At 36.2% G+C, this 72,089-nt stretch overlaps 5 protein-coding genes across 5 annotated transcripts; 1 reads left to right on the forward strand and 4 right to left on the reverse strand.

The window, feature by feature from the left end:
- Positions 1-775: 775 nt before the first annotated feature.
- On the forward strand, positions 776-1,753 carry LOC101049504 (olfactory receptor 4K3). The gene has a single exon (XM_003935779.3). It carries the CDS (start codon positions 776-778, stop codon positions 1,751-1,753), a length of 978 nt encoding a protein of 325 aa, XP_003935828.2.
- Positions 1,754-16,279: 14,526 nt separating this feature from the next.
- Positions 16,280-23,196, reverse strand: LOC101041565 (olfactory receptor 4K2-like). Its single transcript, XM_074390002.1, is given in 3 exon segments — positions 16,280-17,012; positions 17,014-17,215; positions 23,124-23,196. Coding segments are annotated over 3 exon segments (1,008 nt in total).
- An 11,924-nt stretch (positions 23,197-35,120) lies between these two features.
- LOC101049813 (olfactory receptor 4N2) lies at positions 35,121-36,045 on the reverse strand. The gene has a single exon (XM_003935780.3). The coding sequence runs from the start codon at positions 36,043-36,045 to the stop codon at positions 35,125-35,127; it is 921 nt and encodes a 306-aa protein (XP_003935829.3). The 3' UTR covers positions 35,121-35,124.
- A 12,079-nt stretch (positions 36,046-48,124) lies between these two features.
- Positions 48,125-49,528, reverse strand: LOC101050136 (olfactory receptor 4N4C). Its single transcript, XM_003935781.4, has one exon. It carries the CDS (start codon positions 49,441-49,443, stop codon positions 48,493-48,495), a length of 951 nt encoding a protein of 316 aa, XP_003935830.3. The 5' UTR covers positions 49,444-49,528; the 3' UTR covers positions 48,125-48,492.
- A 12,252-nt stretch (positions 49,529-61,780) lies between these two features.
- Positions 61,781-62,864, reverse strand: LOC101050466 (olfactory receptor 4M1). Its single transcript, XM_003935782.3, has one exon. The coding sequence runs from the start codon at positions 62,763-62,765 to the stop codon at positions 61,824-61,826; it is 942 nt and encodes a 313-aa protein (XP_003935831.1). The 5' UTR covers positions 62,766-62,864; the 3' UTR covers positions 61,781-61,823.
- Between the last annotated feature and the right edge of the window lie 9,225 nt (positions 62,865-72,089).

A 72,089-nucleotide genomic window follows, 5' to 3' on the forward strand; every position in this document is an offset into this window, starting at 1 on the left:
AATCAATAATTTCTAGCATTTAAAAATTCCCTGGCTTCTGGCAGCATGGTATTTAACAGTTTTTCTAATCAAAATACACTTAGAAATGTATGAGTCCTTCAAGCTTGAATCAGAACATGTTCATTATCCTCTGAAAAATGTATGGCATTGGTGGCATACAACAAGTATCATTCATAATATCTGTATGACTGAAATTAATAATAATTAGAGGCTATTTCCCTTTTATTCTAGACAATCTCCATTAGAAAAGCGAAACGGATGATGTTTCTGTAGCTATTTTCCCTCCCCTCATGTTTGATTCCTTTCTCCTAGCCACTGCAAGAGAACAGTGCCCACATCTCTTTCCACTATTGTGTTCCCCCTAACAACAAGCTTTGATCCTTAAGTATTCCTCGTGTCAGTCTTTCACCCTTCAAGATGTTTTGAAAAAGGTTTTCACTCCCTTTACTTACAAAACCTGCTGGCAGCAAGCTGTGAAATTTTAAAAGTGTTTCACAAACTAAGGAGTAAATATTTAAAACCCTTAATTTTTATTTCTTTTATGAATATCTGTATTTTACTTGTAAGGCAAATTACTAAGTCATAAAAATTGATATTTAGTTGAATCATTTGAAATATCTGGAAAGGCCATTGGGAAAAATATCTGGCTACTGTGGATCCGGAAAAGAGACAATAGGGAACTATGTGACGGTGGGATGCCACGAAATCATTCTATGCAAAAATCCCACTTTGAGTTTGATTGCTGTATTTTTTCCTAGTTCTCCTCCAACTGGAAATGCTGGAGTCCTTCCAGAAATCAGAGCAAATGGCCTGGAGCAATCAGTCTGTGGTCACCGAATTCATATTAAGGGGTCTGTCCAGTTCTTCAGAACTCCAGATTTTCTACTTCCTGTTTTTCTCCATTGTCTTTGCAGCCACTGTGCTGGGGAACCTTCTTATTGTGCTCACCATTGCATCAGAGCCACACCTTCATTCCCCCATGTACTTTCTGCTCAGCAATCTGTCCTTCATTGACATGTCCCTGGCCTCATTTGCCACTCCTAAAATGATTGCAGACTTCCTCAGTGAATACAAAGTCATCTCTTTTGAAGGCTGCATGACCCAGATATTCTTCCTACATCTCTTAGGAGGTGCTGAGATTGTGCTGCTGATCTCCATGTCCTTTGATAGGTATGTGGCTATCTGTAAGCCTCTACGTTACCTAACCATCATGAGCCAGAGAATGTGTGTTGGGCTTGTGATACTTTCCTGGACTGTCGGCATATTCCATGCTCTGAGTCAGTTAGCATTTACAGTGAATCTGCCCTTCTGTGGACCCAATGAAGTAGACAGTTTCTTTTGTGACCTCCCTTTGGTGATTAAACTCGCTTGTGTTGACACATATATTCTGGGAGTGTTCATGATCTCCACCAGTGGCATGATTGCCCTGGTGTGCTTTGTCCTCTTGGTGATCTCCTACACTATCATCCTGGTCACTGTTCGGCAGCATTCCTCTGGTGGATCCTCCAAAGCCCTCTCCACTTGCAGTGCCCACTTCACTGTTGTGACCCTTTTCTTCGGCCCATGCATTTTCATCTACGTGTGGCCTTTCACAAATTTCCCGATAGACAAAGTACTCTCAGTATTTTATACCATATTCACTCCCCTTTTGAATCCAGTGATCTATACCCTTAGGAATAAAGATGTCAAGTATTCCATGAGGAAACTAAGCCACCGTATCTTTAAATCTAGGAAGACTGATCATACTCCTTAATTTTCTTCATATGAAAATAAAATACTTGTTCAGCATTTATCCCCCTCATTCAATTGGTCAACATACTGATGCTATTCCAAGAAATCAAATAGTTCACGGTAGAACTGTTTCTGAAATCAACCTCAGCTGTCATGAAGTTCTGGTCATATTAATTATTTCTTACACAACATAACATTTACTATAGAGCATTATGAAATGTATACCTAACGTTTTAGTGTGAAATGACCCACACTGTAGAATTTCAACTTTTTCTTTCAGATATATTTGAGTATAGTTTCTTTTGAGACACTCACGTTTTAAGAAAGAGTAGATTCCCTCCCTATCTCTAGTAATAGTCTCTAAGAAAAAAGACAAGTATAAAAGCACCAGTACTTAGTATAGTATCCTATACACTAAAGTAATAACAGAATGTCTATTGCTGATAACATGCTAATGAATGTGGGTGTTTTTGTAGCTAAAAATTTAGAAGACAATAGAGGGCTTTTAGTAAGTAAAAATATTTGCTATTTAACATGTTTGTAACCTATTGTGGTTTAGAATAAGAATTTATCTTATTTATCTTTAGTTGCTATGTTCCATAGACTTCACAGTTTTAAAACAATATAGAAAACTTCATGCAAATTCTTACAGTCATATCTATCTATCTTTCTAATTTCATCTCTCTATCTAAAAGATTCAAAGGAACCTAGAGTCCTAGACAACAAATCTTATCCACAGCCCTGTTCTACAAAAGATAAAAATAAGACCCAATGATACACCAGGTTTATCAAAAATCATACCAATTAGAGACAAAATCTATATCATTCATCTACAAATATAGATATGTGTTTATTTCCTAAGCAGTAACAAGTTGTTCTGGTATCATGGTATTTACTGTACCATTTTTTAATCCAAAGCCACATTGTAAATACTGGGATCCTAAAGAATATGAGACATTTTTTCTATGGTTGAACACAGTATTTGATATAAGGATTTCATTAAACAGGGGTTCTTCAACATATATAATGTATATAATAAGTGGAGATTTTAGAAAATACAAATCGTCTAGTCAAATCTATTTATTTTACAGATGATGAAATTGAGAACCAGGAATAACGTTACTTTCCCAAGTAAGCTATTCGATGAAAGAATCTAGCATAAAAGGTGTTTTCTCTTTCTCTCTCTCTCTTGAACTAGGGCCAGATTATCTCCAATAACATTTTGGTCATTGTCATTCTGAGAGCTACATGCAGGAGAAATGTTTGTTGTATAAAACTGAACTATTGTATCCACTAATAATTATTCCCTGGCATTGTCAACGTTTACATGATATTCTGTGTAATAGTCCCTTAGCCTGAGTATAAATAAATATAGATGGATATTTAGATGACTGATGGATGGGGTCAAATAGATAAAACAGCCAATAGGTAAATGTATGGGCAGATAGAGGAATAAGTTAATGGATTGGTATATATATATATATATATATATACACACACACACACATATGGCAATATAGGTGGATGTATGTATAATTTACTAATGATAAATGAATATATGGCTTACTATACTGACTCAATAGTTTCTATGGCTTTATATTGAGCCTGTACCAACTGCATATTGCCTTACTTGTTTAAAATTGCTTAAAAAGTTAATGGATTTGGCATAGTTAAAAACACATAATCTTAAATGTATTTCTTGTGATGAAGTACAGCCAATTCAATTTATGAATGTGTTTAATAATTACTGGTGAGATCTAATAATGAATAAAGGTTAGACAAAAAAATCATAATAATGTTCTTTATTTATATGGCTCTCAAAACATTACAAACCCGTCCTCCCACCTTCTCAGCCTTTGTAATAAGACCAAATCTCAATGACTAAAGTTTACTTTAGTCAATAATCTATGGTTGGCTGGTTGAGGTCGAGAATACAGTATAGTTTTGTCTATATCAGGCTATGAATTTTGTGTACCTGTTAAACATCTTAATATATACTCTACTAGAATTATAACCAAATAAATGTCATGTATTTCATTATATTAAAGTTTGCATGTGCTCTAAAATAAAGCCATCAGTCCTAAGCCTTCAGAAAGCAACATAGAAAAGTAACCCTAAAGATAAAATACAGATAGGTGACATAATCACCAACCTAAGAAAATTTGAGTAAGGAAGTATTCCAGTCCCCATGCTAATGCTTCCATTGATGGAGTCCTCTTTCCCTGCCTCATATTATCTACTGATAGTCACTTATCTGAGCATGCTCTTTAATCTTGGATTACCATAGCCGTAGAAAAACCTAACACTGAGTGCCCACAGTTCTTGTTAAAGATGTACCTAGAAAACACTTTAAGGGAATATTGAGTCTAACTTCAAGATGCTATGTCTTAAACACCAAGAGTTGTTGGCCTAATCAAAACTAAAGCATGGTTCTGTAGAGTCATTTCATTTATTTCTTCACCTTTTTAAAAAATTAACTGGACTTTTCTGTTCTCCATTTACCTCCATTGCGTTTACATGACTTTACAAGTTGATTTCTAATTGTGGTCTAATAAATGAAACCAGTAGTAGATGTAGAGATACGTAAAAACACTTCAAATTTTGCAAAAAATTCAATGTACGCATGCACAAAGAAAACTGAGATTTGTCTGAAACTGGATGAGCTTCAAGCACTGAGTCCTCAGCACCAAATTTCATTCCTGGAATAGAAGTTCCTGTAGTCATACTTCTCTCCCCACAGCAAATACATTGTCTCTGTTTAAAGAACTACTTTCCCCAGCTTATATTAGAAGCTGAGATGATAGTCAGCAAAGTGGTCTTCCATATGAGATGTGGTTGGGAACTTGTGAAACTTCACTGTAGGAAACTTGACACAGAAAGAATATGTTTAATATGATGTTTTTTCTGGTCAGTTACAATTTTCTTCCACTCTTCTTCCAGAAAACCTATTTTTAAAATAATTTTACAATGTTTATTTCAAAAATTTCAATGTTTTAGAACTAAGATGCAGTGCAGTTTTATTACATCACCCTTAAATGTTCAATCTAAGCTCCATCTTTTCAGGGAATCTTCTTCAATTCTTTTCTTGACCCCTCTTTCTTTACTTTCTCAGAACTAATATGTCTTGCATCATTAATTTTATGCATTGCATTATATTGTTACCTAAACAATTGTTAAGACTGCATTATTTTTTCTCATAGTTGATAAGCATTCTGAGAGTGACCTTTTCTCTTGCTTGCTTTTATTGTTTTGTTATTGTTATTTAATTGTTTGCAAATTTGTTTTGTTTTGCTTTGTTTTTAGTATCTACTACAGTATTTAGTATCTACTACAGTATTTAAAGCAGTGACTTGTTACACTTTTTGAAGTACCATAATTATCTTTTTCTAAATAAATGTCCCTTTCATATTCTCCTTATTACTATTCTATTACTCTTTGAATATAAAATATAATAATCATAGAAATGTTGAAGTGAAAAGAATTTCAGAGATCATCAAATGTTCCTGTCAAATTCTGTCATTAGCTATGGGACCTTGTGCAAATCACTAATGTGATTAAATCTTCTCTGAGGTCTTTTCCACCTCTAATATTCTGGTGTGTAAGATTTCTGCCTTCCAATTCATTTTGTCCTGTGGTAGTTCACATATAAAACATCCTGAGAGCTGATTTCTGGAAGGGGGACTGAGAGGATCCCAAATAGAAAAAGAGGGATGAGGAAGTAAGAGAATGGGAAGCTGATGGGATTTCTTTTAACATATGAAAGACCACAAAAATAGATGGAACCATCCCTGGTATCTGTGGTCCTCAGAAACCCAGTCGTCAGGCTTGTACCTACCACGGTTCTACAGAAAAAGAAGGAGACAGAGAGACATTTTCTAGTGTTTCCTTTTATTTTAATGCTAATGACCCCTAGTTTTCTAGCACAGAGAAGAGCAAACATATCAAGATGTGTTACACCTTCTGTAACGTGGCCATGAAAACTGTGTTAACTGAGTAGGAAATCAAGGAGACTTCATAGTTCTGTGAGGGTCTGTTGGGAACAAGACCCTGATTTTATATCTCTCAAATGATTCTGGCAAACCAGGTCAATCACCACATGTCTGTTAATGACACTGACCTTTGAGAGAAAATGCCCTGGGAAGCCACTGAGGCAGGACAACAGTCTTCTTCAGGATGGAAATTAAACTGTACTAATATGTAACATATAATATTCAATATGCACCATACTCTGCCAGAGATGCTTACTTAATTCTATATTAATAAATGTATTATAATTCCATTTGGATGTTAAGTATTAAATTCTGAACATTTTATGAAGTATATATTATCATTATTATTATTATTATGGACACGAAAAAAATTGAGAAAAGTTTAAGTGATTTAACTATCATTGCACCACTAACAAATTATGGAGCCAGGATTTAATCTGGGCTTGCTTTCCTTTCTTCCTTCCTTTCCTCCTTCCTTGTTTCCATTTTATATTTGCAGTATGTTTTAAATAAAGAATATGTTCCCATGTTTCAAAAATTATAGTAATGTTTTAAATATTATGAATACATAATAGTTGTACATAATTATAGGGTATATGTGACTTGATCATTATCTGGGTAACTGAGGCATCTATAACCTCAAGCATTTACCATTTATTTATGTTGGGAACATTCCCATCCAACTCTTTTAGTTATTTTTGAATATACAACAATAATTGTTAACTATAGTCAATCTATTGCGCTATCAGATACTAGACCTTATTCCTTTTGTCTAATTGCATTTTTGTACCCATTAACCATAGCCTTTTTATCTCTCCCTCTCCAGCACCCTTCCTAGTATCTAGTAGCCGTCATTCTACTGTCTCTCTCCCTGAGTTCAATTATTTCAGCTCCCAAATATGAATGAGAACATGTGATATTTGTCTTTTTGTGCCTGATTTATTTCACTTAACATAACGTCCTCCAGTTCCATCCATGCTTTTGCAAATAACAGGATTTCATCATTTGTGTAGTGGAATAATATTCCACCGTGTATATACACCACAATTTCTTCATCCATTCGTCCACTTACAGACACTTTGGTTGATTCCATATCTTGGCTATTGTGTATAGTGCTGAAATAAACATGGAAGTGCAAATATCTCTTCAATATACTGATTTCCTTTCTTTTGGATATATATCCAGCAATGAGATTGCTGGATTATATAGCAATACTATTTTTAGTTTTTTAAGGAACCTCCATACTGTTCTCCATAGTGGCTGTACCAGTTTACATCCCTGCCAAGAGCATACAAAGGTTCCCTTTAATCCACATCCTCACTAACGTTAGTTAGAAAAAAAAAAAAAAAGAAATACATTGTCTATTTCTGTAGTCAAAGTGTTCAGAAGGTATTAAGCTGACATATATTTATACACAAATATCACATTTTCTGACAAATATCACATGTTCTCACTCATATTTGGGAGATAAAAAAATTTAAGTCATGGAGAGAGAGAGAGGAGGGTGATGGCTACTGGTGGCTGGGAAGGGTAGTGGGGAGGGAGAGAAAAAGAGGATATGGTTAATGGGTATAAAAATACGGTTAGACAGAAGGAATAAGGTCTAGTATGCGGTAGCACAATAGGGCAACTATAGTTAATAATAATTTACTGTATATTTAAAAATAACTTAAAGAGTTAAACTGGAATGCTCCTAGCATAAAGAAATAATAAATGCTTGAGGTTATAGATGCCTCAGTTGCCCAGATTTGATCATTACACATTGTTTTCCTGTATCAAAACATCACATGTACCCCATAAATATGTACAAATGATTTCAGCTTTTACGTTAGATTCAGAGTGTTCATGTACAGGTTTGTTTCATGGGTATATTGCATGATGCTGATGTTTGAGGTACAAATGATGTAATCACTGAGGTAGTAAGCATAGCTGACTTTTAAAATATCACTTACATTTTCTGATTATATTACCTGACAATACTTAAGGTGTTTCTGTTGTCCTACACAGCTGAGATTACATCATGAATGTTGTAGATCTATGGTAAAATACTTAAACATACACCTGGTTATGTGCTGCATGTCTTCCTGACTAAATTGGAAGATTCTCCAGAGCACTAGATTCTGTCTTCCTTTGCATCCTCCGCTACTATTGGCACAAAGTTGGTAAATTATTTTTGCTGAAATGGCCATGTTCATAATTAAAAATCTAACTTAAATTGAAAAATGATATTGACTTGAAATTCTTTAAAGAAAAGATATATATCAACCTTGGCATAAGAAGACAAAACTGATAGATGACATAATACTAAAATAAAAATAGCATAATAAAAAAGAAAAAAATCAGGATAATATCAAAATGTTTAAAATTGGAAGTGTACTTTCCATCCCTGCTCTTATCACTCCTGTTTCCCTTGCATGTACACATATTTATGCACAAACACACACATCTGATTCTACTGTATTAATTTTATTTAATTTTTGTTACTACATTTGTGGTTTCTTTTACCAAATACAAGCAGATTCAAATATAGATTAATACTTTTTGCCTTTTATCATTTAAAATGAGTATTCGTTTTACATTTCAGAACTTTTTTTTTTTACTTAATAGTATCGAAGGGAGCTTTTTACGTCAGTATAGAGAGTTCTAATTATTTTTACTGTTTCATATTATTTCACTGAATGGATAATTTATTGAATTTGTATCTTATTGATAGATAATAAAGTTTTCTATTTATTTTATTATAGTGCCACAATAAGTACTAGTGAACATATACCATTTCTTTCATATGCAGACATATTTATAGAATAAATCCTCAATTATAAGATTTTATTTCAAAAGGTATGCATATTTGTAAATAGAAAATTGCCTTCTTAAATAGTTTAATGTCTATCTAAATGCCTAAATCTTTAGCTTCATATCTTACCAATCTCCTAACAAGCATCTTTTTATTCTAAACTGATGGATGAGTTCCACTTCTCAGAACGCATCATGTTGTTTTACACCTCCACATTTTGTATGTACCCTTCCTTTTGCCTAGAATGCTCTCCCTTCAGTCCTGCTGTCCTAAGATCCTATTTTAAGATTCTACTAGACTAACAACACATTCTGTTACTACAATTGGCCAATCCTTCCTTTATACTCCAAAACTAACCTGCAGATAATTCCATCATGGAAGCTCATTTGATATTTCAATAAGTGCATGAATATCTGTGTGTGCCAGGCATTCTGTTACCTGCTGGCAATAGAGAGTAAATATGATGTATCTCGTTCTACCCTCAAGGAATTCCAGTCTGGGAGGGAATGAAGGTATTCAATAAATAATAGCATAATTGTTTCTAATTATAATTATGCTAAGCACTATTAGGAACATATATAGAATAGAGAAAGAACATATAATGCTGGAACCTTCCCCGGTAGCTGTGGTCATTGGAAGACTTCTTGGAGAAATTGCATCAATTCCATGCTATTTCCACAAACTACCATAGACATTCTTCACAGAACTAGAGAAAACTATTTTAAAATTCATATAGAACCAAAAAAGAATGTGAATAGTCAAGGCAATCCTAAGTAAAAGTAGCAAAGGTGAAGGTATCATGCTACCCAAATCCAAACTGTATTACAGGGCTACAGTAACCAAAACAGTGTGGGACTGGTACAAAAAGAGACACATAGACTAATAAACATAATAGAAAACCCAGAAATAAGACCACACACCTACAACTATCTGATACTTGACAAACCTGCCAAAAACAAGCAATGGAAAATGAATTCTGTATTCAATAAATGATATTGGGGTAACAGGCTAGCCATATGCAGCAGATTGAAAAGAAACTCCTCCCTTATACCACATACAAAAATTAACTAAAGATGGTTTAAAAAGTGAAGTATAAAACCCAAAACTATAAAAATCGCTGATAGACAACTTAGACAATACCATTCAGGGTATGGGCACAGGAAAAGATTTCATGATGAAAATGCCAAAAGCAATTGCAAAAAAAAAAAAAGAAAGAAAGAAAGAAAAAAAGGAAAACGGACATATGAGATCTAATTAAACTAAAGAGCTTCTAAAAACCTAGGCAAAACCATTCAGGACACAGGCACAGGCAAGGACTTCATGACTAAAACACAAAAAGCATTGGCAACAAAAGACAAAATAGACAAATGGGATCTAATTAAATTCCAGAGCTTCCGCACAGCAAAAGAAACATCATTAGCGTGAATCAGCAACCAACAGAATGGAAAAACATTTTTGCAATCTCCTCATCTGACAAAGGACTTATATTAGGAATCTACAAAGAAGTAAAAGAGATTTACAAGAAAAAAACAAACCCATTCAAAAGTGGGCAAAGGATATGAACAGACACTTTGCAAAAGAAGACATATACGAGGCCAACAAACATATGAAAAAAAAAAAAATGCTCATCATCATTGGTCATAAGAGAAATGCAAATCAAAACTACATTGAGATACCATCTCATGCCAGTTAGAATGGTGATCATTAAAAAATCTGGAGACAACAGATGCTGGAGAGGATGTGGAGAAATAGGAACACTTTTACACTGTTGGTGGGAGTATAAATTAGTTCAACCATTGTAGAAGACAGTGTGACAATTCCTCAAGGACCTAGAAATAGAAATTCCATTTGATCCAGCAATCACATTACTGGGTATATATCCAAAGGATTATAAATCGTTCTATTATAAAGACACATGCACACATATGTTCATTGCAGCACTGTTTACAATAGCAAAGACTTGGAATCAACCCAAATGTCCATCGATGATAGACTGGACAGCGATAATGTTGTACATATGCACCATGGAATACTATGCAGCCATAAAAAACGATGAGTTCATGTCCTTTGTAGGGACATGGATGAGCCTGGAAACCATCGTTCTCAGCAAACTGACACAAGAACAGAAAATCAAACACTGCATGTTCTCAGTCATAGATGGGTGTTGAACAATGAGAACACATGGACACAGAGAGGGGAGCATCACACACTGAGGTCTGTGGTGGGGGTCTAGGGGAGGGACAGTGAGGGGTAGGGAGTTGGGGAGGGATAACATGGGGCGTAATGCCAGATATAGGTGATGGGGATAGAGGCAGCAAACCACATTGCCATGAATGTACCTATGCAACAATCCTGCATGTTCTTCACATGTGCCCCAGAACCTAAAGAGCAATAAAGTATATATATATAACACCAAAAAAAAGTATCAACAGAGTAAATACACAACCTACAGAAGAGGAGAAAAATTTTTGCAAACTATGCATCTGACCAAAGTCTAATATCCAGCATTTATAAGGAACTTAAATTTACAAGAAAAAAAAAAAACAAAACAAACAAACAAAAATTAAAAAGTGAGCAAAGGACATGAACCGACAATTTTCAATAGAAGAAATTTATGCAGCTAGTAATCACATAAAAAACCTCAACATCACTGATTATTAGAGAAATGCAAATAAAAACCACAAAGAGATACCATCTTATAAAGTCAAAAGGTAACAGATGCTGATGAGGTTGTAGAGAAAAAGAAACGCTTACACACTGTTGGAGGGGGTGTAAATTAGTTCAGCCACCGCGGAACGCAGCATGACAATTCCTCAAAAAGACCTACAGACAGAAACACCATTTAACCTAGCAATCCTATTATTGGGTGTATACCTAAAGGAATATAAATTATTCTGTTATGAAGACCTAAACATATATATGTTCACTGCAGCCACTATTCACAATAGCAAATACGTGGAATCAATCTAAATGCCTATCAGTGATAGATTGGATAAATAAAATGTAGTTCATATACACCACGGAATACTATGCAGCCATAAAAAGAATGAGATCATGTCCTTTGTAAGGACATGGATGGAGCTGGAAGTCATTATCCTTAGGAAACTAACACAAGAACAGGAGACGAAATATTGCATGTTCTCATGTATAAGTAAGAGCTAAACATTAAGTACACACGGACACAAAGAAGGGAACAACAGACACTGGGGCCTTTCAAAGGGAGGAAGGAGTGGATCAGGAAAAATAACTAATGATTACTAGGCTTAATATCTGGGTGATGAAATAAGCTGTGCAGCAAACCCGCATGACACAAGATTACCTGCGTAACAAACCTGCACTCATATCCCTGAACTTACAATGAAAGTTTAAAAACAAAATGAAATAATAATCTTTAACAACACTGTGAGATTTCTGCCACAGCTTTTTATGGCATGAATTTATTTGTGATGACATTATCACAAGTACTGATAATACTGATTCCGTTCATAATTGAAAGAAATGTTACATGTCAATTAGGCATTAGTAAAAAATAAATGTGTAACTTTTTTCACGTAAGTTCCCAGACCTTCTGGATTCTATTCACAGACCTCTTGAAAGCATTTAATATACAGGTGAAGAGCCCAACCTGTGCTCCACTATTTACGTTTTATGTGCTCACATTTATGTTTTACAAATAGTTCTTGCGTTTAGAAATAGTTCTTGCTGTTATATGGAGAATGAAGATGGGAAACCATGAGGAGAAAGGCAGAGAGGCCAATTTGCAGGTCGTTGCAATAGTATTCACACGTAGCACTCTATGTACTACCCTGTAATAGTGTACTGTGAAGGAGTGCTACTATGCAGTAGAGACTTCGTCTAGGGAGATGGAAGCAGAGATGAAGAGACATAAATGAAGTCAATATATATATTGACTATTTAATGGATTGTATGGGGTAGTGGATGAGAAAAAAAAGGGGGAATCAAAATTGTGACTTTATTAACAGCTAGTTATTGATTTGACTACATCCATTTCTCCTCTCTTTCTACTACTCTCCAGTCTTTTCTCTTTGTACCTAAGATTCATCTCCCTTCTTTGATGACAAGAGCTCTACAGTGAGTCACCTCAAGTGCAGTCTAAGGAAGAGTCAAGGGTACTGCAAATGTGAAAGCCATATTCAGATATTGGCATGTATAACACGTTGAAGAATGGCTACTCTGACAGGCTGTATTTATGCAGAAATTTTAACTAGGCTCCATGAGAAAAGCTTTGAGGGCATAGTTCAGGGCTTAAATGATTCCCCCAGAATGTGCCTTCTACTACCAGAAATTCCCTGGTAGAGATTAGATATTTATTCTCCAGCTTTAGGGATTTATTACTTAGATGAAATGTCTTACTTCATGCTTTAATTTTATGCTTTTATTTTTAACAGTTTCCTAAACAGTACATTCTACCATTTAGCAAAATAAACAATTTCTTATGTTTTTATAAATCCGGAAAAATTCTGCCTTGTTTATTAATGTTTTTTTAAAAGTCAATAGATAACTATTAAGACATTTATTTCTCAGTTAATGTATATAAGAACTTAAAGCATTTTCATTGCTATCCTTTGAATGAGTAAAAGATGAGGGACAAAATACTTCAGTTTTCAACCACGTTTATTTTATTTAAAATCATTGTAAAAAAAAGATATTGACCTATTGAAGATAGTGTATTTATTATTTTTTTTTTACATTTTATGCAATCTTGGAATATACTTCAATTCAAAAGAAGAAATGCCGAAGTACAATACTTCCTTGGAAAAACATACAAAGGCCAATGCACACAATCAATAATAATTGATAAAAATCCAGTATTTTAACAATAATTAATACTAGGTAAATTGATACATCCTATTAAAATATGAAATTCTGCCATTTAAGTTCAAATAAGAACACTTATTTCCATTCTAGTACCTACAATTTTATGCATGTTTAACACAATGGCAACAATAACAATAATGTTATGAGTTAGTATTTATTAAAGCATTAATGAATACCAAGCATTGTTAAATACATTACATGTATTTTTGCTTAATTCTCACAACAATACTAATGGTTAAGTATTATTACCACATTTTGTAGGTGAACAAGCTGAGGCTTAAGAAACAGTGAAAAAAACTTGCTCAAGGTTGCAAAATAAGAAAGTTGTAAGACTGAAATTTACACCTACAACAGACTGATCTAACTAATTGCTGGATACATGTCCCTCAAAGACAGAGAAACAGATCTTGCATTTTAGAGGATCTCTGGCACCCAGCAAGGGCCTGAAACAGAGTAGATGTTAAACAAATAATTAGTGAACTTAAGAGTGACATTCAGAAGCAGAGATTTATATTCAAAAACAAAGATAAGAATTTGGGCAGAAAAGTGGGAATGAGACAAAAGTACATTTCCACCTTAACCTTTTTTTTCATTTGCCTAACTGACTCAAGGCAAGAAGGAAGAGTTTTAGTTAAAATGAACTAGTGTTTCAAATTTTAGATGTGATTATATGTCTAGATCCAACACTACATTTCTTCATAAAATATTTGGCTTGGAGGTTGTGTCGAAGCATGTTTTGCAATTATCTTGGACTTCTAAGTGGCAAAACTATTAATGCCATTTCTTTCTTTGCAAGGCAAAGGCTTGTGTTTTTCTCATGCTACTCGCTGTTCAAATCCATGATGACAGATTGCTGCCAGAATTCTTTTTATATACTTTAGTCATTTTAAGCAGGCACTTTTTTTATCAATATCTCAAAATACCATGCAATCTAACCTACTTTTGTCACCCTATTAGTAATAAAAAAAAAACGGAAAATGTTCTATTCATTTTTCTGTCATATGTCTTAACAAGCTGCAATCTTAGAGTCATCCTAAAACTAGAATATCAAAATTTCACATTCTAGTGACTTTTTTTGAAGGAAGTTATTCTTCAAAGGCATACTACTTTAATATAAGATGCATTTTGGTAGAAGTCATAGGGAAATAGAAATAACACTTTTAGAACCCATTCTATATACTTTCCATAAAATTGTCATGACAAATATTTAATCTGCCTTTTACAATCTTTATAGAGATAAAAAAAAAAAAGGGATAGAGTTAAAGTGACCTTTATCTGTAGGTAAAGGGATAACACAACAAGGAAATGACAGAACCAGGATTTAATTCCAGGGTCCATGTTTATCTAGAGAAATGTCTTTGTCCCTTACAAGGATTCAGCCTAAACCAGTTCTATGAATTCTCTGGACCTTCAGTATTTCAGCTGTTAGAAAATTGGACTGGCTGGCTGATTTCCAAAGACTCTCTTGTAATAAAAAATTTTCTTAACATGATCAATAATAAACCAAATTAGGGAGAATCATACTACATATTTCTTAAATTCTTTTTTCTTTCCATAGGTTATATTATATGGAAAATTAGACACAAAGCTTCTTCTAAGACAAATAATATGCTGCAATATTTTATTTTGGAAATGAAAAACTTATCATTAACTAAATAGTTTATCTTTTTCCCAAACATTGAGTCTTGGGAGTAAATGAATTCATCATATCTGTGATTTTCAGCCTGGTTTTGAAAGCCAGTCAGATTCCAGTAGTTTACTATGATTTAAACTTTACAAATTGTCATTTGATTATTCACTATGTTAAATATGAAGTGTGATAGTGACATAAACACCTATTAAGAAACTGTATTGTTAAATTTCAGGTTATTTGAACTGTTCTCTTATTTTCAAAGTTGACACAGAACTCAAACAACTGAACCCCTTTTAACATTACTTAAAAGAATCTCCACAGTATAAATTTCCCCAGTGTTATTTTTTAAAAACCTCTTTTAAAACACTATTTCCAGTGTTATTTTTTTAAACCTGTTTTGTCCTACACTGTTAATTATAGTTCTAACTTAAACTAAATGCCATCAGAGTACCATAAGGCTGTGCAGAATGGGAAAGTTCTGGATTAAAAAACAGAAGAATCATTGGTGGAGAGACTGGACAAGAAAAATGTGGCACATATACAGCATGGAATACTATGCAGCCATAAAAAACAATGCATTCATGTCCTTTGTAGGGATATGGATGAATCTGAAAACCATCATTCTCAGCATACTGACACAAGAACAGAAAATCAAACACCGCATGTTCTCACTCATTGGTGGGTGTTGAACAATGAGAACACATGAACACAGGGAGGGGAGCATCACACACTGGGGTCTATTGGGGATGGCTAGGGGAGGGACTAAGGAGGGTGGGGTGGTTGGGGAGAGACAACATGGGGAGAAATGCCAGATATAGGTGATGGGGATGGAGGCAGCAAACCACCTTGCCATGTATGTACCTATGCAACAACCCTGCATGATCTGCATATGTACCCCAGAACCCAAAGTATAATAACAACAAAAAAAAAAGAAAACAGAAGAATCATATTTTATCTCAGGCTTCTCTAAGTAGTCTTAATCTGAGGTATGTTTGTAGGATTCAGAAGTCTAGGACATCCTGAATTTATGTTCACAATTTTGATGATATGTTCATAGTTCTATGAAAATAACCTTCACATTTTAACAAATCATCAAATGGACCCACAACTCAAAAGGCTTTAAAAACTACACTAACTTTTCAGTAAGATGTCACATATTTCTTATCTCTGACTTCCTTCCATAAATTTAAATGACTAGAAAGGTGGATTCTAAGTTCAATTTTTTATTGCTCTAAGAATGTAACTGTTGATCTTATATCTCACAAAGGAATTCTCTACTCATTGCATGAGGTATCATGGAGCAGTTTTCCCAAGACTGAAATATTGGGTATTTAGTTTCTTCTTCACTGCTGTCTTCACTTCCTGGTTTCTCAAAGTATAGATAAGTGGATTCAGAAAAGGAGTGAAGATCGTATAGAAAACTGAGAGAATTTTGTCCACCAGGAAGTTTGTGAAAGGCCACACATAAATGAAAATACAGGGTCCAAAGAACATTAACACAACAATAAAATGTGCTGTACAGGTAGAAAGAGCCTTGGAGGATCCTGTGGAGGAGGAGTCCCTGACAGTAATAAGAACAATGATATAGGAGGCGAGCAAAAGCAGAAAACTTAAAAGAGCAATCACACCACTGGTTGAGATCATGAAGATTCCAAGAACATAAATATCTATGCAAGCCAGTTGGACAACCAAAGGAAGATCACAGAAAAAACTGTCTATAACATTGGGACCACAAAAGGGCAAGCAGAGTAGAAAAGCTAATTGGCTCATTGTATGCAGAAAGCCCACTGTCCAAGAAAGTACCACAAGCTCAACACACATTCTTTGGCTCATAATTGTTGAATAATGGAGAGGTTTACATATGGCAATATACCTGTCAAAAGATACGGAGATCAGCAGCACAATCTCAGTTCCAGTGAAGAGGTGCAAAAAAAAGATCTGAGAAATGCAGCCATCAAAAGAGATGGTCTTACACTGAGCAAAAAAGTTCATAATCATCTTTGGTGTGGCAAAGGAGGACAGGACATGTCAATGAGAGGTTGCTGAGCAGGAAGTACATGGGAGAGTGGAGGTGTGAGCTGGATAGGACAGTGAGCAAAATAAGGCAGTTGCCCAACATAGTCATTAGATAGAAGATGGAAAACACCACAAAGAAGAGTATCTGGAGTTCAGGAGAATCAGTAAGTCCAAGTAACACGAATTTAGATACCCTGGAATAGTTGAACCCCTCTATTCATCTGCAGACTCTGCTTTATAATCTTAAAAGAAACAAAATTACAGAGTTTGAAAATGTGGTATTTCTACAACCACATATTAACTTGATCATTCGCTAAAAGATTGATTACCTAGAATCCAACTAAAAATCCTCAGGGTAAAGACTTTTTTTGGGAACCACTTAACAATTGCTACCAGATATAATCTGAAAAGTTTAAAATCTTGGTTTTGACCGGCATGGGTGCACATGAGCTACAGTCATCACATTCCTGTACAATTATACACCTATCTGAATACTACCTAAGGAGTTACATCAAACATATTTATTGAAAAAGATTACATTACCTTTGTGTGCTCTACTAAATAAGTCATATAAACAAAACTAAAAATAGAGTAAGTGTTGACATCTCAAAAGTTTCTCTTAGAAACATAAAAATGTGAATATTTTGAATCAATTATCATTAAACACTAGACTTAAGACTTTAATGATTTCAGAAGATCCATTTAATATCTTATGAGGGTGATAAATTATTTAATTTTTAATTTTCTTAATTTCATAAAATAACTGATAACCAAAAGGCATACTTGTAACTTATAAGAGTTATTTTCCACTTTTTGTATTCTATGATTTCACAGAAACATGTTTTTAAAAGAGAATCTCCTTCCTTCAATTATCTTAATTCTACCCAAAGTTATACTTTAAACTAGAAAAACAAACAACAAAAAAAGATACATTAAGAACTTAGAATTCTTTTTCAATATTAATTTTTTTCATTTACAGTGCTTCCCAAGTTCTAGAAATTTTATTTCCTATGGGATATCGGTGTCTTTACCAAATAGCCAAAAGTGTGGTACAAAGCAAATGAAACTCCGTCCTACTAAATGAAAGCTAATTTTGTGACCAGGTAGTGTTTACTTTGCCAGTCACCTAATGAAATTTAAGCCTTTAACCACAGAAACTTTAGCTGGCTAAGTGGAAAGTTGTCCAGGTTACTGGAAAATTTGATGAGATCAAAATTAATTAAGTAAAAAAATATATAATGTCAGATCAGGCATTTATAAAAGTCTATATGCATCTAAATCATTTTTTTAAATTAAATTGCTTTTTGCACATGTAAAACTATATGAAATCCCTTGTTATATTACACATTTGAATATTTCACTTTACACATTTTAACAATTTATCTAGTTTTGGTAATAATTTAATTATAATAGATAATGCCATTTTATCTAATCCTGCGTTATAATGTATCCATCTTTGAAAACGCAATTTTTTACTCCTTCTTCAATATAAGTTTCCAAGGTATACTAAAAATGATTTTGTTATGTCAGTTAAACATGGTAGACTAATATCAACAAATTTTAAAATATCAGTATACTAATATTTAAATTATAGTCAATATTAATATGCTTAGAACAGAACAAAATCATTGTTATAAATTTCAAGAATGAACAAATGGAAAAAGAGTCAATAAATGGGCACAGTGGCTCATACCTGTAATGCCAGCAACTTGGGAGGCTGAGGCAGCCGGATGGCTTGAGCTCAGGAGTTTGAGACCAGCCTGGCCAACATGGTGAAACCCTGCCTCTACTAAAATATAAAACTTTGCCATGCATAGTGGCACACACCTGTAATTCCAGCTTCTTGGGTGGCTGACCCAGGAGAATTCTTTGAACCCGGGAGGTGGAGGCAGAGGCTGCAGTGAGCTGAGATGGTGCCACTGCACTCCAGCTTGGGCACTGAGCTAAGTTCATATTTTTGAAATTGCTTTTTTCTTATGAAAATGGTGTAAGTTCCCTTTACATTAAATGCATTGAAAACCCTCAGCTTCATACATTTGAATATTTCCATTTTACTGACAATAATTAATGGGAACTATTCTTACACCGATTTAAAAATATACATAAATTTATATTTATATTTTTTCTCCTTTTCATCACCAGAAAGAATGCTTTAATCCCTTTTTAATGGAACCATCCATTTGTATATCTTTAAGTCATATATACTTTTTTAGTATTCTCCATTATTTTTGTTTTATATAATTATCACATAAATGCTAAATTTTTTTTGCCACCTAGAGAATGCAAACCACAACTGCTTCTGAAGATTCTTACTATCATATGTAGTTTTTAATCTACCAGTTATTCACCCAGCATCAAAAACACCATTTCCTCTGAGATTCACAAGCCTACAGAAATCACCAAAGTTCTTTAGTAAGCATCAGAAACCTGGAGTATGCATGTATATTTTCTCCTGTCTTTATATAAAACCCCTTAGAAGGCAGTGACATATAGTAGATCAGGGAAGAAACACCACAATCTACTTGCCATGGGAGTTATTAAAATGTTGAGGCAACTTTTCACAGAGTTGCAGCAAGAACTGTGAAGTGTGTCTTTGCTATTTAAAGTGGGAATGCACATCTGTGATGTGACAATGTTCATTCGAGAAAAGCACAACTGGGACTGGCCTAGGAGAAGAAAACATTTAAGCAGTCATTTACAGAGCATATGTGGGAAACAAATTACTCCTTTAGTTACGGAAATATTCCCATATTTATGTGTCCCCCCCAACTAGTGTTCAAAATTCCATAATTTGAAAATTGTTCTTTTAGGCTAAGGCAATTTGTCTCCAGCAAATATTTGCTTACTGGAAGTTGTATTTTAAAGAAAGGATCAGCCGGGCGTGGTGGCTCACGCCTGTAATCCCAGCACTTTGGGAGGCCGAGGTGGGCCGATCACTTAGGTCAGGAGTTGGAGACAAGCTTGACCAACATGGAGAAACCCTGTCTATACTAAAAACACAAAAGTTAGCTGGGAGTGGTGGTAGTTGCCTGTAATTCCAACTGCTCAGGAGGATGAGGCAGGAGAATTGCTTGAACCTGGGAGGCGGAGGTTGAAGTGGGCCAAGATCGTGCCATTGTTCTCCAGCCTGGGTGACAGAGTGAGACTCTGTCTCAAAAAAAAAAAAAGGAAGGAGCATGCATTACAGTTTCTGACAATACATTAAAAAATTAGCACAAACTAATACTGATAGGATAGGTGAATCTTAGAAAGGGGGATGTTGGAAAGTCCAACATAACCAGGAGAAGTGAAGAGAGGTACTATGGATCACCTTAGAGGAATAGTGTAAAAATTAAATTATGCAGATTAATTTTTTAAACATTCAGTTCAATGCCTACTACACAAAGTACTAAATAAAACATAGAAATAATAGCAGACATGATTATAATTATCATAGTTTTTGAAGTGTTCATAACAGATAATCCAGGAAGATAGTAGATCGATCAATCATCTGTGGCTTGCTCTCTAAGCACAACTTTTTTTCCAGATACCTCAGAGACTGAACTCTTCACAACTGTCATATCCACCCTTCATTCTCCACAGGTCTGACAATAGAGCCTAAGAAAATTTTCCCTAGTTGACCACATTTCTAGCACCCTTTGAAATTAAGAAGCAAGTTTAAAGATGTTTTTTCTTCTACAAAGGAAAAGAAAATGACTTTTTAAAAAATTAACAAAATTGGTACAAAGATTTAATAGTTTTCTAGTTGTCCCTTGGTATCCACAGAAGATTGGTTCCAGGACCCCCGCTAATACCAAAATCCATGGATGCTCAACTTCCTGAGTTAAAATGGCTTGATATTTATATATAACCTAAACACAGCCTCTCATACCCTTTAAATCTCTAGATTACTTATGATGCCTAATACAATATAAATGCTATGTAACTAGTTATTATACTGTACTGCTTTCTAAATTTGTTCTATTTTTATTGGTATTTTTAGTATTTTGGGTCCACTGTTGGTTGAATCCAAGAATATGGAACCCACAGAAAGAGAGGGACAGCTATAAATATAAAATATATGCCCTAGTATAAAACAAAAAAATAAGGGTACATAATCATTATTAGAGTAATCCTGGAAAACTGGTTAAATCCTGAAAAATAGGTATAATTATTATTAGAGTAATACTGGAAAAGTCAAGAGAATAAACAGAAAAATAAGAGAAATAAAAAATAATTCAGAAAGAGAGAGCATGAAGAAGATTTTTGTATTAGTAACCTGTTCTACATCTTGGTTATGGTGCTGATTACACCATCTATACATGTGCTAAAATTAATAGATTTTATACCAAAACAAAAAGTCCCTTTTACTTGAAGATAATTTATAAAGCAGAATTTTAAAAAATAAACCCAGATAATTCAGTACAAGGGCAAATTTTGAAATCAGCAAATAAATTCAATAACCTTCTTATAAATTATTCAACATTAAATGTATTTAATTTAAATATATATTTAATGTTAAATAAGTATATTTAATATTATGTTAAATATGTAATATGTTAAAATGTAACCAAAAATAACATATTCAGATAAACAACAGGATATATGAAGTAAATAGGAATAATCTTTTTTTTTTTTTTTTTTGAGACGGAGTTTCGCTCTCGTTACCCAGGCTGGAGTGCAATGGCGGGATCTCGGCTCACCGCAACCTCCGCCTCCTGGGCTCAGGCAATTCTCCTGCCTCAGCCTCCTGAGTAGCTGGGATTACAGGCACGCACCACCATGCCCAGCTAGTTTTTTGTATTTTTAGTAGAGACGGGGTTTCACTCTGTTGACCAGGATGGTCTTGATCTCTCGACCTCGTGATCCACCCGCCTCGGCCTCCCAAAGTGCTGGGATTACAGGCTGAGCCACCGCGCCCGGCAGGAATAATCTTAAACAGAAATGTGTTTATATGTGACAAAAGCTATACTATTCTAAAAGAGAAAAAATTGGCAAATAAATTGAAATACTTATTGTGGTATCAGAAAAAAATGCAATATTGTTCAACACATACATTTTTCCTTCTATAAAACAGAATTCAATAAACCATGAGATACTTTTGAATTCACAAAATAATTTTCAAAATTTCTGTGAAAACAAATCAGATTAAAGTAGTCAAGAATTAGAAATATTATTTCACTTTGTTTCTGTGCTTTATGTTTTAGTTTTTAGCTAACCTAAACAATTTTTGATTCATACAAATTTATGGAATACGTGTGAAATTTTATTACATGTATCTAATGCATAGTGATTAAGTCAGGGTATTTAGGGTGTTTGTCACTCCAGTATAATACTTTTTAAAGTAGAGTTATCCTACTCTGCTATCAAACATTGAATTTATTCCTCCTATTTTACCCTTTAATGCACTTCTCTTTATTCTTTTCCATGCCCTTCCCACTCAGGCTTCCCAGTCTCTGTCATCTATTTTTCCACTCTCTACCTCCACATGATCAAAATTTTTAAATTCCTACATGTAAGTGAGAACATGAGATATTTGTCGTTTTGTGCCTAATTTCACTTAAGATAATCATCTCCAATTTCATCCATGTTGCTGCAAATGATATTATTTTATTCTTTTTTATGGTTGAATAATATTCCATTGTGTATATACACCACATTTTTTGTTGGTTTATTTTTTTTGTTTCATTTTTCATGATTTGTATTGGAGGTTATTATAATGAAATATTCCGTGTTTTGTATGTGACTGGCATGATAACAGATCATGCTTCGAAATTGTTTCCAAACTTCATCACCTTTTCCAAGCACTACTTGGGACCTGGGTACCCCAAACACTGTGGGTATACTCGTACATCCTGTCACTTCCCCTGCCCACCAGCACATCCCTGGCTGCTGAGTTCTCCACTTTGCTGTCCTCACTGGTCAACAGCTCTGCATGCAGTTTGAGCAACTTTGCAAAATTCCTCACCAACTTCACACACCCTGAGTCTTTTTACCATCAGCTTCATAAGCCCAAACCCTCACTTAGGTTGGTTTCATATCTTTACATTGTGAATAGCACTGCAATAAACAAGCCAGTGTAGATATCCCTTTGATATATTGATTTTTTTCCCTTTGAGTAGATACCCAGTAGTAAAATTACCTGATCCAACAGTAATTCTACTTTTAGTTTTGTGAGAAATCTCCATAATATTTTCCGTAGTCACTGTACTCATTTACATTCCCACCAACAGAGAGTTCTCTTTTCACATCTCTTATATTTTGTTTTTTGGGTTTTTTTTTTTTAAGCAATAGTGATTTTGACTAGGGGAAAATAATAACTCATTGTGGTTTTGATTTGCATTTCTCTAATGATTAGTGATGTTGAACATTTTTCCATAGCTCTTTTGGCTTTTTGTATGTCTTCTTTCAAGAAATGTCTGTTTCTGTTCCTATTTGACTACTTTCCAGTGGTATTTTTTTTCCTGTTGCTTAAGTTTTTTTTGTTTGTTTGTTTGTTTGTTTGTTTGTTTGTTGTTTTTTTTTTTTTTTTTACATATTCTAGGTATCAGCCCGCTATTAATGAATAGTTTGCAAATATTTTCTTCCATTCAGGAAGCTGTCTCTTCACTCTGCTGATTGTTTCTTCCATTGTTCAGAAGCTTTCTAGTTTAATTAAGTCCCATTTGTCTATTTTTATTTACGTTCCGTGTGCTTTCGAGTTGTTAGTCATAGATTCTTTGCCTAGACCAAAGTCCAGGAGAATTTTCCCTAGGTTTTCTTCAAGTATTTTTATAGTTCCAGGTCTTATGTTTAAATCTTTCATTCATTTTGAGTTGATTCTTATATATAGTGAGATAGTGGTCCAGTTTCATTCTTCTGGATGTGGCTATCTAATTTTCCCAGCACCATTTATTGAAGAGTGTGTCTTTTCTCCAGTGTAAGTTCTTGTCAGCTTTGCTGAAGATCAAATATGCAAAAAAGTATAAAACCATGATATCTAAGTAATATCAGAAAGGCATAGAAAACAACTGAAAATATAAGGGACTTGAGAACAAGTTATATGTAAAAAGTTACAATATTATAATATGAATGTGTTGCCTGAATTGTCAAAAGAGACTTTGTAGATGGAATTAAGGTTGCTAATCAGCTTGCCTTAAAATAGAAAGATTATTCAGTATTAGCAGAGTGAGCTCAATAAAATCACAGAGGTCATTAAAAATAGAAGAGAGATTTTATAGATACCAACAAATTAACTCAAAAGTTTCTATGGAAAGGCACAGACTTAAAATAGTCAACACAATACTGAAGAAAAAGAACAAATTTGGAGGATTCACACTGCCTGACATCAAGAATTACTACAAAATTATTCTAATTAAGACAGTATGGGCCAGGCATGGTGCCTCATGCCTGTAATCCCAGAACTTTGGGAGGCCGAGGCAGGAGGATCACTTGATCCCAGGAGTTTGAGACCAGCCTAGGAAACACTGCAGGACAACCATCTCTACAAAAAAATCAAAAATTATCCTAGCATGGTGCTGCACACTTGTAGTACTGACTACTTAGGAGCTGAAGCAGGAGGATCACTTGAGACAAGGAGGTTGAGATTGCAGTAAGCCATGATCACACCACTCCACCCTGCCAAGGAGACAGAGAGACACTGCCTCAAGAAAAATAAAATAAAAAATAAAAAATAAACAGCAAAATATTGGTGAAAGAATAGACATGTAGATTAGTGGAACAGAAAACAAAGCCTGAAAATAGATCCACAGAAATAGAGCCAATTATTTTCAACAAAGGAGCAAGAGTAATTTTTTTTTTTTTTTTAGACGGAGTTTCGCTCTTGTTACGCAGGCTGGAGTGCAATGGCGCGATCTCGGCTCACCACAACCTCCGCCTCCTGGGTTCAGGCAATTCTCCTGCCTCAGCCTCCTGAGTAGCTGGGATTACAGGCACGTGCCACCATGCCCAGCTAATTTTTTGTATTTTTAGTAGAGACGGGGTTTTACCATGTTGACCAGGATGGTCTCGATCTCTTGACCTCGTGATCCACCCGCCTCGGCCTCCCAAAGTGCTGGGATTACAGGTGTGAGCCACCGCGCCCGGCCCGAGCAAGAGCAATTTAATGGAGAAAAGATAGTTTTGGAACAAATGAATCACAGCCCTATTCTCTTCCATTGTTATATGTGTCTGTTTTGGTTACTGTACCATGCTGTTTTTCTTACTGTAGCCCTGTAATAATGTTTGAAGTTGGGTAACATGTTTTCTCCAGCTTTGTTCGTTTGCTTTGGATTGTCTTTGCAGTTTGGACTCTTTGTTGGTTCCATATGAATTTTAAAATAGTTTTTCCTAGTTCTGTAAAAAACGTCATTGATAGTTTTACAGGTATAGCACTGAATCTATAAATTGCTTTGGACAGCATGGTTATTTTACTAATATTGATTCTTTCTATCCATGGAACCTCAGTTTTATAAAATAGTTTCAGTAGGAATGGCATCAGCTCTTGTTTGTACATCTGGTAGAACTTAGCTGTAAATCTGTCTGGCTCAATTTTAGGTTGGTAGACTATTTATTGCTGATTCAACTTCAGAGTTCATTATTGGTCTGTTCAGAGGTTCAATTTCCTATTTCAGTCTTGGGAGGGTGTCTATTTCCAGGAATTTATCCATTTCTTCTATATTTTCTTGTTTGTGTGCAAAGAAGTGTTCAAAATATTCTCCAATAGTTATCTGTGTTCTGTGGGGTCAGTGATAATATCCACTTTGTCACTTCTAATTGTTTTTATTTGGATCTTCTCTCTTCTCTTTTTCATTATTCTAGCTAGCGATCTATCTATTTTACTGATTTTTTTTAAGCAATCAATTCCTGGATTGGTTGATGTCTGGAATGTTCTTTTTGTGTCTCAGTCTCCTTTAGTTCAGCTCTGATTTTGGTTAGTTTTTGTCCTCTGCTAGCTTTCAGGTTGGTTTGCCCTTGGTTCTTTAATTCTTTTTTTTTAATTGTACTTTAGGTTCTGCAGTACACGAGCAGATCTTGCAGGATTGTTGCATAGCTACATGCATGGCAAGGTGGTTTGCTGCCTCCATCCCCCCATCACCTAAAATGGTTTGCTGCATTTCACCCCGTGTTATCCCTCCCCAACCACCCCACCCCCTGCTGTCCCTCCCCCAGCTCCCACAACAGACCCTAGGGTGTGATGCTCCCCTCTCTGTGTCCATGTGTTCACATTGTTCAACATTCACTTATGAGTGAGAACATGCAGTGTTTGGTTTTGTGTTCTTGTGTCAGTTTGCTGAGAATGATGGTTTCCAGCTTCATCCATGTCCATACAAAGGACAAGTACTCCCTTTTTACAGCATTCCATGGTGTATATGTGCCACATTTTCCCTGTCCAGTCTATCATTGGTGGTCATTTGGGTGCTTCCAGTTCTTTGCTATTGTAAACAGTGCTGCAATGAACATACATGTGCACGTATCTTTACAATAGAATGATTTACAATCCTTTGGGTATATACCCAGTAATGGGATTGCTGGGTCAAATGGAATTTCTATTTCTAGATTCTTGAGGAATGGCCACACTGTCTTGCATGATGGTTGAACTAATGTACACTTCCACCAACAGTGTAAAAGTGTTCCTACTTCTCCACATCCTCTCCAGCATCTGTTGTCTCCAGATATTTTAATGAACACCATTCTAACTGGCATGAGATGGTATCTCAATGCAGTTTTGATTTGCATTTCTCTAATGACCAGTGATGATGAACATTTTTTCATATGTTTGTTGGCCTCATGTATGTCTTCTTTCATAAAGTATCTGTTCATATCCTTTTCTCACTTTTGAATGGGCTTATTTGTTTTTTTCTTGTAAATCTGTTTTAGTTCTTTGTAAATTCTGGATATCAGCCTTTTTTCAGATGGTTAAACAGCAAAAATTTTTTCCCATTCTGTTGGTTGCCGATTCACTCTAATGACTGTTTCTTTTGCTGTGCAGAATCTGTGGAGTTTGATTAGGTCCCATTTGTCTATTTTGGCTTTTGTTGCCAATGCTTTTGGTGTTTTGGTCATGAAGTCCTTGCCTACGCCTATGTCCTAAATGGTTTTGCCTAGATTTTCTTCTAGGGTTTTTATGGTGTTAGGTCTTAAGTTTAAGTCTTTAATCCATCAGGATGATCTTTCTGTGAGGTGTCTTACAGGGGTTCTCTGTATTTTCTGAATTTGAATGTTAGCCTGTCTAGCTAGGTTGAGGAAGTTCTCAAGAATGATATCCTGAAATATGTTTTCCAAATCGCTGCCATTCTCCTCATCTCTTTCAGGGACAACAGTGAATCATAGATTTGTTCTCTTTATACAATCCCATATTTCTCAGAGGTTTTGTTTGTTCCTTTTCATTCTTTTTTTCTCTATTCTTGTCTGCCTATCTCGTTTCAGAAAGCCAGTCTTTGAGCACTGATACCATTGTTTTCTACTTGGTCTATTCTGCTGTTAATAGTTGTGATTGCATAATGATATTTTCATAATGTGTGTTTCAGTTCTATCAAGTCAGTTATGTTCTTATGTATACTGTCTATTTTGTCTGTCAGCTCCTGCACTATTTTATTGTGATTCTTAGCTTCCTTGAATTGGGTTTCAACATACTTCTGCATCTTGATACTCTTCATTTCTATCCATACTCTAAATTCTATTTGTGTCATTTCAGCCATTCCAGCTGAGTTAAAAACTTTTGGTAAAGAGCTGGTAGAGTCATTTGGAGGAAAGAAGGCATGCTGGCTTTTTGACTTGTCAGAGTTCTTACACTGGTTTTTCTCATTGTTATGGGCTGGTATTTTTTCAATCTTTCAAGTTCCTGTGCTTTGGATTTTTTTTCTTTAATTTATTGGATGACTTTGAGAGTTTGATTGTGCTATAAGGTGGTTTCAGTCAAGTGGCTTCATTTCTGGAAGATTTTAGGGAACTAAGACTCAGCTGCCATCTCCCAAACTGCACGTTCTAATTCTGGGGGACTTATATCCTACCCTACTTTCTCTGGCCTCTCAAGGTTAGAAAACCACTGTGATGGCAGGGGGAGATGTGCTCTTGGACTGCTGGTCACTACACTTTGATGGATGGTACCAGTCAAAGTGTTTTGTAGGGTGGTAGCAGTGGGATCTGTCGTCGTTCACAGGTGGCCTCAGCAGCACCAGGAGTATTACAGCAAGATGCACGCTTGTCAACTGCAGCAGACTCCTAGCAGGTGCTGAGGTGCCTGCCTTCATGAAGGTGTTCACAGCAGGGATAGAGTCAGCATAACTTCGGGGGTCAGCAGGCTCCCATTGGCACCTGTGTACATTGTTGCACTGGTGGTGGTGATAGCAGGGGGCAGAGCACTGGTGGGTGCAGGTGTGGCTGCTCAGGGCCGATGAGGGTTCATTGTTTTCAGTATCTAGATGCATTCAGATGGCAGTGTTGGCACAGGGCAGATCATTGACAGAGGCAGGAATGGCATGTTCTGTGCCCACTATGGCTCTGACTACAATGGCAGTATGGCAGAGGAAGGGGAGCAGAGTGCACTCTTGCTGGCAGCAGAGGCAGGGCAGGGTGTACATGCAGACACAAGCTGCTGAGGCAGGGAAGGGAAAATCTACCTGCACACATACAAGCCAGCAAAATGATGTCAGGGGCAGGGTGGTTGGCCTTGGGCTTGGAAGAAGCTGCAGCAGAGGGAGGGAGCAGGCAAGCTGGTGCATGACCCTAGGGGCCACTTCACTGGAGCTTTCCACCAAGCAGGTATGGTCTGCCAGTGCAGGATTTAAGATGTGGGCCCCCAGGGAAACTGAAGCTACACTGTAAGCAGAAAAGGCCAGGCTGGGGCATTGGGAGAGGTCAGCAGACCACAGGTACTAAGGTTGGATCTGCTCCATCTGATGGGCAACACTACCCTGCAGAATTCATGTCTGACCGTTCCCATAAGGCTAAAGTCTCCAAAGGAAGAACGTCAGCCTGGAGGGAAGGTCATCTGTGGCCGTGCTTTGCTATAGATATTTCTGCACAAAACCCTCTGGGCTCCATGGCAACTAGTATGTTTCCCCTACCACTCCTCTAAGTAGCTCTCCCTGCCAACTCAAGTGTCTGTGATGGTTGAGGAGTCTTCTCCTAGTAAGATTCCAGAGGCTCGTGGCAAGAGTGGGTTGTTCCTTGCCAGTTCAACTCACCCATTCCCCCAAAGTTGTTGGGGGCCAGGAACAATTTTCCGTGCATGCTAGCCCTGTTCAGGGTTCCCAGCTGCCTTTGCCTTCTCTCCAGCTTTTATGGACCTTTTAGGAGTGTGCCAGTCATCCAAGTCCCACAGTGACAGCTGTTCCACCTGACTGCATCTAGTCAGACATCTTGACCAAATTGATAGTTTCTTACAAAGCTAAGCATAGCCTTACCGTATGATTATACTCCTAGTCATTTACCCAACTGATTTGAAACATGTGTAGACAAAAACCTACTCATGAATGTTTACAGCAACTTAATTCCCTGACAGCCAAAAATTGGAGACAATCACAATATTCTTCAACAAGTGTATGAGTAAACAAACTGTACTATATTTACAATAGACTGTTATTCAACAATAAAAAGGACATGAACTACCAAGCTATAAAAATAATGAGTGAATCTTAAATGCATAATGCTAGCTGAAAGAAGCCAGTTTTGGAAGGTTATATACTCTATGACTCCAATTAAATGACATTCTGGAAAAACTAATATCATAGAGACAGTAAAAGACTGGTGATTGTCAAGCTGAATAATTTAAGTTGAAGAACAATTTAGGGTGGAGAAATTATTATGCCTAATACTGTAGAAATGAACATATGACATCATGAATATGTCAAAAACTATAGAAAAAAACTTAATTTGTTTAAGTTTTAAGACGTATACAATAACAAATTGGATAACCTTGAAGAAATAGATAAATTTCTGGACATAACTTGTCAAAATTAAGAAGAAATAAAAAATCCCAACAAATCAGTAAGAAATAAAATAGAATCACTAGTTTAAAAAATCTCCCAGTGAAGAAAAGCCCAGGACCTAATGGATTATGTTTTAAATTTTACCAAACATTTGAAAAAGAACTAATATCAATTTATCCCAAACTCGTCCAAACATTGAAAAGGAGGCAACTCCATACTCATTTTATAAGGCCTGCATTACTCTGATACCTAAGCCACAGAAGGATACTAAAAGAAAAGTTCAATCCGATATCTCTGACGAACACAGATGCCAAAATACTAACATACTAAATCTGACAGCACATTAAAAAGATCATTCACTATTATTAAGCACAAGGATATTTGAACATATGCAAATCAATAAATGTGATATACCATATTGACAGAATGTAAGGCAAAAACCATATGATCATCTTAATAGATGCAGAAAAGGCACTGACAAAATTCAATATCCTCCATGATAAAAACTTCCAACAAATTACACTTAGAAGGAACCTACCTCAGTGATAAATGCCGCATATGACAACCCACAGCTAACATCATATTCAATGGTGAAAAACTGAAACTTTCCTTCTAAGCTCAGAAAGAAAATAAGGATGCCCATTCTCACCACATCTATTCAATATTTTACTGAAAGTACTAGCTAGAATAAGGAGGTAAGAAATAAAAGGCAACCAAATTGGAAAAGAAGAAGTAAGTTGTCTGCAGATGATATGACCTTATATAAAGAAAATCTTAAAGATGTCATCAAAAAACTTTTAGAATAAATGATTTGAGTAAAGCTACAGATTAAAAAATGAACATACAAACACTAGCGGTATTTCTATACACTAACAATGAATTATTTGACAAGGAAGTCACGAAAACAATCTCATTTATAATAACTACAAAAAAATTTTTTTAGGTACTTAGGACTAAATTTAACCAAGGAGGTGAAAGCTCTGTACACTAAAAACTGTAATATATTGACAAAAAAATGGAAAAGGAGAATTAAAAGTAAATACATTTATGTACATGAATTTTTAAAATATTGTTAAAATATCCAAAATAATTAGATTACCTACAGATTCAATGCAGTCCCTATTGAAATTTCAATGGCATTCATCACAGAAATAGAAAAAAACAAAACCAAATTTGTATGTATTCATAAAAGACTCCAAATAGTCAAGGTAATTTTGAGAAAAAGGAACAAAGCTGGAAGCATCACACCCACTCACTATTTCAAACTCTATTACACAGTCATAGTAATTAAAACAGTATGATACCATAAAACATGACACACACCAATGGAACAGAGTCGGGAGCCCAAAAATAAATTCACACATATATGAACAACTAAGATTTGGCAAGGGTGCCAATAATACACAGCGGAAAAAGAAAAGTATATTTAATAAGTGGTGTTGAAAAAACTAAATATCCACAAGCAAAAGAAAGAAACTTAAGTCTTGTCTTATATACCAAAACCAACAGGAAATGAATTAAAGATATAAATTTAAAACCTGAAACTGTAAAACTACCAGAAGAAAACACAAGGAAAAAACTCCTCACAATAGTCTTGGCAATCATAATTTGGATATGACCACAAAAGCACAAGCAACAAAAAATGAACAAGTGAGACTATATCAAACTAAAATTTCCACTGCACCACAAAAGAAACTATTGACCAAATTAAAACGCAATCTACCAAATGGGTGAAAATATCAGTAAACCGTATGTATGATAAGGAGTTGATATTCATGACACATTAGAAAGTACACAAGTCAATAGCGAAACAACAAACAACTTAATTTTTACAATTGGCAAAGATTTGAACAGACATATTCCCAAAACAGACATAGAAATAGTCAATATGTATATGAAAAGGTGCTCAACATCATTAACCATTGGGAAAATGCAAATTAAAACCACAGTGAGATGTCACCTCCTACCTACTGGAATGGCTACTATGAGAAGACACATGATAACAAGTGTTGGTAAGGATGTGGAGAAAGGGGAACCGTTTTACACTACTGGTGGGAATGTAAACTGGTACAGGCATTATGGAAACAATACAGGAGTTCCTCTGAAAATAAAAGATAAAACTTCTATATGTTTCAGCAATCTCACTTCTAGATATATACCTAAAGGAAATGAAATCAATATCTCTAAAGATAACTACACTTCGATGTTCACTGCAACGTTATTCATAATAGCTAAAATATGGAAACAACCCAAATGTACATCAATGGACGTACAGGTATATATGTTGTGGCACATTCATGTGATAGACTGTCATTCAGCCACAGAAAAAAGTTTTGCCATTTGCAGCAACACAGATGAACCTAATGGACATTACAGTAGGTAAAATAAGCCAGACACAGAAATAGAGATACTGTATGATCTCATTTACATGTAGAATCTGGGGAAAAAAAAAAAAGGCTTATAGAAAGAGGGAGCAGAACAGTGGTTGTCAGGGGTTTTGAAGTGAGAGAAAAGGGAAATATACTGATCAAAGGGTATGAACTTTCAGCCACAAGGTAAACATATTCTGGGTAACTAATATAAAACATGGATGGTGATTAATGTGTTCATTCGATTGTGGTAATCATTATACAACTTATATATATGTCAAATTATCATTTCATATACCTTGAATATATCTGATTTTTGCCAATTAAATATTTATAAAGATCTACAAAAGAAACAAATCCTTTACATTTCTATACACTAAAAAAGATCTAAAGGGGAAATTAAAAAATTAATATCATTTCCAATAGAACCAAAAATAAAATAATAGTAAACTTAACCAAGGAGGTGAAAGACTTGTACACTTAAAACAGTGAAACATTGATTAAAGAAATTAAAGCAGACGCAAATAAATGGAAAGACTTTCTTTGTTAATAGAACAATTAATATTGTTAAAATATCCGCACTACCTGAAGCAACGTATAGATTCAATGCAATCCCTGTGAAAATCCCAACATCATATTTTAAAGAAATTTTTTTAAATCCTAAAAATCATGTGAAGGCACACCAACTCATGAAGTCACATGGAGATGGGAAAAGGTGGCAAGAAGGTTTTATTTAGGAGGGAAGAAATGTGGTTACCTGCTAAAGGTTACGTTCAATAGGGAGGACAGAGTTCATGTTATAGATGAGAGAAAGAAGAGTTAGTTGCCAGAGTAATTGCCTTTAGTAGAGAGGAGGGGGTGGAATCTGGTACACAGGAAGAAGGGTTTACTTCTGTAGATGCAGGATCAGGTCACCCAGTCTCAGGAGAAGTTAAAGGAAACTTAGTCACAGATGTAGATCTATAAGTAGTGGTAGTGACAGGAGATTGAGGAATTCTACCTGCTACCTTTCTCAGTAAAACAGAAAGCAACATAATAAACAGAGTAAGAATGGAAAAGGATTATTTGAAGATTCAGTCCACTTTTTCTATAGCCTGAATATTTTTACCATGTACGTAATTTATATTCATAAATATAAACTTTGGTTATCAAAAATAAAATATTTTAAAAATCACTTTTAGATTTTAAAAAACCCTTGCATTTGAGGTTCCAGATATTTCGGATGCTGCCCATTTAATGTACTCATAAGAGATTTGAATTTGTAGTAAGCTAGTCAGGCAGAGAGGAAGGAGAGGCTTCTGTTGCACTAGGGGCAATTTGATAGGTCCACAGTGATTCTGGATCACCAACTACATACCAGGTACATGACAGTGTTTTTCAGACGACAGATGGCTAAGATTGTAGCAAGAACAACTTCCCTGATAACATAGGTCTCCTGTGTTAGTCTCTGAGGCATCTGTCAATGTCCAGCCTGTAGTCTGCTCTTTCAGACTTTCCGGCTATTTTGTGAACACTTAATTCCCTATATTAAATGATGTTTGTTTAAAGGAAATGAACAAAGTGGACTTACCAAAATTTAAAACTTGTTCATTCAACATCCCACCACTAAGAAAATGAAAGTCAAGCTATTAGGCTGGTAGAAAGTGTGTGCAAGACATACATCAGGATATATTGTATTCATCGGAATATACTGTATATTGGATTATATATGTAATTGCTTCTCAGCCTTCTGGCTAAGATCAAGTGAACAGACTGTAGCCAGAATATGTAAAAATATATATATAACTAGAATGATTTCTTCTCTGACACAGAATCCTAATTGGTCTACCAAAGGACAGTCATCATTGTACTTACAGTGAAATCAACTGACAGTAAGATCAAACATACAGCTAAAAGTTGTATAAATTTGTTAGGATTAATAATGACACTCCAGAAAAAAAATAAAATAAAATGATTTTGTGATCTTTTTCAATAAAAGTAACCAGCTTTCTTTTGCCACTCTTTGCTTATTTATGGAAGAAAAACTGGTAGTTTAATACCTTTCAAAGTATATTTACAAGTATAATATTTCCTCTCAATGATATTTTTCAATGCTTTGATATCTGCACAGAATCTTGAGTTTGTAGCCCTGAGTCATTTATGAACCTTCAGTAGAGAAATCATTCTTTTGCTTAAAGTAACAGAATGATTTCTTATTTCAACTGTAATAAAATTAAAACTCATAATTACTATGTAGACCATATGTTTTAGACACTACCAGTATCTTCAACTTTAAGTCTAATCATTTTCACATTAAATTACTACATTCCAGGTAACTTGAACCTTCTTGCATCCCTCAAATATACCAAGTTCATTACGGTCTTTGAGTTTCTGCGCTACCTGTGCCCTCGGTCTAGAATACTAAAGACTCAAATGTTTGCATGTTTAGTTTATCCAGATATGATCCAAAATGTCAGCTCCTCAAGAAGACCTTTTTTGATGATTAAATGCAAATTGGTTATAATTCAGAGTCACAACCTATCATTGAACTTTTCTTTTTTGTTTTTACAGAGCAATATCTCCTCCTGAAACTGTGCTGTTTATTTTCTACTTTAACGGCTATTTTTACTAGGCTATATCTCTTGGAGAGCAGACAAACTTTATCTGTGTTTTCAACGTTTCTTTTACTGGGTTTTACCTCTTGGATAGCAGACAGAACTTATCTCTCACTCATATTTCTGTCTTCTGTTCCCAGAATGGTCCTGACAAACAGGACACATTCAATGATTGCAGTACTTGGAAATAAACAAATCAATTTCAATAAAAAAATCAAATTCAGATAAAATTCTACAGTCTTTTTTTATTCTTTTATTTTGCTGTTTTCTCAAGCTATGTGCTTATTAAACACCTTTTTCATGGAAGTTTTCACTTCCTGGTTGCAAAGGGTATAAATGACAGGATTCAACAAAGGAAAGATCACCGTGTGGAAGAGAGAAACCACCTTATCAGCTGGGAAAGCCCTGAAGGGGCGCGTGTAGATGAAGATGCCAGGTCCAAACATGAGGAACATAACAATGATATGGGTGGTGCACGTGGACACGGCCTTGTTTTTCCCCTCAGAAGACCCTCGTATACGACAAAGAATGACTGCATAGGAGGCCAGAAGCCCCAGGAAGCACAGGAGTGTCATCAGGCCACTGTTGAAGACCATCAGATTCTCCACCACAAATGTGTCGGTGCAGGCCAGCTTGATGACCTGTGGGACATCACAGAAGAAGTTGTCCAGCTGGTTTGGGCCACAAAAAGGCAAGCGGAGGATGAGGACCACCTGGATAATGGAGTGGACAAAACCCCCAAGCCACAGAGCCAATAACATTGCATAACAGGCTCTAGGGTTCATGACAGTTGAATAGTGCAAAGGCCGGCAGATGGCGATGTAGCGGTCAAAGGCCATCACAACAAGGAGCAGTCCCTCCCCTCCTCCAAGCAAGTGCAAGAAAAAGAGCTGAGTGATGCAGCCTCTGTAGGAGATGACCTTCTTCTCAGAGAGGAAGTCCACCAGCATCCTGGGAGCCACAATGAAGGAGTAGGAAGCATCCAGGAAGGCCAAGTTGCCCAGAAAGAAGTAGAGTGGGGCTGTGAGCCCAGGGTCTGACCGTATAGCAAAAATGATGAGGAAATTACCAGGGAGAATGATAAAGTAGAAAATTAAGATCAGCACAAAGACCAGGAGCTGAATATCTGGAGACTGGGTCAGACCAAGAAGGATGAATTCTGTTATCACTGTTCTGTTCTCGCTTTGCATTTCCCTGGCCTGCAGTATAGGAACAAGCAGAATTAATTGTTATTACTATGTCTTCCAACTAGATACTAGTTCTACAGCTTAAAAATATTTGGCACATATAGCACTTCAGCTAAAAACACTTCCCATCTCTCTCCTATTCTGAGTAAACTCCATTACCTTAATTTCTCCAAATTTAAAATGAAAACAAAATACTGTTCTCAAAGCTACAATTTAATTCCCATTCAACCACGGGCTTCTACAGATCATTTTCCACTTTAGAAGTCTGGCATCCTCCATGTTGGAATTCCTACATTCTTAAATCACATAAGTTTCCTGATGGATACACAACCTAACTGCAAGTCTTTGAGTTTTTGTGGATATACTGTGTTTGAGCCTTAGCTCTTTTCTCGGGATTGACCTTTTTTCTCCTTGTCCACACAACCGCAAAATTTTGCTAGAAATTTTCTTCCCTCAATGTTTGTGTAATTCCCAGTTCCTATATAGTAACTCTCTTCCTTGACTTCTGTCTTATCATCTGATCTGCTTCTTCTTACATTCCTCTGGTCAGACATCCTTGTATACTCTTTTCCCACACTGTTTACCAGAATCCCAAGCTATAGCTCCACTTTTCACCTAATACAAACATAGTACTCCAGCTGTAAATCTGAGCACCACTCCTGTGGCTACTCCACACCTGCATGCAGCTTATTAGGCACTTCTTGAGTTTCAAATACTAATAAGCTCACGACACATATCTTTCTCTCTTCCCAGTATGACACCCATATAGAGCCTTTCAACAAACAATATGACAAGCTACAATATAAAATTTGCAAGTATAATACTTTAAATGTCATGATTTCAACTCACAAAATTATAGCATAGATACACCAAAAGGAGCCATAAAGATACTGTAGTCTTCATATGACTGTATATTTAGAAGACCCCCATTATCTCAGCCCAAAATCCCCTTAAGATGATAAGCAACTCCAGCAAAGTCTCAGAATATAAAATCAAGGCGCAAAAATCACAAGCATTCCTATACACCAATAACAGACAAACAGAGAGCCAAAATCATGAGCAAACTCTCATTCACAATTGCTACAAAGAGAAAAAAAAATACCTAGGAATACAACCAATAAAGGACATGAAGGACTTCTTCAAGGAGAACTACAAACCACTGCTCAAGGAAATAAAAGAGGACACAAACAAATGAAAAAACATTCCATGCTCATGGTTAGGAAGAATCAATATCATGAAAATGGCCACACTGCCCAAAGTAATTTACAGATTCAATGCTATCTCCATCAAGCTACCACTGACCTTCTTCACAGAACTGGAAAAAACCAACTTAACCTTCATATGAAACCAAAAGAGAGCCTGTGTAGCTAAGACAATATTAAGCAAAAAGAAAAAAGCTGGAGGCATCACTCTACCTGCCCTCAAACTATACTATAAGGCTACGGTAATCAAAACGGCAGGGTACTGGTACCAAAACAGAGATATAGACCAATGGAACAGAACAGAGGCCTCAGAAACAGTGCCATACATCTACAACCATCTGGTCTTTGACAAACCTCACAAAAACAAGCAATGGGGAAAGCATTCCCTGTTTAATAAATCATGTTGGGAAAACTGGCTAGCCATGTGCAGAAAGCTGAAACTGGACCCGTTCCTTACACCTTATATAAAAATTAACTTCAGATGGATTAAAGATTTAAACATAAGACCAAACACCATAAAAACCCTAGAAGAAAACCTAGGCAAAACCATTCAGGACATAGGCATAGGCAAGGACTTCATGACTAAAACACCAAAAGCAATGGCAACAAAAGCCAAAATAGACAAATGGGATCTAATTAAACTTAAGAGCTCTGCACAGCAAAAGAAACAGTCATTAGAGTGAATCAACAACCAACAGAATGGGAAAAAATGTTTGCAATCTACCCATCTGACAAAGGGCTAATATCCAGAATCTATGAAGTACTAAAATAAATTTAAAAAAAAAAAAACATCAAAAAGTGAGCAAAGGATATGAACAGACACTTTTCAAAAGAAGGCATTCATGAGCCAACAAACATATGAAAAAATGATCATCATCATTGGTCATTAGAGAAATGCAAATCAAAACTACATTGAGATATCATCTCATGCCAATTAGAATGGGATCATTAAAAAATCTGGAGACAGCAGATGCTGGAGAGGATGTGGAGATATGGGAATGCTTTTACACTGTTGGTGGGAGTGTAAATTAGTGCAACCATTGTGAAATACAGTGTGGCAATTCCTCACAGATCTAGAAATAGAAATATCATTTGATACAGCAATCCCAGCTATCTGAGTATATACCCAAAGAATTAAAAAGCATTTTATTATAAAGATATATGCACACATATGTACATTGCAGCACTGTTTACAATAGCAAAGACTTGGAACCAACCCAAATGCCCATCAAGGATAGACTGGTGTAAAGAAAATATACATCGTGGAATACTATGCAGCCATAAAAAAGGATGAGTTTATGTCCTTTCTAGGGACATGGATAAAGCTGGAAACCATAATTCTCAGCAAAATGACATAAGAACAGAAACCCAAACACTGCATGTTCTCACTCATAAGTGAGTGCTGAACAATGAGAACATATGGACACAGGGAGGGGAACATCACACACTGGGGTCTGTGTGGAGTGCGGGCGAGGGGAGTGATAACAGGGTGTAGGGTGGGTGCATCCCTCTGCACCCTTCAGAATCTATGAAGTACTAAAACAAATTTTTGTACTTCTAAAACAAATTTTTGTTTCAGTACTTCATAGATTCTGGAAGGTACAGAGGGATGACATTAGGAGAAATGCCTAATGTAGGTGAAGGGGGGACAGATGCAGCAAACCACCATGGTGTGCATATACCTATGTAACAATGCTGCAAGATCTGCACATGTACTCTAGAACTTAAAGTATAATTTTTTAAAAAAATACTGTCTTCTTATTCTTCCATTTCTAAGATGAGAAAACAAAAGCTCCTGTGGTTATATTAAGTTTAGAGTTTTATTTTTTGCTCTTCTTTTGATAAGTAGTAGAATAATACAAGTGTCCACTATTCAGTTTAAATAAAGAATTTTTTAATCACAGCTTTCACAAATGAGTGCTCTTTTTTGTACAGTTGAATAACTAAACGTAATATTACCAGTCTAAAATCACTTCTGTATTGCTTCAATTTGTAAGTTCAACCTTGTTTAAATAAAAAGAAAAACAATGTGCATTGTGAAGAAAATTCATATTTAACATTCATTTTTTTTCATGGAGTACACTCATTCCAGAAGGTGCACATGATAATCCACGGAAGTATAGAAAGAACATAGTGATTTATCTATATTTAATAGATGTTTAACATTTTATACATATCACTATACTTCATTCTTTTCAAAGTTCACTGTTTAATATTTATAATGGATAACATGTTATTACAATGGTTTATAAATAAATATGCATACATTTAAGGTTACATACTAAAAAACGTCTTATAGGAATAAATTTTTTAAGTTTGAAAATTGCTGGCCTACAACAAAATACAAACTGTAATAGGATACTTTTCATGTAATTTAACTAAACACCATATTTGTTTTAAATAAGTGCTCTAGCACATGGGGTGCAGAAAATCTTTGACAGAAAATGCTACTGTGACATTACCTAGAAAAGAAAGACAAGAAGTTAGAGAATGAGGGAAAGGAAGAAGAGAAAAACAGACAAATAAAAAAACAAGCAAGTAAACACCAAAATACAGGCTGCACATGTATATAGTGTCATCTTAGGGTACTTATTTTAAGAAGCATTCAAACCATCTGCTTTATGTGTCCCTAGAACTGAATAAAGTGGTTAACACAGAAATTTCTAGGTGTTACTAGAAGCCACAAGTGGAATTTATGAAAGTCATACTTTAACACATCATATATATATATGCAAATACAACATGAACACACACATATGCACACAAATACATACAAACACACGCAAAATTGTAAAAGGAAAAAATATTTTGTAGTCCATCCAAATGAGCTTTTCTGCTCATGTCTTAACCTTTCCCCTCATTGCCAGTCATTTGTCTCAACATTTATTCTACTCTCTGTGCCTATATAAATATTTCCTTAAATCGAGAGCCCCTTCTCTTGTTGACCCTTGAACAATGCAAGGGTTAGCGGGGCAGACCCTCTGTGCCATAAAAAAAAAAATAACATATAACTTGACTCCCTAAAGACTTAGTTTCTAATAGACTACTGTTGATCACAAGTTTTGCTGGTAACAAAAACAGTTGAATAACATTTATTTTTATGTTTTATGCATTATATACTATGTTCCTACAATAAACTAAGCTAAAGAAAAGAAAATGTAACAGAATCATAAGGAAAGGAAAATATAGATACTGTTCTTATCATTGTCATATTCCCTTTGAGTAGGCTGAGGAGAAGGGAAAGAAAGGGTTGGTTTTGCTGTCACAGGTGCGGCAGAGGTGGAAGAAAATCCACGTGTAAGTGGACCCATGTGGTTCAAACCCATGTTGTTCTGGGGTCAACTGTACTTACTTGTATGTTTTATACATCCCACATGCTCACATAGAGCGGTATTTAACGATATCCCTGAGACATTTGAAGATTTCTGAAGGACTTTGAAAGTGAAGGTTATAAGCTCTTCCACTCTGTCTGTGTCCCAGCCTTACTGTTATTTTTCCACTGTTTCTTAACAGACGGGATACTTGACATCTTTTTTTTTTTTTTAACTTTCTTTCCTGTCCCATTCCCACCTTTGAGTTATCTCTACCTTCTCTAAATGGTGGTTTTTGATTAGATGCACACACTAATCAGATGAACATTCCTCTAAGCAAAATAAAGTAAGTTTCTACCAAAAAAAAATCTATATAAGAAGGCATCATCAGAGTAAAGTGTTCTATTTTAGCCAAATGAGTAAGGAAAGTTGTGTCAAAAGAGTCTGTACCACATCTTCCCCACTGTATCTCTAATCCTTCTTGCCATTTCAGCTAATTCATAGATTAGCTGGCCATGATGACACACTACAGAAACAGGGAAGATGAAAGAGAAGGGGTCACCACATTCACAGGGTGGAGACACACAAACATCTCCAAGCAACTGTGTGTGTGCCTGCCTGGAGTCGGAGCTGTGGTCAGACCCGCTACTGGCGTCAGGTGTTTAGAGATCCTATGTGCACACTCCTCCTCTTTTTTTTTTTTTTCTTCATTTTTTTCTCTTTTTTTATTCATCAATAAGCAGTTCATTTTTTTTTTCTGGTTGTGATTTATTTTCCATGTTAATTTGTTGCCTTTTCTGTTCCCTCCTCTCTGTTTCTTTCTGATTCTGGCTCTTGTTATTGTGTTATCTTTAAATACTGTTCTTTATTCCCCAACAAGACTGAGAAATGTGTCTGTTTCTCACCATCTTCCATTTTATATATTTGGTCTACAAAATGAAAATGTATAATTTACTCTTTGGTAATAACTTTTTACTTTTAAGTGGTATTCTTCTTGCAATTGGCCAAATCTGAGTCACTTATCAATTTTATTATATATATACATATATATGTGTGTGTGTGTGTGTGTGTGTGCATATATATATATATATATTACTTGTAAGTGAATCTGATTAAAATGAGATGATTCACCTTTTTTTAAAAAAAGAAGTAACTATTAGCAGCATTCTAATGAAATAAATATATTGAATAAATAATTCAAAAATAGGACTATAATATTAGTAGTAGTAAGCTACTAGCTGCTCAGTTAGTTATTTAAGTATAGAATAATAAGTTTTATATGTTCTAAGAAGTGTGAATCAGGCTGAGAACATAATCAAATATTTAATTTATACTGATGCTGATGATGAGTGTATAAAGCACTAAGCAAATATATAACTCCTTAGCCAGAAAATTTATTCATCAATAAAATGGGATGGCCAGATTAAATGACTTCTGAACTCGATTTGAATGCCAGTTTTTTAGGCAATGTAATAACATAAAAGGATTCCTGGTTTGGGAATCATTTATCTGACTCTCATGCCTTGGCTTAACAATTAACTTATTGTGTGATTCTGGGAAAGTCACTTAGCTTTCAGAAGCCTGAGTTTTCTTTTGCCAAATAGATCAATGTATTGACTCTTTGGGTCTGATGGGGGTAACATGAGGATCAAATGAAGTGATTATGGTGTTAATATGTAATTCATTCAAGTATGCTTCAACCAAAGTTGATCCTGAAAATATTTAGACGTTAAAAGTAGTTAGACTGAATGGACAGAATGCTACTAGATCTTTTGTCAGTGTCTTTGGGTAAACCCCGGGATAATGGTAGTTGCATGAATCTGAGTAGCTAATAGTTGCGGAAGGTCAGTAATGCCTTCATTTAAAATTGCCGTTGCAGCTAGTGGTTTGTATGTCAAGCTTCTTTCAGTTCTACAACTTTTTGTCAAAATGCTATGAATGAATGATAGAATCACGTGCAACAGAAGAAACCTTCATACCTGCTGAGTGTGAAAATGAAGAGGTCAAGGACTTACCTTCTGCAAAATCATAAACTCTGTTAAGCTTTTCTCTGGAGCTTTTAGCCTACCATTTCTGCATCTGCCTCCCTTGTCTTTAATAAGGAAAACAATACATATCAGTCATTTGTGTGATACTTGGTTTTACACCAGATGTCAACTCTCCAGAGGCTACTGAAATTTTAACAGAATTAAAGGCTTTGTCCACCATTAAAGTAATCCCAAGTATTAAAAGCAGATGGAGATCTATCAGAGGAAAGAGTGCATAGTGCCCCACTGCTGAATTTAGACCTTAGCCTTTGGCTATTCCTGCTAATACTCTGACCTGTCTATTCAACTGCAATCTAAGATATCGGGTGAACAAGTAAAATAGTTGCAACAGTTTTTTTTTCTATTGTCCCTTTCTTTCTGTTTCTTGTAAGTATGAAGACCTCCAGAAATTTAAGTCTTCAGGGATCTTATGTTACTCTTACAAAGTAGCCATCTTCCCCCTCCTAGTAAGACTGATCATTTTTGACACTGTTCATAAATGTTCACTGTCACATGAGGAAACTTAGATTTTAAAATCTCTCTATTGCAAAGGAGAAAGCGCTTTTGGGATTTGAGACTACCACGACCCACTTCCAAAGGGAGTTATTAGGTAAACTATATTAGTTATCAACTAAATGAAGGAAAGAAAAATACCAGAGCTTTGCAACAACTAAATTTTTTTAAATGTGCCACATAATGCCAAGCTGAGTTACTTTCTAGTTCCAAAACAAAAACCCTATTGTTAATAAAACAGAACCCTATTCAGAAACATATTAGTCCAGAAGTAAACAGAAGTTAGAGATAAGTTGATTCACGTTATAAAAAATGCAAAAGGAGAAAAATAAATTAAAATATGAGAGATTATTACTTTGTACCAAAAAAGCAACAGGGCTAGGATGAGGCAAAATACATATATTTGAGTCTAGTTATATTATATACATATACACACACTAAATTTTTCAGTTAAAGGCTTCACCAAACTTTAGAGGGTGGCTGGCAAGATGATGGTATAGGAATAGCTTTGGTCTGCAACTCCCAGTGACCAATACAGGTGGCAGGTGATTTCTGCATTTCCAAATGAGGTACCCAGCTCATCTCATTGTGACTGCTTAGACAATGGATTCAACAGGAAGGGCAAGCAGAAGCAGGGTGGGGTGTCACTTCCCCAGGAAGCACAAAGAGTTGGGGAACTCCCTCCCCTAGCCAAGGCAAGCCCTGAGGGACTGTGCTTGAGAAATGGTACATTCCGGCCCAGATACTGCACTTTCTGACCGTCTTCACAACCCGCAGACTAGGAGATTTTCTCAGGTGCCTACACCACCAGAGCCCTGGGTTTCAAGGATAAAACTGGGCAGCCATTTGGGCAGACATCGAGCTAGCTGCAGGAGGTTTTTTTTGTTTTGTTTTGTTTTGTTTTTCATACCCCAGTTGTGCCTGGAAGGCCAGCAAGACAGAACCCTTCACTTCCCTGGAAAGGGGGCTGAAGCCAGAGAGCTAAGTGGTCTAGCTTAGGGGATTCTACCTTCTAATGCTTTTCCTTATCTTTTTATGTACCTGATTGCCTTGTCAATCTTGCACTACCAGGCAGGCTAAATGCTCCCCTTCTAAAGCCGCTTGCCTATCTATTGAAGGACGGGGTAGTCATAAAAAAGAATGAGATCATATCCTTTGCAGCAACATGCAGGAACCTGGAGGCCCTTTTTCTAAGTGAACTAACATAGGAGCAAAAAACCAAATACTGTATGTTCTTACTTTTAAATTGGAGATAAACACCGAATATACATGGACACAAAGAAAGGAACGGGAAATACCTGGGCCTAGTTGAGACTGAATGGTGGAGAAAGGGTGAGGATCAGAAAACTTTATATCAGGTACCATGCTTATTACCTAGGTGATAGATCTGTTCACCAAACACCCATGACAAGCAATTTACCTATATGACAAACCTGCACGTGTATCCCTGAACCTAAAAGTTAAATAATTAAAATTAAAAGTTATCCTAAAACAAATAAATAAGGAAAGCAGAAAAAAAAATCATTGTTTGGGGTCTAGCGGACTCATTTGGAGATAAGGGGACACTGGCTTTTTGAATTGCCAGCGTTCCTGCACTGATTCTTTCTCATCTGGAAGCATCGGTTTCTTTACCTGTGGTGTAATTTGAGTATGGTCTTTTGGCTTTGTGGATGTTTTCAGATAGCCAAGGCTTTGTGCCGTGTCTTTTATTTGTGGCTGGATTCTTTCCTTTGATTTCACTGGACGATAGTAGCAAAGTATTTTTGGTGCTGTAGCAGTTTTGGCTGCCTCCAGTAGATGCCACCTGAGTAATGGACGGTAGAGAAGCTCTTGCTCAGGCCTGTGGTTCATTTGTACTTCGTCACATCTACAGCCCTGGTCTGCGGCATCACGGGGAGAGAAGTGACCCCTTCAGCAGGTCCGCTCCTGAGCTTCGGGGGAACCCCCTCCGATCACCAGCACCGCACCCTCATTTGTTTCGCTGGGTGTTCCAGGCTGCGACCATGGCAGGGAGATGGGCCACAACTTTTCCAGGCTCGTCCTGCGAAGGCGGGTGTGCCCTGCTCCACAGCAGCCGGGGAACCCACGTGGTTATGCTTCTCAGTGCTCGGAGAGTGCGTTTCTCTTCCCGCTCCAGTGTTGGACCTGGGGCGAGCTCGGGCTTTGTATTCCCTCCCTGGCTTGGGAAGGCAGTAATGGGCAGTATCTTGGCGGTGGCGAGGGCAGATGTGAAACAAATGCTCGCATCTGGGTCCTGTCTGGTGAAGAGCAGCAGGGGTCAGAGGTTTGCAGGGAAGACAACCTGGCCTTTTCTCCCTAGGGCAGCTGCGGCCAGGTGCTGTGTTCCCTACTCAGCCTGGGGGGAGCAAGAGCTCGACACTGAGGTCACGACTGACGGCAGAGAGCCCGTCGGTTGTCTCTGGGAGCTCTACCCCCGAGAAACTCGGGGCCGCCACAGAATGAAAGCTCAGGTATGGGTGGGGCAGTTGTGCTGGGACCCCAGGCTGGGAGGCCCTGCCCAGTGAGGAGTAGCTGGGACAGGGACCCACGTGGAAACAGCGTGGCCGCTTTTCCCTGTGACAGCTGTGCTTATGACAGCCAGCGTGCTGAAGGTCTAGGACAGCTCCTGTGCTCTTGGATCCCTCCCCAGCCACAGGGCAGCATGCCGTAGACCGCAGCACCAGAAATCTCAGGCCTGTTGTTGACAGCTGGGAGTTCCTTCCCGAAGAAATAGAGAACTCTGACTGGCCTGGGGGTTCAGGTGGGAGCAGGGTGACTGCGTGGGGAACCCAGGTCAGTGGGCTTTGCCTGGAGCGGTGAAGCAAGCAGGGCCTGCAGTCAGTCTGCTCCTCAGCACCGTGGATACAGCCCCTATTCTAGGGGCAGGCGAGACAGCTGGCCTCTCTTGCTGGTGGGACTATAGCAGCTGGCACCAAGGTGCTCAGGGCCCCAAGGCCCAGGGAGCTCCAGGTGGGCCTAGCTGCAGCTCTGCCCAGACTCCAGTCATCTCTCTGTGTTGGTCTGGAAGCTCTCCGGGCTCACGGGAGATCTCCTGTGCTAGGACTGCAAAGGCCCATGGCACAGGTGTGGGTCCCAGGAGGTTCTCACTCATCCTTTTCCTATGTTAGGGAGCCTCTCCTGGCTCTATGCCAATCCTGGGTGGACTGCTTTCCTGCATGGCTCCTTTCTGCTGTCCATGGATTGCAGTTGCTTCCTTGATGTCTCCTAACACGGCCTCATGGACAATCCACTAGGAGAGCTAGTGTTTACTCACCACGTGTCTCCCTCTCCATGAGTGGTACATGAGAGCTGCTTCTGGCATCTCTCTCTATTCCGTACTTTTTGGATGATAATACATGAGCAACATTTTTCTACATGCTAATCAAAATCAGTGGTTTTTATTTCTATGGTTGATTTTTAAGGATAAAGTTATTTTCATGTTTATAAGCCTTTTCATTTTTTCCTTTTTTCATTGCCCACATTTCCTTCTATCTACCTATTTCATATTCATTTAAGCAAATTATTTATGTATTAGATAAATATTTTATCATTTATATCCATTTCTTTAATACTTTTTAATTTTTTATGCATGGATGCTCTCATATAATCTTTGAGTAGGGAGAAAATACTCAATTTACATGTAAACCTTATAATCGTGCAGAAAATAATCTCCACATCTATGATAGACATATTTTCAACATCTTTCTGCCTTTTGCCCATATAAATTTTTCATTTTTACATATAATATACTCATACAAAATCTAATTTGGAAAAAATAATGAGAGAGTGCGAATAACATGAGAGGCACTCTCCACAATTCTCTTTATGCCAGACCACAGCTGATTGATGATTCCTTGAGCCAAGACCTGGGAAAGCGGCTTCTTGCCCTCTCCGTCTCCTGGTTATTGCAAGGATAGGTCACTTAGCAGGTTCTGCAGTGCTTTTCTGGCAACGATTTCTATAATAGATGCACAGCATAAATAATGGTCTTCTATACTTGAAACAATTTTATAAGTACCTAACTTCTCACATTCAACTCCACTATTAATAGAGAAGTGATTAAGAATTTATTTTTAGACAACTAGAAAGGGCAAAAGAGTCCTCAAAAAGGCTGTTTTTAAAAAATAAAAAAGCAGCCCCTAAACCATTTTTTTCTAACAGAAAGCAGCTTGAAAAGCCAAGCTGCAAACATAGATACGTAAATTAGAGGCTTGCAGATGTAAATGCAGGTAACTAAGAGTCAGATCCACTCAATATGACAGTTCCGGCTCCCTGCTCCCTTTCCTACAGCCTGGTAGAAGCCACACTTGCATAATAAAAGATTAGGGTGGGAGGGCCAGGCTTTTCATGGGTTATGTGAATAACACACCTAGTCAAATAAATCCCCTGGGCCCTGTGCAAAGCAGACACCACCTCCTTGAGCCTCCCAATATAACTGACTGCTTTCCCCACAAGTGGGGTTATTCCATTCAGAGCCCTCCTCCCTCTGTATAGCGGAGCTGTTCTCTTCTTTCTTGCCTATCAAACTTTCCACTCCATGTGTGTAATTCATGTTGTTAATCTGCACAGCACGAGACAACAAACCACAGGTATCGCCCCAGACAACGAAGCTGCTTCACTATGTTGAAAATAACTGGAATGATTTATGTAATTACGATATAATCTGTAGTACTAAATATTTAATAATGTCTAATAATCATCATGAATCTCTAAAGAAAAAACAAGTGAAATAATTTTATGACATTTTCCATGAAACAAATTGGCTTTCTTATCGCTCGCTACCAAATTTGGAGGGAAAATATATATTTATTTATATATTGATTAAATATAAATATAAATTTATAAATATATAAAACATGCAATATATATTTATATATGTAATATATATTTATATAATATGAAATGTATATTTATAAATATGCATATTTATAAATATCTTTTAAAATATATTTTTAAAATATATTTTATATATACGAAAGACTATATATATAGTCTTTTTCACAACATACCTGCAACGTACATGTGGTTTATGTTTTACAGCTTATTAATATCGGCCTAAAATCTTGCTGGTGTTGCTCTAACCCATAGAGGAAAGCATTGTAGATGAATTACACCTTTGCTTAAAACGTTAAAGTGGATTCTTACCACAATTAAAATACAAAAAAATTCTTAGACTAAAAGACCCTTGCAGTCACATAAAACTTAACCCCTAAATTTTTCACACTTATTCATTATATTTCAACCATTCTGGGGTTTCTTTATATTATTTAAATATAATAAGTTTATTCTCTCATTACACATACTCTCCCACATTGCCTACAAGACAAATGGGAGGTACTCAACGAAAAACAGGATTTGTTAAATGAGTGAATGAATTCCAGCCAGAATTCCTCCTTCTCAGTTTCTCATTATAGAGTCCATCTGACAAACTATATGTCTACTCAGTAACCTCTTCATGGAAGTTTTCACTTCCTGATTGCGAAGGGTATAAATCATAGGATTCATCAATGGAAAGATCACTGTATGAAAGAAAGAAACCACCTTGTCAGCTGGTAAGGCCCTGAAGGGGCGAGTGTAGATGAAGATAGCAGGTCCAAACATAAGAAGTATAATAATGACATGAGTGGTACACGTGGATATGGCCTTGTTCTTCCCTGCAGAAGCTGACCTACGAACATAGCAGAGGATGACTGCATAGGAGGCCAGAAGCCCCAGGAAGCACAGGAGTGTCATCAGGCCACTGTTGAAGACCATCAGAAGCTCCACCACAAATGTGTCGGTGCAGGCCAGCTTGATGACCTGTGGGACATCACAGAAGAAGTTGTCCAGCTGGTTTGGGCCACAAAAAGGCAAGCGGAGGATGAGGACCACCTGGATAATGGAGTGGACAAAACCCCCAAGCCACAGAGCCAATAACATTGCATAACAGGCTCTAGGGTTCATGACAGTTGAATAGTGCAAAGGCCGGCAGATGGCGATGTAGCGGTCAAAGGCCATCACAACAAGGAGCAGTCCCTCCCCTCCTCCAAGCAAGTGCAAGAAAAAGAGCTGAGTGATGCAGCCTCTGTAGGAGATGACCTTCTTCTCAGAGAGGAAGTCCACCAGCATCCTGGGAGCCACAATGAAGGAGTAGGAAGCATCCAGGAAGGCCAAGTTGCCCAGAAAGAAGTAGAGTGGGGCTGTGAGCCCAGGGTCTGACTGTACAGTGAAAATGATGAGGAAATTACCAGGAAGGATGATAAGATAGAAAATTAAGATCAGCACAAAGACCAAGAGCTGAATATCTTGAGACTGAGTCAGACCCAGGAGGATAAATTCTGTCACTACTGTGTTGTTTTCTATCTTCATTTCCTCTGCCTATAGAATATCAATCAAAGAGTTTATTTTCATGTGTTACATCTAGATTATAGTTCTTGAACTAAACACAAGATATGCCACATTTATATTAGTCTATCTCAACAACAATTTCAAAGAAGAAATCATTTCTACCCTTTATGCTTCCTCATTTCATGATGGCCAACACTCTGGTCCTGAAGCCATGCTCTTCCTTCTGTTTCAGTCCTGTGCTTCTGTTTGCTTCTTCTCACTCATGTGAGACTTGAATGCTACTGTTCTGAATGTTCCTGATTTGTATGAGGCATAGGAAAAATTTTCTGACTGAAAGAAAACTTAACCCCAGTTATCAAGGTCTTCATGTTTTGCTTTGAATGGAGGATGAGCTGAGATTGACAGCAAAGAATGACAGAGCTTTTCAAGGGAACAGAAACGTTCCATTTTTAATTATAATGGTTATATGTATCTATTTTTGTCAAAACTTATTGAACTATTGAACTGTACAGCAATTAGTACAAATTATTTTATATAAATGATACCTTAGGAATTTTTATCTAAAAACTTTGATAAAAGCAACTACACTTACGAGAAATAATTCCCTTTTCTCTATAGAACATCAACCAAACAAACTGGTCTAAATAAAAAGACTCTCAGTAATGCTGGAGAAAACAAGACCTGATGCTTCTGTGTACAGCGGGTTCGAATTGAGACTGTGCTCATTCCTGGGGATGTGCATGACAATTTATTGGTATAAAAGCAATAATAGGAGAATTTCTACACATATATTATCATATCCTATTGTTTAAATTTTATTTTTGAACATTTTACAGTTTATATAGAATCATGATATAAATGAATATGAAATACAGCTCAAAAAATGGTTTGTGGTTGAAATAAAAAAAATTTAAAGCTAAAGATCTTGAGTTATAACAAAACACTACAATTGGATACAGAAAAATATTTCATATGCTTCTGTTACACGGTACATTTGTTTTTAAATAAGGTGGAATATGAAATGTAGACTAGAGGGAAACAGAAGTTCATTAACTAACTGAATGAGGAGACAGCATGTGAGAGGGAAAGGAAAAAACAAAGTTCCAAATTAAGAAATCAAAGAGGCCGGGCGCGATGGCTCAAGCCTGTAATCCCAGCACTTTGGGAGGCCGAGGCGGGTGGATCACGAGGTCAAGAGATCAAGACCATCCTGGTCAACATGGTGAAACCCCGTCTCTACTAAAAATACAAAAAAAAAAAAAAAACTAGCTGGGTGTGGTGGCGCGTGCCTGTAATCCCAGCTACTCAGGAGGCTGAGGCAGGAGAATTGCCTGAACCCAGGAGGCGGAGGTTGCGGTGAGCCGAGATCGCGCCATTGCACTCCAGCCTGGGTAACAAGAGCGAAACTCCGTCTCAAAAAAAAAAAAAAAAAAAAAAGAAATCAAAGAAAATATTTATAATGATGCATCTATTGAAACATCAAACGATATGTTTTTTTAAATATATCTAATACTAATAGATTGAATAACAGCAGAGATTTTCAGATATGGTCAACATTGGGAATTATGACAGCAGGACCTAGGCCGGGCACTGTGGCTCACACCTGTTATCCCACCATTTTGAGAGGCCAAGGCAGGTGGATCACTTGAGGTCAAGAGTTCAAGATCAGCTCTGCGAAATCCTGTTTCTACTAAAAAATACAAAATTTAGCTGGGTGTGGTGGCAGGAGCCTGTAGGTGCGAGCCACTACAGAGGCTGAAGCATGAGAGTTGCTGGAACCTGGGAGAGGGAGGTTGCAGTGAGCCCAGATCACACCACTGCATTCCAGCCTAGGCAATAGAGCATGACTCTGTCTCAAAAAAAAAAAAAAAAGCAAAAAAATCACACATGTATGTACATAATACAGATACACATGAAGACACACAAACACACACACAAAAACACATGTCCTAACCAAAGCAGAAGCATAAAAATTTGCATATGGTATCCTTCCTCTTTTCTTATATATATATATATATTTTTTGGCACTTGGCCATTTATTGACCTTAATATTTATCATTCTTTCTGTGCATGTAAAGCCTGCTAATAGAAAAGTCAGGAATCCCTCTCTGCTTACTCTTAAGTTGTATGCATCTTGCACATTATAATGTAGTTGGTTATTTCACACTCTTTTAAAAACTGAGGATGTATTTGGGTCATAGGAGAAACTTTTAAGTACCTCTGAGATTGGGAGTTTTAAGTTGTTGTACTATACCTTGCATTTCATTCCTAGCACCCACTTCTGTTCTCCTATTGACTCTGTCACATCTGGAACTCACTACCATCAGATATCTCTGATCCACTGTGTTCCCTTTGTATACTTCCCTCTAAGCTCTTTTGTTGTACTGATAGTGCTCACATCATGCTCGTTATAGATCCAGAGACCAAATACATACATATTCACAAGACAGACATTCCTCTAGGTAGAATGAAGTAACTCTCAGCAAAACAAAAACACAGAAATTCCTGCAAAGACAAGTTTGGTCTTGTCTAACTATATTAGAAGGACCTAACTGTATTAGAAGGACCACTGTCTGTGGAAGCCAAAATAGAAATCTGAATGCCTGCCACTCCCTCTACCCAAGATTTCAGTTTCAACAGAAACAAAATTTTATCTGGCTCTGAAAATGCTGGAGCAGCACAGAGGAGGAAAGCGTGATGGGTGGGGGCGCACACATGTTCCAGCTAACTGCTGCTCTTTGTACTGTTCATGCTTAGAGTCCAGGCTCTTGTTAGAAAGTTCATGAAGCAGGTGCTTGGAGGCTTGATTCCCATCCACAGGCACTAATTCACTCATTTTTCTTTATATTTCCTCATGCTTCCTTTTAAGATATTTATTTTATTATTTTCCATTCCTGTCTCACTAAATATTTCTATACTTTATGTTTTAAGTTATACTTTTACACTTGAGTTGCTTTTTCTCTATTGTATTTTCTCTTTTTCTCTCTCATATTTGTTCTCTAATGATTCCCCTTTCTTTTCTCTTATCTCTTTTATTTTTCTCCTTTGTTGCTTTTATTTTTCAACGTTCTTGCAGTTTCCAATATTTTTTCCACTCACTTTTCTTGTCTTCTCATTTCTCCTTTATTAGATCTCATGCTTGCCTTACCATTAATTCTGAGAAGCATCACTATTGTTTTCTTTTGAAACAATGGTAAGGACAGCACATGAAGTTTCTTCACTCCAATTGTTTTAAGGGTCAAAAATAACTAACTCATCTTTCAGTACTAAATTACTTTCCTTAAATAGTATCCTCTTTAAAATATACTGTGTGAATACTTTTAAATTATTTCCCACTACCTCAAATATGTTGTCTGTTTGTAACTAATCTTAATAAAAGTGGCAATATTTACCTTTGTGCTTGAAAGAAATTTCTCATTAATCTACCATACCAGCAAAAATATATTTTATAAACATCCCCAAAATAAGAATAAGAATATGATGTCTATTAATACGTACTATCTAGTTTGTAACCCATAATGTATATAATATCTAGTTTTGTGTTCTGAGAAAAGTGGATAAAGTTAAAGAGTGTCATCAAATCATTAACAGGTACCAATGTTTATAACGCCACAGTTTCATAATGGACGTCATAGAAAAAGCCCTTGTTTAAGCATCTCTCTATCTGAATTTAAGTTCTTCATCCTGGAATTTTTTTAACCCTGAGATCTTGGGAAGGTCACTCGTCTTCATTAGCCTGAGTTATTTTGTCTCACTGTGTTGATTTGCAAATATAATAAGATGAAAATGATACACTAAGTAGCATATTGAAATCTGACTAAACCAAAATCAAATCAGGAAAAACATAGATATTAAGAGGAACGTTAGTTTCTAAGAAGTAAGTACATAATATAGATCCTCTGTTCCTGCCTTTGAAATGAGTTTCTGGGGTAAAGGTAGCTGTGTAAATGTAAGAGATTACAAGAAAAGAATTTATGGAGGTTTCACTTCAGCCAGCTGTCAAAGCCCTATTGGTATATGGAGAGACTATTTGCAAAAGAACCTCTCATCCCAGCAGGTGTGCAAATAGTCAGAGCTAGTCTCCTGCAAAATCATGAAGTTGGTAAAGATTTTCTTTGCATCCTAGCATTTCTGCATTGGTTATGATTTCTGTTTCTTCACATCTTTCAGTTAATAGATATAGGCTTCGGATCAAGTATAAACATTCCCAAGTCAATGTTAATAAAGGCTTTATATATTCCCAATAAATGAATTCTAAATATTAGGAGAAACTGGAGCTATATTATTAAGAACAGATAAAAGGTGCTACTGTATTATTGAATTCAGATTTAACATATTAATCTATTTCTGTTATAATTCTGATCTTTGCATTTCAAGGCAGCAGATGACCCACCTGAGATGTTGCAATATCTGTTTCCATTTCTTCCAGATTTATGTTCCTTATAAATATGAAGAATGGCAAAAAACATTTACCTCTCTAGTAATCGAATGCTCCTCTCACACAGCAGATATCACCTCCCTCTAATAGAAGGAACAATAACTGTTTTTTCCTGACTTCATTCTTAAATACCTCTTCTCACAGAGGAATCTCTTACACTTTGAAATATACAACCAATCTGTGAAGCAATGGAGAATGTACTTTGGGAATTGGAAGGCTAACAAAACTGCAAAACATTTTCCATGGGAATTGTTGGAATGCCAACAAAATATAGTCAAAGAATGAGACTAGAAACGTGTTATACCTAAATAGTCAAGTAGATATGATTTAAAAGTCACTATGTCACTTCTAAGTTTTAAAATCAACATTCAATCAGTGACAGAGATTACAGAATAGCCAGCATGTTTTATAGCTTCATGTGGACAGAAAGTCAAAAGAGGTTATTTCATTTCTTACATTACTATTTTTTAAATATATAATAGGAAATCATTGATATATCAAGAAAGGAAGTAATGTGGTCAGGTAGGTAGTATGTTAAATTCAGTATATTTCTGGTGACAAAGAAATAGGAAAAGAAAAATAAATGATATTCCCAAATACCCTTTGACATATTCCTTCTTAGAGAGAGAAACTGCATGTTGTAGGACTAATTCCTCACAAAGAGATATAATCTTAAATATAACCTGTTGTGGTCTTGGCATTTGTTGACAAAACTATTTTTTAATTAGAGAAGAAAAGTTCTGTGTGTAATATATACAGATAGACAGAAGCATAGAATATTAAAAAGATAGCTATCATTTCTGGGTGAATTTTATATTTTTATTTTTTTCATGTTATATTTTTCTTCATTGCCTGAATTAGTTGTAATAAACACATCATTTTTATAATCAGAATAAAAGTAAATCTGTATAAAGACTAGTACATTGAAGTATAACTGTCCCAAATCTTAGTTTACATAATGTTATTTTCATATACTTCGCTTCTTTTTCTAAACATGTTTGTTGTTGCTGCTATCTTTTAGCAGATGTTTATTTAGATTTACCCACATATTTGCTATTCCTTTTCTGATGTTTCTGATCTCCTATCTGCAATCACATTCTTGTTTCAACCACATCACTTTAAATTTCTTTCAGTGATTGTGTGCTTGTGGCAAATTCTCTGTTCCTGTTTTTCTGAAGATGCTTTTGATTATATTTTCACAGAGATGAAAACTATTTTCTCTTGCCATAATATAACTCTTCTCTGGTTTACATTTTTGTTGTTAAAGAAATAAGATCAGCCAGGTGTGGTGGCTCATGCCTGTAACCCCAGAAATTTGGGAGGATGAGGTGGGTGGATCACTTGAGGCCAGGAGTCCAAGACCAGCTTGGCCAACATAGTGAAACCCCTTCTCTAGTAAAAATACAAGAATTACTCGAGTGTGGAGGCACAGGCCTATAATCCCAGCTACTCAGGAGGCTGAGGCAAGAGAATCACTTGAACCTGGGAGGCGAAGTCTTCAGTACGCTGAGATGGGAGGGCTACAGATTGAGACTCCACGTGAAGAAAGCAAGCAAGAGAAGGAAGGAAGGAAGGAAGTGAGGGACGGGAGGGAGGGAGGGAGGGAGGGAAAGAAGGAAGGAAGCAGGGAGGGAAGGAGATTATCCTTGCCTTTCCCTTGAAGAGGGAAGAAAGAAGAAGAAGGAGGAGGAGGAGGAGCAGGAAAGAAAGAGACAGAGAGAAAGGAAGAAAGAAAGAGAGAGAGAGAGGGAGGGAGGGAGGGAATCGGGGTGGGAGGGAAGGAAAGGAAGGAAAGAGGAGGGAGGGAGGGAGACATATTTTCCTTACTGCCTTTCCCTTGAAGATGAGCTCTGCTTTCAAAATCTGCTTGGTTGTCTTTATTGTTCCACAACGATGTGCCCAAATGTGCCTATTTTTGTTTTTTATTATTTTGTTTGTTTTTTTGGTGGCAGGGTCTGACTCTGTGGCTTAGGCTGAAGGGTAGGGCAGTGTTGTGATCATAGCTCACTACAGCCTTGAACTGTCAGGCTCTGTTGATCTCTCACCTTAGCCTGCAGAGTACCTGGGACTATAATTAGGCATCACCACCCTGGCTAATTTTTTTCATTTTTTAGTAGAGACTGGGTTTCGACATGTTGTTGGTCTGGTCTCAAACTCCTGGGCTCAAGTGATCTGCTGGCCTTGGCCTTTCAAACTGCTGAGATTACAGGCATGAGTCACCACACCTGCCCCCTAAATGTGTATTTTAAAACATTTATCCTATTAATATTTTGTTGGGATTCCTGATTATGAAGTTCGGTGTCTTTTATTAGCTTTGAAAAAATTTCAGCAATATTTCTTCAATATAGCATCCACTACATTTTATTTATCCTCTCCTTTGAAATTCATAGATATATTTAGATCTTCTTTTTCTATTTGCAATGTCTCTTAGTCTCTTTTATACTATTATGTCTCTTCCCTGCATAATTTAGTTCCTTAGCAGTACATGCTAAGTTACTGATTCTATCTAATTTACAATTAAATACATTTGTTGAATTTTTCATCTGAATCTGAATTTCTCTTTTTCTTAAGATTTTCTGTTTATTTTTGCAGCATCTTTATCCTTCTTCATATTTCCATTCCTTTGTTTTTCTAAACATATCAAACTTACTTAATTTGCACTCTATATCTCTTTTGTGGTTTTGATCTTTCTCTGTGTTGTTCTGATTCTCCCTCACAGAGCCTTGCTTTATTGCATATTCACTCATTTCTGACTGTGAACTCTTACGTCTTGAAAGTTTATCTGTAGAATATTTTGAGTCCTGGAATAAACATAAGAACTTCCAGAAGATATTGGTGTTTCCTTCTGTAAAGAGACATGCCAACGCGGGAACCAGAAACTTGGAACAAAATTATTAGCATGCAGTGAACAAAATGATCAACTTGCAATAAATTTCAAACACAAAAAATATATGGGATCCCACTTGTGTTTCATTAATTTTTCTTTTTTCTCTTTTGCATTTTTGAGGTGGTGGGATTTTTTTGAAAATTATTTTATACTGCCCTAAGAATATACCCTTTGGGGCTTCAGCTAGTTTTGGAATATATCATTGGGTGAATATACCATGGTGTGAATCCTGGGATTTGTCTGCTATCCACCTGCAGCCCTACCACCAGGCTTGAAAACAGAACATAAGTCTTCACAATGAAAGCTGATTTCTGTTCATTTATTTCTCTGGGTTCCTAAGTTTATAATATTTTTAAAGATTTTTAGCCAAAATGTCTTTTTTTTTTTTTCTTTTTAGTGACAGATCCACAGGGTGGAAATGGAGAAACAGTTCTACGGTTTCTGCATTGTCACAGCAGACAGCACTTACACAGTTCTGCCTTGCTTACCTTAGTTTTAGTCTTAGGTTTATACTTTAGTAAGCCAATATTATATTAAATACAGCCTCCCTCTCATCCACAGTGTTGCTTTCTGTAGTTTCTCTTGTCCATGGTCAACCTCAGTCCAAAAAGTGTTACATGGAAAATTCCAGCAATAAACAATTCCTAAGTTTTAAATTATGCCTCATTCTAAGTGGCGTGATGAAATCTCAAGCTGTCCTTCTCCATCCTTCCAGGGATGTGAGTCATCCCTTTGCCCAGTGTATCCATGTTGTACATGCCACCTGCATGCTGGTCACTTGGTAGCCACCTTGGTTATCAGTGAGACAGCATCCCAAGTGCTTGCGTTCAAGTAATCCTTATTCTATTTAATAGTGGTCCCAAAGTGTGAGAGTAGTAATGCTGGCGTATTGTTATAATTTTTCTATTTTATTGATAGTTGTCATAAATCTATTAATGTGCCTAATTTATAAATTAAACTTCCGGGCGCGGTGGCTCACGCCTGTAATCCCAGCACTTTGGGAGGCCGAGGCGGGTGGATCACGAGGTCAAGAGATCGAGACCATCCTGGTCAACATGGTGAAACCCCATCTCTACTAAAAATACAAAAAAATTAGCTGGGCATGGTGGCATGTGCCTATAGTCCCAGCTACTCGGGTGGCTGAGGCAAGAGAATTGCCTGAACCCAGGAGGTGGAGGTTGCGGTGAGCTGAGATCGCGCCAGTGCACTCCAGCCTGGGTAACAAGAGCGAAACTCCGTCTCAAAAAAAAAAATAAATAAAATAAAAAATAAATTAAACTTTATCATAGGCATGTATGTATAGAAAAAAATAGTATATACAGGGTTTGGTACTATCCATGGTTTCTGGCATCCACAGGTATCTTGGAACACATCTCATATGGATAAACACCACATGTTCTCACTCATAAGCGGGTGTTAAACAATGAGAACACATGGACACAGGGAGGGGAACATCACACACTGGGGCCTATTGGAGGGTGGGAACTAGAGGAGGGATAGCAGGGGGTGGGAGGATTGGGGAGGGATAACATTAGGAGAAATACCTAACACAGTGACAGAGGGATGGATGTAGCAAACCACCATGGCATGTGTGTACCTACGTAAGAATCCTGCATGACCTGCACATGTACCCCAGAACTTAAAGTATAATAATAAAAAATATTATGAAAAAAAGACGACGACTGTATAAATATATATACATACGCACCCAACCTTTTGTCCTAGTCACCTGGCTGACAGAAATTCGTTCGCTGATTATCTCTTCAAACGAGGTCTTAAAAACAACGTTCTCGCCTGTAATCCCAGCACTTTGGGAGGCCGAGGTGGGCGAATCACGAGGTCAAGAGATCGAGACCATCCTGGCCAACATGGTGAAACCCCGTCTCTTCTAAAAATACAAAAAAACTAGCTGGGCGTGGTGGTGCGCGCCTGTAGTCCCAGCTACTCAGGAGGCTAAGGCAGGAGAATTGCTTGAACCCGGGAGGCGGAGATTGCAGTGAGCCGAGGTCACACCACTGCACTCCAGCCTGGCGCCTGGTGACAGAGTGAGGCCCTGTCTTAAAAAGAAAAAAAATTCTCTGATTTTTGTTGCATATTTAAAACTTCGTGGCCTTTTTATTTAAATGCCAGTTCTGAGGCATATAAAATCTGAGGATTACACTTACTTATGTAAGGAATTTGTATGGTCTTCACCTGTGCCTCTATTTAATGGTAATTATATTTTGGAACAACGCATGATAGCCCAACTGGCCTGCTTCCAATGGAGGTGGAGGGTTTATAAACCTTGTTAAAGAAATCCCTGAGAAAAGAGATTGCCAATAATACTTGTTTTTTTCTTTATATATTCATATGTTTTTAACTTTTAATGAATATATATTATTGTAGAACTTAAAAAAAAACAAAAGAACTTTAATTTTGTTTGAGCAATAAAGCTATTTTTAAACCAGATATGATAATAAAATTTATCTCATTAATATCGAAATTAGCAAAAAGCCAGGAGATACATCTATCTTCTCAGACTTGGACTCTAAAGTCTCACACAAATCAGTGATAATTTAAAGTATAATCCCAATATAGAGCTAAAGATCATTTATTCAATCAATATATTGCTGATTTTAAACATAGCTCAGCAGCAGTTTTGAAAGGAAGGTGGAGTAGGAGAGACTGAACAAAAAAAGAGAGAGAGATTAAGAGACATTTAAAAGTAACAGAAATAAAATGTAGGCGTTATATAGGGAAAAATAATCCTGAAACAGATTTTGTATTTGTCTGCTGAGAATACTGAGCTATTTGGAAACAATATTCAATGCGATAAGATTGCATATGAGGTTAACACCTATTTCTTCTACACTAACCTGCCTTATCCCTGTTCATTATTTAAGTCAGAGGTTCTCAACCTGACAGAGTTCTTTATTCTTGGCACTATTGTCATTTTGGGCCAGATAATTCATGTGGGTGTCAGGGGCTGGGGGCTGTCCTGTGCATTGCAAGATGTCTAAATAGTACAAGATGCCAATATACATCCTCAGTTGTGACCACCAGAAATGTCGCTGGGCACTTCCAAATGTTCTCCAATGGTGAAATTGCTCTCAGTCTTTATTCCAATCATGTCCTCCATGAATCAGGCTCAGTTATTACTTAATAGAGTTTGCCAGAAGTTCCCCTTTTCTTCATTGATATTAGTTTATAATTTCAGATAATATGCCTAAGTAAGCAACTAGCTATCACACTCCTATTTTTATGCCTTTTTCTTCTGTGTATTACTAGCTTCCATATTTTCAGTAAATATCCTTCTATAGTACAGTGTGCTGGTCTTTGAAGAGCATATCAAATCAGTGGTCTCTTTCTCAAGAACATCAGTCCTAGTTTGATGAAAGATAAGTGACAAAATAGAAATATAACTGATCATTTTATCATATATATATATATATATATATATACATATATATATAATCTTTTCTCATGCTGTGTCATAAAACATTAGAGAAGTCTACTGTTTTATCCACTTCCAGGTGATGAGAAGTCAACTCAAAAATCAGGACTCATAACATCAATCCGTGCCTTTGGGTTCCTAGAGGAAAGGTAACATAATATTGAAGATAGAAGAAGGTTATCATAAAGAAAAAAATCCCAAGGCAAAAAATAAGATTTGTGTACCATCATTCCATTCTATGTATCCAAGGTACACTGGGTCTGGCACAAATTACCTCCTCGATTAATAAATAAAATCTCTGTAAATGAATAGTAACTCTAGGAATAGTTATACCATTTATTTTTATATATTCATTCCTAATGTTGACAAGAATCTAACTTAAAATTTAACCCATATTACATTATCAAATTTAAAAAAGAAGACTAAAGCTTAATATACCCAATGTGTTCCTGCCCTTCAATGAACAGAATACCTAGCTTTGAAATTAAAAACTTAAATTTAAGTAATAAACATAAACTATTATATTAAATGTTCTAATCTACATTCTGTTCTAATTTTACATTTTGAAGCATGCAGAGTAAATGAGTTTTTAGTGCCTGAGAATAGGAAATCAATCCTTAATAATTCTCTAAGGGATCATGGGAACCAACACATCTAGTTCTCTTCTATGTGCACTAACAAATGGCTTCATGGGAAAGAATTCTGAATTAAGAGCTAACAAAAGCAGCACCCTACCAATTAAGTTTAACATGAGAGGCAGAATTAGCAATTATGGAAATCATACAAAAGTTGCAAAGGACATAATAGTTTTTTTAAAAAATTACACAGCTAGATGTCTACCAATCCCAGTCAACCTAGAACCTTCTCTCCCTAAGCCTACTTTCACTCTGAAGGATTTAAATAGGGACTGGCTATAAAAATTGCTAGTTGCCTGGAGGATTCATCTGGAATGAGATGAATCTTGGGTAGCAAGCAAATTACACCTCTGCTTTGAATTCATAAAAATTGTTTCCATAGTGTGATAAAATTTCGAGTTCTGTCTTCAAACTGTTGAATGGACACCACCTGAAATATTAACTGAAATACCTTGTATAAATAAATCCTCATTTTTCCATTATTAACTCTGGGAACAAGAGGAGATGAAGGACAAATAATCTTTTGTTCCAGATCCAGCAAGATGGTTTACCAGATACCATTCCACCGAGTCAACACTAAAACATGACAACAATATTTATTTGCTAACTTGAAGCTAGCTGCATTCATATGCTTGCCATTTACTTCATATTTATAATAAACATTGTCTCCATGTCTTGTTTTTATTTCTCAACACATTGTCCTCAGAGGCAGAGCTTCTGCAAAGTATTACTCAATAAACAATTGTTAAAATGTACTTTAGCAGATCATTATTATATCTCAAATTCTAATAATGATCTGTTGGGAATTTCAGGGCAGGTGTGAGTAAATTTATTTTCATCTTAGTGCCTCTATTTTGTCAATATAAGGAAGAATTAATAGAGAAAACTTATAGTAAATTTTTAAGAACACAAATCAAAGGAGGAAGTGAATGCAGCATTATTACTGCATATACTTCCTGCTTTATGACAATGATCCTTAGGAGGACTATAAAATGTATGAATCATCTTTCACTTCTCTTTAGACAAAATATATTTGGTGACCAACTTCCTCATGGCTGTCTTTACTTCCTTGTTTCTCAATGTGTAAATAATGGGATTAAGTAAAGGGAATATCACAGTATGAAACACAGACACCACTTTGTCTAGGGAAAAAGAGTCAAATGGGCGAGCATAAATGTAGATGGATGGCCCAAACATTAGCACCACAATGGTAATGTGGGAATAGCAGGTGGACATGGCCCTGCTGGTATTCTCACCTGAGCCTGTGAGTTTCTTGAGCATGGCCAGCAGGAAGGCATAGGACATTAACAGAGCAATGAAACACACCACAGAGATCAGACCACTGCTAAAGATCATCACTAACTCTTCTGGGAAGGTGCTGGCACAGGCAATCCGGACAACCTGTGTGATGTCACAGAAGTAACTGTCTAACTCATTGGGCCCACAGAAAGGAAGTCGAACAATGAGAGCCACCCGTATTATAGAATGAATGAAGCCTCCTATCCAGGAGAAAGCCACCAGGATATAGCAGAGACGTCGATTCATGATAGTAGCATAGCGGAGGGGTCGGCAGATAGCAGCGTAACGGTCAAAGGCCATCACTGTGAGCAAGAACATCTCTGATGCCCCAACAAAGTGTAAGAAGAAGAGCTGTGCAATGCATCCACCAAAGGAAATTATCTTCCTCTCCACAAAGAAGTCTATGAGCATTTTAGGGGCTGTAACGGAAGAGTACCAAATATCAAGGAAGGCCAGATTAGCCAACAGGAAATACATAGGAGAAGTCAGATGAGGGTCAAGCCAGATGGTGCAAATGATAAGGATATTTCCTGGTAGGATGAACAAATAGAAGGATAAAAATATAGCAAATAGGACTAGCTGGACCTCCCGAGTCTGGGATAGGCCAGTGAGAACAAATTCTGTCACTTTGGTGTAATTTGCGGTTGCCATTTCTTCAATTAACTTTTTTCATAATATAGCTATGAAAATTAAAGAAACTATAATTAGTCCACATAGCATTTAACTAGAGTTATATCACTGCTTTCCAAACTGTCTTATGTTCCCTGTCATTAACAGATTGCATAAGGATACATTTGGTTGCCCATTTTATACTTGATAAACCAGGAGGGAGAGAATATATGATGAACTTGTAAATTAGAAACATTAAAACCATATAAAGTGTGGCATATATTTGAAATTCCAATCTCAGCTTGTTAATGTTAAAAATCTTACTTTTCATGAAATTTGGCAATGCACTAATTCTTCCCCCAAACATCTGCATTAGTAAGAAATATGTGCAGCTACTTCTGAGTATAGCCAAATTTTAGAGTGGTTATCAGTGATGTAGCCTTTTTTTCTAGATCTTTTTTTTGTTGAGAAATCTTGCCAACCTGAAAACTTAGGCCTGTAGTCTAATAGCACATCTCCAGATCTAGCAGTGTTTTAGTTGTAATACATAAAAGAGATCCCAAAGCCGCATGAGTAATGAACGAACATATTTTTCCATAACTAAAACCTGTACGGCTTGATCCTTGGTAGCAGGTAACCAGTCACAATATGTAGCTATGCAAGGCCCTATAAAAAAAATTCTTCTAGCTGTGACCAGATTCATCAATACCTGATACTACACTGACAATGAAATTTGCTCACCATTTCAGGAAAGTAAGCAGAAGGTGTAGTGATCTAAGAAATGGGTATGCTTGCTACCCAATTTGACCCTGAGCTAATCTGCTCTGCTGTTTCAAGGTGACAATGAGAATAATATTATTCTTAAAATTTTGCTTATTGCCCTGTATTGAACCTGACACCACTAAGTAGAACAGAACTTGTCAAATAAAAATGAAATGAACAGCGCACATTACCAAATATGCTTTTCTTTAGGTAAGGTTAAAAACTGTCACACCAAAGTAAGTTTTGCTCTAACCAACAGCCAATACAAGAGTGTTGGTTTTTTTCTGCAGATGTGATATTTTATGATATTGTCTCTCTTATTACTTAAAAAAATAAATATGAAAAAAATTTTTAAAAAGTTAAAGTTCTGTAAAACCAAATAGATGTGACTATGTCCAAACACTTACGGGCAATATGTAACTACTGAATAAAGAAACTAAATGCGCCGGGCGTGGTGGCTCAAGCCTGTAATCCCAGCACTTTGGGAGGCCGAGGCGGGTGGATCACGAGGTCAAGAGATCGAGACACCCTGGTCAACATGGTGAAACCCCGTCTCTACTTAAAATACAAAAAATTAGCTGGGCATGGTGGCACGTGCCTGTAATCCCAGCTACTCAGGAGGCTGAGGCAGGAGAATTGCCTGAACCCAGGAGGCAGAGGTTGTGGTGAGCCGAGATCGCGCCATTGCACTCCAGCCTGGGCAACAAGAGCGAAACTCCGTCTCAAAAAAAAAAAAGAAACTAAATGCACCATTTTGGGAACCTACTGTCTCAATTTGTACATAATTTTAACAAACGTAGATAAATGACTTTCAGTATCATATAGAATCATTGTGTTTTGAAGAAGGGATGGCTTGCCACAAGCAGACACAAAGGAAAAAGACCAGTGTTTTCCAGGAATCTGGCAGCAAGAGGAAGAAAAGTAAAAATACTCAGAAAGTGAGCAGTGTGGAACTACTTAGAAAAGGAATCAATTTCCCCATCTCCATAAATTGCCCAGTGTGTACCTCAGTGAGTTAATTAAGCATATTTAAAAAGATAGGAAATTTTAAAATTTGATTTAGGAAGATTTTAATCAAAACAAAGATAATAAGATTACCTAGAATGACGTATTTCCGAAGATTCCAAAAAGCAATGATTTTACTATACTTACCTGAAGAAGGCAGCTTATAGCCCCATAACTAATAACACAACAGGCCTAACTATATATACTTGTTGTGCTATTAGTTATGAAGTCTATGAGTTAGTTATATACTAACTCATTTACATTCACTGAGGTTCCAACAATCAATTTTCTACCAAAAGCATCTCAAGTGTGATTATTCAGCTCATCTACATATTTTGCTATCATGCTCTGCAGTTTTTGACCAGATAGAATCAATTATTCGCTCTTAAGTAAATAACTGTCCCTTTATTATTGAAAGGAGATGAATATTTTAAAGCAGTAAATACCATTACATGACCATATGCTTTTTTTATTATTTTGAGTACATGATGAAGTGATTCCGATTGTTATCACACAAATCACGCCTTCCTCCTCTGCTCTATTCCACACTCATTCCACTAAAGCAGAAGTAGAAAACAGCACTAATTTAGAAAGAATTTAGGTGAATGAGATTGATGTCTTATACTTCAGGTATTGTGGAACAGAAAGGGTGATTTTACCAGAAAAAGTATTGAAGAGATTTTCTTTTGTACCTCAATGTTCAAGATACGACATAAAATTAGAAACTAATTATATATAATTTGCATTAAGAACCAAAATTAACCTCTATTCCTCAGGACAAAAATGCAAAGGATTCATCCCTCCGCACTCCTTGATGAATGTCTCTCTCTTCCACCCTTCACAACTGTCAGCGGAAAAGAAATATTTTACTGGAGCACCTCAATCCAATAGTCAGGCAGCCAATCAAACTCCCTAGTTCCCAAGCTAGTAATGCTCAGCCACTACTTATAACACACACACACCCCACTATACCATGTCACTTTCTCAAGGAAGAACAAACACCTATTTTCCCTACATTAACATGACCATGACCTAAAATATCATAAAACACACAAAAATTCTTACTCTGTCCAGCACTTGTCATTTAATGCATGTCAAAAAAAAAAGCTGTCTACATGTGATATTAAAAAGTCTGTTCCTAGATATATACCTTCTGTGTCACTTCTATAAACTATTCATTTGTTTATCCCATGGACATTTAGGGAGTATATGCTACTTGCTGAGCCACAACAATGAACAAGGAAGATTCACTATTTGCCTCATCAAACTTCCATTCTAAAAATATAGACAGATACTAAATAAGTAAACAAATAAGAATAAAATAAAATATAAATAAGTAAAATAAAATAATCACTAGTACTAAGAGACAAGAAGAAAACAAAAAGAGGGTGATGGTAGAGTAAATGACGATGGAGGGTGGTATGTGTGTGATGGAGTATTTTTTAAAAAGGTTTTCTGAGTTGGTGACCTTTTACTAACTTTGAAAGTTTGAAGAAAAGCATTTTAGGACTAGAGAATACAAAATGAAAAGGCCTTGTGGCATGAAAGGGTTTCTAAGAACTGTAAAAGACCCACAACTAGTAGAAGGATAAACACAGAATAAAGAGATAGTTGAAAACCAAGTAATATAGTCCACAATAATAAAATTGGATTTCCAATTTTCTTTCAATATGGTTTACAATAAAACTTGAAGAATAGCTTAACACAATTTGCAATTAGAAATATCACTCTGGCTGCTATGTGAAGAAATTGGAGACATTACAGGAAAAAAAATTATGTGGCTTAAACTAACGATACAGCAATAGCTATTTGGAGAAAGGAATAATTTGTTTAGAAAATATTGAGGAGATACAATACTTAGGAGACAAACACGATTTATCAGTGGATCATATGTTGCTATTGTTATACTTTCAAAGGCAGCTGGAATTTGAACTCCACAATGGCAGTTTTAAAAAATTGTCTTTCTGTGTTCTGTGTCTAAAATGAGGTTCATCTAGCATATTTCAGGTCCTTAATAAAATTGGGCTGAATAAACTAGACATACTTGCATATGCACTGTAACACCGTAAGAAAGGCTGGGAATTGTGCCAAGAAAACTCAAAGCAAGGAATTATGCTTGTGGGAAATTCTTGGGGGAGATAAGCCACTCATCAAGACTGATAGGACATTTTTTTCCAAGGTTGCCATTTAGGTGATGTCTATTCCAAATGAGCACTTACTCTAAGAACAGTTATTGGGTAAGTTGCTTAAGAAGACTTACTTCATCTCATATCTACCTATTTACTCCTCCTAAGCTTCTGCTCCTCTTTTAACAACATCTAGAAAATTCCCATTCTTAATCTGCAGAGACATAGTTCCTAGAGGACTATGTGGAAATACCCAGTACAGAGGCATTCCCCGCAGGTGAGTGAACTGTGAAATCTCAAGATTGGGGGAAAACACTAATCTGTGTGATACTGAGGTCACGAAATCGTCCTCTATGACAGTTTCTTCATAGCAACAGGAGGGGTTTTAACTAGAATTTTAAGAAATATTCTACCTCTAAAATCCCATGATTCTATTAAGTAAAAATAGGTTGAGAGTAAAATTCTCAGAAAGGTAAATTAAGAATGATTTGGGTATCGACAGGGGGAAACAGTGATGTAATCACCATTGTGGATAGATACAACACTTAGAAATAATGTGAATTAATGTTACTATGTTTAGGATATTGAGCTCACTTACTCTTCGGTATAGTGAGGAAGAATTATACAGAAGCATCTTCACGATATAAGTGGCATATGGAAGCCCAGGGACCTCGAGTGTCATAAACAAGCCAGTAGCAGAAAATATTAAGACGTAGTAATTACATCAATTTTCCATATGCATTGTTGCCCATAGCAAACGAGGTAAGAAGAAATCAGAGAAGGGCTGATCTCAATATTAGACAATTTTGAAGATCATTTGCTGCTCATTTCTCTTTATTTTAATATTTATATTAAATACTGTAATATTAAGGTGTATTATATAATACACATACATTTATACTTATATACATATATAAGTATAAATGTATAGTATACATTTATATATATTTGTTGTGCTATTAGTTATGAAGCTATTATTTTATGATATTGCCTCTCTTATTACTTAAAAAAATAAATATGAAAAAGAATTTTTAAAAAGTTAAAGTTCTGTAAAACCAAATAGATGTGACTATGTCCAAACGCTTATGGGCAATATATACGTATATAAGTATAAATGTATAATATACTTTATACTTATAAGTAATACTTTATACTTATATAAGTACTTATATGTAAGTATAAATGTATGTGTATTATATAATACACTTAAACTTTTTTATATATAAAATATATATACTTATATAATTATATATTTACATATAATAGAATACATAAATATGTATTATAATGTTATCATATTATAATATAAATCTATTTCTTGCTTCTTTCTCTTTTAATCTACTTAGATATGGGGTGTTAGTGCTGTCAATTGAAGAATGATGAGGTTCATAAATTTGGAAAGGAAGAGCTTTATTTCTCATAGAGTTGCAGCCTGCAGAGTGGCCAGGCTGGGAAGCATACCCTCTGGCCAGAAACCAGAAACAGATATTTCAAAGGAGTGTCAAAGGGAATATATGCTGAGTGAGGTGGCCAAATACACATGCATAGTAAGCTATAGGAGGAGTCATGAATATTTATGAAAGGAGAACCACGCACATGCACAATTGCGCTTTATGCTCTTTCATGAGTGGCATATAGTTGGTCTCTTATCAGGAAGGAATGCCGGTTAATTGTTGAGTTGAAACCCCCGAAAAAAGAGGGACAGCTTCAGTGGTTGGTTGATATCAGCAGTGGAGTCTTTCAAAAGAGCTGGTTTCTATTTAGCCCTTAGGTAGGGAAGTCATGGCAGTTAAGTGAGGATGGGGATGTAAGAAGGCATATCTGACCTCCTATCTTGTCACGGTTGAAAATTCAGCTTTTAAGGTTACTCTCAGGTCCCCTTGGCCAAGAGAGGATCCATTCAGTAAGTTGGGGAGCTAAGGGTTTCATTTTTATTTTATTTCTCAGTGTCTTCATTCTAACCGCAGCTGAAGCACTTCGTATCTATGTAACCCTGAGAAACACATTTACCTCTCTCTGCCTCAGTGTGCCTCATGGAAATAATGAATGCAATGGGAATAATAACAGTACCTACTTCATAGGTATTGTAATGATTAATGCATATAATGCTCCCCACATTTTTCCCAGACTCACAGTCCTGTTACATTTTTTATGTATCACTATTATTAAATCCTTCAGCTAGTCTCAGAAGCCTCTTTTCTGAAATGCCTGAAATTTTGTATGAATTTTGCATAAGTTCCACAGAAATGCCATATTTCTATGGCTCCCATAATAGTACACCTCCAGTAAATATTTTAACTCATTACACTGTAGTTTTTCAGTTTGTATTTTGTAAAACATAACAGAAAATCTGAGCTCCTTGAGTCAGAGAGTATGTCTCATTTATCTGTCTAGTGCCTGAGGTAGTTTCCAGAATGCTATTGTCTTCAATACCTGTTTGTTAGATGGATGGACAATGGATGGACAGACGGATGGATGGATGGATGGATAGATGGAATGGTTACATGGATTTTTAATTGAATAAATAAAGCAATAGACTTTGAAAAAAATTAAATATCACAACATCTAACTGTTTCTATTACTTCATTTAGGCTTTCCTTATTCTGCTACATGATTCTTAATTTTGCTGTATGGTATCCTTTTTTAAAAATACGTATTTCACCCACATTTCTTTCAAGCTAGAGTCCCTTTGCTTTTAAGTTTCTTTTTCGCTTTTCTATTTATTTTCAAAGTTGTTACAACTAACACTAATCCCTTTGAAATAAAACATCCCAAGGCCTACCTTTCCCAGCCTCTTTATAGAGATCATCTGAAGAACTATAATAAGAAGTAACTAAAGATCTTGAAGTTTTCCCGACTTTTCTTCAGGAGCAAAGGGATTTGAAATTTTGGAAGTTTATTTTAATGATTTGTCACCTCTGAAGACCCATAAATCAAAACAGCCTTTTCTGAACTTGTTTACAAATGGTTCATCCTATGAGTATAGAATAACCGAACTGTCTCCTCAATGCCCTCTTGAAGCTGACTTTAAAATGCTTTAATTATTGAGATCAAGGCAAAGAAGAAACAATTTGTCCACCCACTCCACAGCTAAGACCTGCTATATACTATTATCACAGTTCCCTAAGACATCTCCTTACATGTTGCTTTCTGTTTCTTACCACTCATCTCTGAGCATTTCACATAGCTATTCCCATCATTATATCTATCCTACTGTCTCAAAATTAGGATGGTTTATGTAAACATCATAACAACATTCCACCTACCAATTACTGTGACAGTCTTGGTATATTCAGGAACTATGGGGAGGAGGTAGAAGCCTCTTCCCCCATCCACTGTGGAGGACTTTGTCCTCTATATGTTGGTATGTATCAGTTTCTGCCCTGATGTAACAATAAACTACGCACATGGGTTATAACTACACAAATCAATTCTCTGGAGGCCAGGGGAAGCCAGGTAGAAACATAAGCCCTGAGGGAATAATTTAAAAGTTGATTTGTGCTTCATCCAAAGAGCACAGAAACACAACTTTTGAGTTGCACAGAAGAAACATGATAAATTTCCCAGGATTTGGGTAGAAACTGTTATGATCTACAATATGTGTTCTCTAGAGTATGACATGCATTTTCAATCCTACTGTCCCAGAGGACACAATAAGTTGTGTTGGAACAACTGGCTAATCAGATTTTTTAAAAGAATTCTATTTTATAACTTATACTTAACATAAATTGCAAGGGAGTAATTTTTTAATCACTAGAAATATAGAGAGACTATTTAAATTATTTTGGAATACAACTTTTTAAGTATATCCTCCCCCGATGAAAGAAAAAGAAATAGGAAAAGAGTTATAGCATATTTGATAATGAAATTTAAAACTTAACGGCAAACACAGATATAGGAAAAAAATGTTAGAAATTAAAACTACAGGAATATTCATGTAAGCCTCATGGCAAACACAAATCAAAAACCTATAGTAAATACGCAAAAGACAAACAGAAAGGAATCAAAGCATACTACCAAAGAAAGTGATCAAATCACAAAGGAAAACAACAAAAGAGTAATAAAGGAATAAAGGATCTACAAAACAACCAGAAAACAGTTAATAAATTGGCAATAGTAAATCTTTACCTACCAACAATTACTTTAAATATAAATATATAGATTTTACCAATCAAAACACAAAGAGTGACTGAATTGATTTATAAAAATAAGATCCAACTAAATACTACCTACAAGAAACTTACTTCACCTTTAATAACACACGTAGACTAAAAGTGAAGGGATAAAAAACAAAAATATTTTATGAAAATGAAAACCAAAAAAGAGCAGCGATAGTTACATGCACATCAGACAAAATAGGCTTTACTGTCACAAGAGACAAAGAGGGTCATTAGACAGTGATAAGAAAGTCAGTTCATCAAGGTGATGTAACAATTATAAATATGAAAACACCCAATATCAGAGCACCCAAATATATAAAGCAAATATTAACAAATCTGAAGCAAGAGATAGACAGCAATGCAATAATAATAGAGAGTTTTAATATCCTATTTTCAACAATGGATAAATAATCCAGAAAGAATATAATTAAGGAAACATTGTTTTGAACTACTTCAGATTAAATGAATCTAATAGACATACACAGAATATTCTATCCAACAGCGAACACACATCCTTCTCAAGCTCACACAGAATATTCTCCAGAACAGATTGCATGTTAAGCCACAAACAAGTCTTAACAAATTTCAGAAGACTGAAGTCATATTAAGCATATTTTCTGACCAATGTGGTATGAAAATAAAATCACTAATAGGAGGAAAACTAAAAAATTTATGTAGATATGGAAATAAAACAACAACCAGTTGGTAGTTTGACAGATGTTGGTCAAAGGGTACAAACCTTTAGCTGCAAGATGAGTAAGTACTGGAGAGTGAAAGTACAGTAGCTTCAAATTTGTTAAGAAAGTAAACCTCAAGTATTAACACATAATGCACATACACACATATACAAATGGTAATCATGTAATATGATGAATATGTTAATTAGCTTGGTTGTGGTAATCATAAGTATGCAAATACCCTAAATATATGTAATTTTTATTTGTAAATCATACCTCAATAAAGCCTGAAAAATTGTAGTGTGTGTATATATATATATATATACACACATTGGAATATTATTCACACTTTAAAAAGCAAGATACAGAAGGACAAGTACTACATGATCTCACTCACATGTGGAATCTAAAATACTCAAACTGAAAGCAGAATGGTGTTGCCAGAGGTGGAAAGGAGAGGGAGAAATGAGGAGATATCAATTAAAGGTTACAAAGTTTCAGTTATGCAAAATGAATGAGTTCTGAAGAGTTAATGCACAACGTGGTGTCTATATTACAACGCAATACTGTATTGGACAACTGAAATGTCCTAAGATAGTAGATCTTAAGGGTTCTCACCACACACACAAAAAGGTA

This window comes from Saimiri boliviensis, chromosome 2, assembly GCF_048565385.1.
Source record: "Saimiri boliviensis isolate mSaiBol1 chromosome 2, mSaiBol1.pri, whole genome shotgun sequence".
NCBI lineage: Eukaryota > Metazoa > Chordata > Mammalia > Primates > Cebidae > Saimiri > Saimiri boliviensis.

Bases quoted from the DNA above. Each gene is read 5' to 3' on its own strand.
- LOC101050136 (XM_003935781.4), bottom strand. From the start codon at position 49,443: ATGAAGATAGAAAACAACACAGTAGTGACAGAATTTATCCTCCTGGGT.
- LOC101050466 (XM_003935782.3), bottom strand. From the start codon at position 62,765: ATGGCAACCGCAAATTACACCAAAGTGACAGAATTTGTTCTCACTGGC.
- LOC101049504 (XM_003935779.3), top strand. From the start codon at position 776: ATGCTGGAGTCCTTCCAGAAATCAGAGCAAATGGCCTGGAGCAATCAG.
- LOC101049813 (XM_003935780.3), bottom strand. From the start codon at position 36,045: ATGCAAAGCGAGAACAGAACAGTGATAACAGAATTCATCCTTCTTGGT.